This window comes from Schistocerca cancellata, chromosome 8 (assembly GCF_023864275.1).
Source record: "Schistocerca cancellata isolate TAMUIC-IGC-003103 chromosome 8, iqSchCanc2.1, whole genome shotgun sequence".
In the NCBI taxonomy this organism is placed as follows: domain Eukaryota; kingdom Metazoa; phylum Arthropoda; class Insecta; order Orthoptera; family Acrididae; genus Schistocerca; species Schistocerca cancellata.
The window spans coordinates 323,824,326-323,896,414 of record NC_064633.1 but is presented as its reverse complement, the minus strand read 5'-3'; positions in this window follow the sequence as shown (position 1 = coordinate 323,896,414).

Below are 72,089 nucleotides of genomic sequence, written 5' to 3'. Positions count from 1 at the left end.
CACCCAGTGCTCTCTATCGCCGCCGGCAGGGCCTCCTCCACCTCTCGGATGAGACCCCCTGGCAAGCACACAGAGTGAACATTGGCCTTCTTCCCCGACCTTTCCGCTATTTCCCTAACGGGCTCCATCACCCGCCTAACGTTGGAGCTCCCAATCACTAATAAACCCCTCCCCCCCTGTGCCTGCTCAGACCTTGCTGAAGGAGCGGCCCCATGTCCACTCACTGGCAGAGCGGGCGATGCCACACGGCCAGCCTCCACATTGACCCTCCGCCTCGTGCGGCACGAACGCCGCTGAATCCGCCACTCCCCTTGGGGAGAGGGTGGCCCAACCGCACCCGGTATCCGCGAAGATGTCTCGACAGCAGGGATAGTGGGTGAAGCATGTAACACCTGGGGTGTACCTTGCGACCCACCAGACTCCCCACTGCCGCTACACTCCGAGGCAGCAGCCTGAAGACGGCTGACAGCGGCCATCAACACGTTCAGCTGTTCGCGAACAGTGGCCAGCTCCTCCTGCGTCCGTACACAGCAGTCACACATCCTATCCATCCTAAAAAATCAATTTACTATAGAGAGTTAATCAACTTTTAACTAGACTGCTAATTCACTAAAGGCGGCTGATAGCTGACTAAACAGTGCCAATGTTATACTAAATCTCATTTGAGAGAGAGCAACAGAAATATTATTAATTTGCTTTGAAAGGAATATATAACGGTTCTCTGGAAATGGAATCTGCTGTAATTTTGAAAGAAAAGCTAGTATACTGAGGTCTATACAACAGATAGTCTTTCCAACAATTAATGTAGTATGAGTACAGGAGTCAGTACATTGGATAGAATACTCTAAATTTTCAGGTGTACATCCTTATTAATACTTGAAGTGGAAGAAGCATATTACTGAGCTAGTTAAACAATTAAGTTCACTTTATCTGCTCTTCGTAATACTGCTAGTCTAAGAAATCAGCTTCCTGACATATTTTGAACATATCCATCCAATAATGTATTATTAAATAGTTTTCTGGAGTAACGCACCATTTGCAAAGAAATTATCGATTACAAAAAAGTAAGCAGTGAGAAAAATTTGTGGTATTCACCCATTGTCGTCATGTGGGCACCTCTGTAAACAGTTGAACACTTTAGCTGCACTGTCAGAATTCATATATTCTTAAAGAAAGTCTTCGTAAATAATCCATCACAGCCTGATAAGGACAGTGATGCCTATATTTACTACACTAGAGGGAAAAATGGCCTCTACTATTTGTTGGTGAAGCTGTCAGTGGCTCAGGGACACTACATAAGTATACGTATCTTGTAAATATGACTGACTCCACCTCATTTCGATAAAGGAATCATATAAATTATCTGTGGATGTATGAAGTGTAAAACTTGACCTCTAGTTAAATACGTAACAGATTGACGGTAACATACAAAGCAGTCCTCTTACTTCTAGCTTGACGTGCACTTACCCATGTAGCTATTACCAAACACTACCTATAAAAATGCAATACTTGATAGATAGCGAAAATCAACATTTTGCATAATGTAAGGATACATTATAGTAAGAAGAAAAATGATTAAATTTCTAGAGGATATGACGAGTACGGGATGCGGAACTGAATACACCAGTGAGCCATCTTTGGCAGCAGCAATGTCCCCAACCCGTGGGGAGACATCGAGTTGAACTGAGCTTGGATGACAGATGCTGGTATGTCATTACATGCTGCAACAACTCTGAGTCAGAGTGCATCAGGTGAAGTGGCTTAGTAGCTGGTGGTGTGGCAGTCTCTCGGCGACCCGTGATCAGATGGTCTCATTTGGTGTGGATGTGGAGAACATAGCAGCGAGGGCAGCAATACAACCCGCTCTGTATATGTGTAGATCGAGACAGCTCGAGCAGTATGCTGTAATGCGTTACGCTACTGAAATTCAGCTTTATGGAGACCTCGAATGTATGGCACAGCTGCCAGCCATAACACATCGGAAATGAAACATTTGCTGTCGATATTACCATTAAGGGGAACATAGGCGATACTGTTGTACATCCAAAGGCACTTTTTACTACCAATCCAGATGTTGAGCCCGTATGGCGATGACGAATGTTGTTAGGTAATTTTTATTCTCTTTGTAGCTTCCACAAGCGAATATTTGCTATATATTTACGCTATGCAGGGTGTCCTAGGAAGAATGGTCAATGTTCAGGGATATGAAAGGAATGTTCATTTGACGAAAACAACTCCATATGTACACGCGACCAGTCCTCATTGCAGATGTCAGACATCGTAGGGTGGGCAGACAGGTAAAACCGGACAGGTAACGATGTTTGGAGGAACTAATAACAGGTTTTAATGCTGAACAGAATGAAAGTGTGTCTGAACACACAGTGCGCCGAACACTTCTAACGATGGGCTGCCGCAGCCAGTGACCCGTGCATGTGCCCATGTTAACACAACGGCATCGGCAACTACGACTGAAATGGGCACGTGACCATCGGCATTGGACGTTGGCATAGAGGCAGCACGTTGCGTGGTCCGATGAATCCTTATACCTACTTCATCATGCCGATTGGAGGACCCGAATACGTCGTCTTCCAGGGAAACAACTCTTTCACGTCTGTACTGCAGGATCGAGAGAAGCTAACGACGGCTGCATTATGCTTTGGAGAACATTTAGTTAGGCATCCATAGAATCCTGCGGAGCTCTTGAAAGGCACCATGATGGTCAAGGAGTACTGTACACTGGTTGCTGACCACTTACACCCCTTTATGACGATCATGTTTCCCGACGGCAGTGGCATTTTTCAACAAGGTACTGCGCCATGTCACAAGGCCAGGAGTGTGATGGAGTGGTTCAATGAACACAGTGGCGAGTTCCAATTGTTGTGCTGCCCCCCTCCCCCCTCCCAACCCGCTAGATCTGAACCTGATCGAAAATATGTGGGATGTGATTGAATATGGCTTTAGACGTCATCGCCCCACTCCAGGATTCTACAATACAGGAATCAGTTGACTTGTGTGTACAGTGTGTAAACTTTTAGATGGCAGACCTCTCCCTAGTCCTCAATCGGTAGAAGTCGGTAAACGTCGGGAGGCTTCGATAGGCACCCAGTTTCGACTGCTGCCAACATCACGTAGCTGACTGTGTTGTATAAGATAGCCATTGTCGTCTGCTCCGTTATTGTTTTGCGCTGTACTGTTCTGCGTGTTCTTACTGAGCAGTTGTGCTAAACATTATCAAAATGAGTGAAGAGGCCGTTGCTGGCCCATCTCGGGAGTCGCCAACAACCCCTACCGGTAGGCCTACGGTTAGAAGGAAACCAGTATTACGTAGCGATGCTCGCAAAATTATATTGCTTGTGATTGAATGCTGCGAAAGGGAAAGGGAGCAGAAAAAATTGCTTCACCCCATTTACAAATCTTCAGTGAGACCTGCTACATACACAGGACAAAGCATGCGTAGCATTGGAAGATTCAAACAGTTTTCCAAGAATCATCCTGGCATATCACCACAAACGCCGGGAAAAAAAGGCGAGTTTCCATTTCAGATATTTTGTTCGCGATCACTTTGAAGGAGCCCCCTATTTATGACGTCATATCTCCTCAAGAATGTGTCTTATTTCTTTTTTTTCGGCTAGGAACCTTCGTGGCCGTACGGAGGACAAATCACCAAAATTTCATCGCAATCAGATGAATGGTTTGGGAACGCACAGAGGACAGGCATACATACATTCAATTTTATAAATAGAGATTGACAGTTACGTTATACTATATGACCTGTTTAAGTATATTTAAATTTTATAATTAATAGTTTAACAGTGCGGGGAATGAAATAAAAAGAAAGCAAAGATTGCGAACAGTGGGAATCGAAGCCGGGTCTGCTGCATGAGAAGCTATTACTTTTTTTTTTTTTAATCTCATTTTGTTCACTTTTGTCCGTTGCATCTGCTCGGGGCGGACGTCGTAAGACATCCGTTTAAGTTCGTTGTTAATCGATTAGCTCAGTTTTTTTTATTTTTTTTATTACAGAGGGCTGCTAAACCTCTGACCGAAGACGCTGAGCTACCGTGCCGGCATGTCATAGAACATCCCTTCAAGTTCTTTGTTGATCCTTTCACTCAGTTTTTTATTGCAGAGGCCATCCAGCTCTCCGACCGAACATATTTTTTTTTTTTTGTTCGTTATTGATCGTTGTGTGTGGTCGTTGCGGACGTCGGAAGACATCCTGTTCAAGTTCGGTGGTTGATCCTTCCACTCAGTTTTCTATTACAGAGGCCAACCGGCTCTCTGACCAAACACGCTGAGCTACCGTGCCGGCTTCATTTTGTTCGTTATTGTTCGTTTCAATTGTTCGTGGCGGACGTCACCTGACACTCGTTGAAGTTCGTTATTAATCCATTCACTCAATTTTTTTATTACACAGGGCAGCTAACCCTCTGACCTAACACGCTGAACTACCGTGCTGGCTGAAGTGAACCTTGGCTTAATCAATTGCGCTACGGATACTATACTGCACTAGCTGTTAAAACATTATCCATTACTCTTTCCGGGCGTTCGGAGAACAAATCACCAAAGTTTCATTGCAATCGGATGAATGGTTTGTGAGCGCATAGTAGACAAACATATATATATATATATATATATATATATATATATATATATATATATATATATATAATATAGATTTTAATATACATGACGATTTCAGTTTCGTTTACAAACAACATTTAAAGCGAGTTTTACTTCCAAGCCTTTCGTGTAAGCATGACGCGCAACTTGTAGTGCCAGCACTGCAACTGGTAGGCGTGCCTTGCCCCACCTCCCCCCCCCCCCCCCCCACAACGGCTCCTCTCCCGTCGCCAGCCAAGGCTTGCTTCCTTCTCTCCCCGCACTCCCCTCACAACTCTGCCGTCTTACAGTTAACACACTGTACAGATGCGTTGACAACTTCCTCCGCCGGCCTTCCAAAGCCTCGTGGCTTCCATGCCACGATGCATCGTCGCTGTTATCTGTACCAGTGGTTGACATAACGGCTATTGGATGGGTGATCTTAATGTTCTGGCTGATCAGTACGAAGTGGTTTCCAAGACAGAACACATTTCGTATATATGTCTTACCCAACCAATCTTTTTGGTGTTTTATACTAGGCCAAATTACTACGCTGCTTCCAATCTCTTTCCTTGGGATGTCATTCTGCTGATAAGCGAATCAGTTGAACACACAGTTCTCCATGGCGTGTAGTGAGGGAGATAGTGCAGAGTTATTGTGGAGTCTGTTGTTCTACAGTGTCTATATATCTATGCAAACGTACTTCAAAGATGCATGCTAACCAAACCAAAGGCAAACTGGTGAGCGAAACATTGTCTCTCCCTATGCGCGAATCACGTAATGCGTGAGCAGTTTGGGATACAGACACTAGGACACGTGGAAATTTGAATCGGCTCTGGTGGCGTGCTTGGATAGCCGAGGTGGTTAAGGCGACCGCTGGCGATAAGCGGGAAATCTGGGACGAGTCCCATTAAATGGTACAGCTGATGTATAATCCAATTCGCAAATTGGTAATAAATTTCATGTAAAACACTACAGTAATGCAGAATATGCAGATATCGAGTATGTTTACGGCTTCTGCCGTGCTAGGGCTTCTGCTGCTGTCGAAGAGTACTATTGGCCTTTCCCAATATGTCGAATTCCTGATCGTAGAGCGTTTTCCAGAGTTTTAAGCCCATTGCGTGAAACAGGTATTGTTCCTGTTTGCCATTTTGCTTCTGAATGTGTAGTTCAACAATCTTTGCATGAATAGCAAGGCGTGGTTGAAATGGTGCAGCGTAGTACTCCTACCAGCACATGGAGACTTTGTGCTTAGAGGTGAATGTGTTACAGCTGATATTTTGTAAAACGCATATTGCAATGTTTACTAAATGTTGTACTGGTGTACATGTGTAAACTTGACAATGTAGAGAACAACACAGAAAATAAATAACAATTTGCATTCAGTATGTTCTATTACGGAAACAATTCATTATAGGGCATATGTCCATATGAAGCTTTTTGCTTCAAATGATCGTTCGTGTCATATCCCTGTACACTAAACATTCCTCTTGGGACCCTTGTGTAGCTTTCTCGCACATGTCGAGAGAGAATTGGAGGTACGGCCCCTCCCTAACGTAGAGGGATTTCTTTCCTGCTTTCAGTATTATGATGTTACATTTCTATCTACCCTATACATGTGCCAGTAAACTATAGAAAACGATTTATAACACACTTATAGAAAGTGTTAAAATATAGTATAATATTACAATTCATCATAAGTATTAACAAAGTATACACAAAATACAGGTAATACATTACTTATAAACAAGTGATAATTTCGAGAGACAGTGCTGTAACTGTGTATAAGCACATCCATCGCCTATTATAATTTAGTCACCGCTTAATGTTGCACATTATTTATTTATTCACAGACTGAGTCAATATGAGTTGCATTGCCCACCATTATATGTCACTCATGACACTCTCAATTATCCTTTCATTCCTGGCTTCAGTCACTTTAACTCCAACCGTTTTGAAATTAGCACAGCAACGTCTGTCACTTCCTGCGGTGCTACATTCGGTTGCAAAAACTGTTCAGGAAATCTCTCAAAGCCTTAAAGCCTTGTTAGAATCTTAGTGCATTTTCCGACCACTCAGAACGGCACGAACTACACTTCCTGCGCTTCCTGCTGTCGTTTATCTGCCGAGTTAATTTCAGTGAAACGCTCCTTCTAAGATTTGGGTCTACTTTTGATGTTGCAAACAGATGTGCTACCGCAGAATTTCTTACCGGTTTGCACGCTTCGCTTGAAGCACCGTCATTTCTGCCGGTTTCTTGCTACATTCCTTTAACTTACCTGTCGCGATTGGTATTTCGGGTCATTAGGCTGTTGGAAGTATTCCTGCCGTTGTTTTCATTGAACTCTCTCTCAACTTTAGTTGAAGAACATGAACTTACCTTAATCTTTCAACAATAACAGTCTTTCTGTAAATATCAGAGATATTATATAACATATTCTCACAAGAAAAAGTACCAAGTCGACCTGGTATTTTAAGAAGAAAAGAGCGCACTTGCAACGTATCAGCCCCAGCAATCGACTCTGCGCCAAAATTTGGATCATGATGCTGATACTACCTTCCGAAAGTACAACTTTCAAACATTCACGTGCGACTGTTGTTTGCCACTCGCTCCGCCCTACGGCAACCGCCTAATTCCCGAGCGCCAAGTACTGTACAACGGAGTGGCAACCGCACCTCTCCTATGCGAGTTACGTTGAAGACGAGGGAACGGGAGGAGGGGGTGGACTCATCATCCCAACGTGTTTTGAAATCTTTTTCAAGAACTGACATGATATTCCACGCGAAGAACTGTAAGTAATGTGAGGGCGAAATGCATCAACGTAACCCTTATTCAGTATTATTTGAATAATATTCTCATACTGATACTCTGCAGCTTCATACACGCCGCAGAGTCAAAATTAACAACCGTAAGTTAATGACTTTTGCTTTACAATTTAATCGTGTCAATCACTTTGAAGATTTCCTGCAAATGTACTTCACTGTAGAAGTCCCAGAGTTTCCGAAGGAAACATCGTAAACAGCGATGGTAATTATTAAATATCGATACTGTACTTCTATAATGACACACCAACTTCTTTCATTCTTTCACACCGTTTTTGTCAATCGTAGGATAAAGGTGTTGAAAGGAAAGGAATCTCTGGCACCAGCTAGAGGCAGGAAACCGCACACTTTCGCAAAACGAACAAAAAAGAACTTGGCGACTACAGTGGGCGGAGCGATTGACAAACGGGGGTGCGTCCGAAAGCTTAAAAACTGTACTTTCAGAATGTCATAACCGCGCACTATCAGAATTATCGCCCAAGTTTAAGCGCGAGAGCGATTCTGGAGCTGATATCTTACAAGTGTGCTTTTCTCAACTTAAAATATGAGCTCATGTTGGTGACGTTTCCCTGTCAGTAATCTTGCTGCATGAAAGTAGAAAAATGACACAGTTTCGACCATTGGCCTTCATCGTCTCGATCTGGAACAACTGTCAGTTGTCAGGCACCCAGAGACTGTGGCGAAGTCTGCAATGTTATTCGCACTCACCGGAATCTAAGGAACTCGGCGAAATTTTTAGTAATCTCGCCGTGTCTAGTATCCAATCCCAATCATTACATGTATTGAAGTCAGTATTCCGATTAAAGCCATACTTGCAGATTGTGATTTCCAACTAGGTTGGTGTGTGTGTGTGTGTGTGTGTGTGTGTGTGTGTGTGTGAGACATGATTTTTACTATGTCAAAGATAATTTTATGTTAATGTATGTGGCTGCACACAGCAGCTGCTGATTGTCAGTCATGGTTTTTAATGAAACTTTGTTCTTATGCACAGTGTTCGGAAACTATATGCAATAACTGATCAATTTAGTTCCTTCCACTGTGAAGAGGCACCCTGAGGATAACACTGTCCGTAACTGGTTACGATAATACTAATACGTTGATGTGGTCTCTTGACCTTAAGAGAGTACAAAGAAATTCGCAGTCTTTCATGTTCCATTGGCTGCCTGCCACTAACATCGACTAAGTATCTTTCAGCATTACTCTTCATTGTTTCATTTGTTTATTTTTATGTTTTATAGGAAGGCATTCGTCTTACAGCAAAACCAGTGTATTGGAAGAACCTGTGACCTTTTAGCAAGAATAAGTTGCAAACAAAGTTCATAATAACAATATATGGTTATTTATTACCAAATATGCCACATGTTGGGTCCTTAATATGGTGTGACTATTTAGTTAGGTAATGTCGATTTATTTAGTCAATGCAGTCCTAATTGGGCAGCCTACTACTTAATGGTGGCTTCAGCTCTGTTTTGAGAAGGATGAGATACTAATAGCCAATTTTTGTTGAATCATGAGACTTCTGACTGGTTTGATGTGGCCCAACACAATTTCATCTCTTTTGCAGACTATTCATCTCGGAGTATCATCTGCAGCATAGGTCCTGATTTATTTTATCCACTCAACTTCCTGTCATCCAATACACTCTTTTACTCCCTACAGCTCCCTCTTATGTTATGGAAGTTAATGCTTGAAATATTTACTCATGTCCTACCATCCTATCCGTTATTCCTCTCATTGTTTTCCGTATTTACTTTCTTCGACGACTATGTGAACAGTCTCTTCATTCTTTGTTTTATTAATCCACCTAATTTTCTGTATCTTTCGATTGCGCAACACCTCAAATCATTCCCTGTGATTCTTCTGGGGGTTTCCCACAGCCCTCAGGGGTTCAGCATTCATTTGCTAGGCTTGGAAATCCCGGGGTTCCTGATCTTGGGACTGGTAAGCGCCACCACTCCTCTGTCACTGTAAGCTCTAGGCTTGCTTCAGAAACCCGCTGTGGCGTGGCGGTGGAACGTTGTACGTAAAATGAAGGGGATCTTTGCTTGACCACCAAGACGGCGAGGAAGGTAAAAGCCTCTTAAAAAAAAAAAAAAAAAAAAAAAACACAATCTCAAGGCGTGCTGCGCGATTATTGGTTGGTTGGTTGTCGGATTGAAGGGACCAGACTGTTCAAATGTTCAAATATGTGTGAAATCTTATGGGAATTAACTGCTAAGGTTATCAGTCCCTAAGCTTACACACTACTTAACCTAAATTATCCTAAAGACAAACACACACATCAATGCCCGAGGGAGGACTTGAACCTCCGCCGGGACCAGCCGCACAGTCCTTGACTGCAGCACTTTAGACCGTTCGGCTAATTCCGCGCGGTGGGACCAGACTACTAGGGCAATCGGTCCCTTTTTCAATGAACCTGAAACACCCACAAGGAATAAAGACAAACAATTGAGATGACAAGAGACGACACAGGACAAGAAAGACTCAGACAGAGACCAGACAAAAGGAATTATAATCACACCGAGTGTGACACTTGTTGGCCGACCATAGAAACAAAGAAAAGGAAAAGCCAACCACCAAGGAACACACTAAAAACCCCAGTCTAAAATCATAGGCCAAAGGCCAGAGTCAACACAAAAAAGGACAAACATTTAGATCAAGCGATAAAAAACCCCTGCACGAATAAAACTCAAAACTAAATCTGCCATCGCAACGTCATCTTATAAAAGTGCAGGAAGCGTATCAGGCAGCGCAAACGGTTGCCTGAGCGGATTTAAAAGTGGGCAGTCCAACAAGACGTGGACCACAGTCAAAGCTGACCCGCAGCGACATAAAGGTGGTTCCTCGCGGCGCAATAGACAGCTGTGCGTCATCGAGGTGTGGCCAATGCGCAGCCGGCAGAGGACAACAGAGTCCTTGCCAGAAACCCGCAAGAAGGAGCGCAAGGCACCAGTAGCCTCCTTCATGGCCCGAAGTTTGTTGGGTGAAGGTGCGAAGTACCTTCTGCCACAAAACTGAACTGAGGTCACCCTCCGAAAGGCCAATCTCCAAGGCTGGTGCACGGACAGCCTGTTTGGTCAGCGCGTCAACACGTTCATTTCCCGGGATGGCTACTTGACCTGGGGTCCACACAAAGACCACAGAGCGACCGCAGCTGCGCGATGATGAGATGCATAGCTGTTGACGTGGAACAGTCGTTAGCGAGCAACCTGTGGGGAACCTGCCGCATCTCAGTTGTATAAGGCTAACTCGGCATGTGGGGCTCTGTCTGAGTTGACCCTTATTTCCTAGCTGCTTGTGAGACGGAGGGTGAACCCTCGAAATCTTATTCTTCTCCTCCCATCGTAATGAGTGTATCACCTGGGAGTACTCGCCCTCAGTCTTCCAAGAGAATTAGGGAGGCTAGCCTTCTTAACAATACAAATCAGTTGGAGTTCAGTAACAGGGCTCACAGAGTCATAAATAATAATCTGTTTCTCGTGATAAAGAGGGAGGAGGGCATGCTTCAAAATGTGTCCCCTTTCTATATCCATAAAGAGTTGAAGGAACTTTCTGGTACTTTAAAATCTATTAAACGGATTCACAGTGGTACCTTGTTGGTCGAAATTAACCTTTCAAAGCAGGTGGAACTTCTCAAGAAATCACAGAAACGCGGTGAGTACGACATCGTTGTTGAGATGCACACCTCTCTGTGCTCAAGCAATGGCGTCATCAGGTGCCATGTTGTCATGGATATGGACGTAGTGGAGCTGAAAAAGGAATGTGTATCCCAGGGGATAGTCAGTGTGGAGCAACAAACAAAGAGGAATAATGGAGAAACTTAAACATTGGATTCTTCAATGTTGTCTGAACACATTATGGCTGGGTACCTTCAATTTAAAACTCGATCTTACATATCAAACCATATGTGGTGCTGTAAGTGGGACTGACTGGCGATCTGTACCAACTGCTCTCCACCCAGTCTGGAGATGAGGCTACCCCCTTTTTGCTGAGGAACGAGAATTACAGCAAATAGAGGTGACTAATTGGATCCCCTTTTCGAAAGCCAAAAAGAATATAAAGTGATGAAACCCCCTGTCTTTTCCACTTTGTATACTTCCATGGTGCAGAATTCTCATCCGAAAGTGGACGCTTTGACACAGACGACGTCCAGTGTGCCACTATCTAATACAAGCATCTATCCTTGCATATATTGGCAAAGCGAGTGAGGATAAAGGAATACAAGCAGCTGCCACAGAAAACATCAACATCAGGTCCGCAGCGAACATCAGGAATGCACATAGAAAACATTGCCCTCAACGCCCCCTTTCCCCCTCATCCAAGAAGGGACTGGGTACAGGGAAAGGATCACAATATTCACATCAGAATCTGCCCCAAACTCTGTCAAACGTCATTCTGGCACGTTTGAATGATGAGGAGTTTAATGCCTTGGATCCAGGCTGCCTCTCCACTCCCCCTCACTCTTCAAGTGCTTCACCAGCCTGGTGCAAAGACAGGGGTAAATTAAAACCGCACTGATGAAATAGCTCCCATCTACAATATAATTTTAGTGGCTTCGGGACTCGTGTGGAGGTACTGAAACTCCTTGTACAGGCAATCCTCTTGTGCTTGTGTTTACAAAAACACATTTTACAGATACTAATGTCCCTGCAATACAGGTCTATATGCTAAACTGCAAGGAAGACCTGCTGCGGGAAACAGCCAAGGGAGGGGTCGCTATGTCTGTCACTAACACTCACAACTCCTCTGCTCTCCACCTGACTAGTCAGCAGCAAGCAGTTGGAGTTGAAATGTGTGTCAGATGACCACCATTTGCTATAGGTATTTACCTCTGCCAGATGCAATTGTCTCTGACACTTTCACAGGTCTTACAGAACAACTCCCTCAGCCACTCCTCCTCCTTGGAGACTTCACTGTCCATCATGTCCTGAGGGGCTCGACCTCTACTTGCTCATGGGATCGGGTTTTGGACAGCCTCATGATGTCTCATCAACAATGCATTCTTAAAACAGTTACTCACACTCTTTTCTGCACCGCTGCTGGATTATTCTCAGCTGTCGACCTCTCTTTTTGCTCTCCATCCTCACAGACTCTGTTCAGTTGGAAATTAATGACGATCGTATTTTCAGTGACCACTTCCCACGGTGCATTCACCTAATGGATACAGAGTCACTCGAATAGTTGCTACGAAAATGGATGGTCAGCTGGACTAACTGGATGCTGTTCAGCTATCTGGCTGTGTTCAAGGACTAAAACAATGTCCAGGTATGTGTGGATCACAACTCACATGTGTCCATCATTCTGCTGCCCTATCCATCCACAAGTCTTCCGGTCATCTGAGGAGGCGACCCGTACCTTGATGGACTGCTGAGTGCCATTGAGTGATCCAGGACAGGCGTGTGGTTCTTCATCATTTTAATGCAAAGGCAGATAACCTCACAGCCTTCCAAGTCGCGAGAGACAAGACTGGACGAATAATTAAGAAGAACAAGAAAAGGTCATGGCAAGAGTTCCTGGACTCCATCAACCGTTTCACTTATTCTGCAAAAGTATGGGAACTCCAACTTCGGAGCATTTCTGCTCAAGCTAGAGAGGGTCCTTAATTCACTTTGTAAGAAGTACCAGAAACTAGTTATACGTGGTGACTTCAATATAAATTATGTATATGATGGTGCAAGGAAAACGATGTTGGTAGATCTCCTAAATTCATATGATCTGATGCAAATTGTTTTTTCCAACTAGGGTGCGGGGGAACAGTAGCACAGACATAGGATATTTTCATTCATTCTTCATTGCTAGATGGGCATTCTGTTAGTAAAAGCGTGAATGGCCTTTCAGACCATGATGCACAAATTATAACACTAAAAGGGCTTTTGTACTCAAACCAATGTCGTATTTAATTACAAACTATGTAGGAAAGTTAATCCAACAGCAGTAGGGAGTTTTTTTAAACATTGTCAAGGAACAAGAGTGGCAGCATGTTTATAGTGCCGATAACATAGATGATAAATACAGTGCTTTCCTCAACACATTTCTCATGCTCTTTGAGCGTTGTTTTCCATTAGAACTTTCTAAACGGGGTACTAGCAGTAATGGGCAGTCCAGGTGGCTGACTAGTGGGATAAGGTTATCATGTAGAACAAAGCGGAAATTACACGAAAATGTTAGAAGTAGTCACAATCAAGCTACAGTAGCCCATTACAAACAGTGTTGTAAGGTGCTTAAAAATGTTACCACGAAGGCAAAGAGTATGTGGTATGCAAATAGAATAGCTAATTCACAGCATAAAATTAAAACCATATGGTCAGTTGTGAAGGAAGTGTCTGGTCAGCAGCACAAGGTCGACAAAATAAAGTTAGTTTGCAGTAAAAATATTTCTGTTACTGATAAATCAGATATATGTACAGTATTTAACAATCATTTTCTGAGCATGCTGATGAATTAAATAACAACTTAGTTTCTACAGAAAATCATATAACTCTCTTGGCAAATGCCTTTCCGAGATTGACGTCTGAAATAGTCCTTTGTGATACAGACAAGAGAGAGATAGAGTCAATAATTAAATCACTTGAGACTAAGGACTCTCATGGTTATGATGGAGTGTACAGCAGAATATTAAAGTACTCTGCTGCACATGTTAACCGTTTATTTAGCCATATTAGTAATTTTTCCGGCCGGCGAGGGTGGCCGAGAGGTTCTAGGCGCTACAGTCTGGAACCGCGCTACCGCTACAGTCGCAGGTTCGAATCCTGCCTCGGGCAGGGATGTGTGTGGTATCCTTAGGTTAGTTAGGTTTAAGTAGTTCTAAGTTCTAGGGGACTGATACCCTCAGAAGTTAAGCCCCATAGTGCTCAGTGCCATTTTTTTGTAATTTTTCCTTTAGGAATGGTCAGTTTCCCGAGCGATTAAAGTGCTTAGTAGTAAAGCCGCTTTGTAAAAAGGGAAAAAGGGATAATGCAGATAATTTTAGACCTATTGCCATGCCATCAGTGTTTGCAAAAGTTATTGAAAAGGCTATCTATGTGAGGATAATTGATCATTTTATACCACACGATTTTCTATCAAAAGTACAGTTCTAATGTTGTTGCATTAATTTGCTCTGAAAGCAGTGCTGATAGACAATAAAAGCGGGTTAAAAGCTGTGAGCTATCTGAGGAAGTTAACCTTACATTACTGCGCAACTGTTTCACCAGGTATCCAGTCTAGCTTACCAAATTCCCAACCAAACTAACATTAATTATAATCTTTTAATAGTCATACGACAACCGATGATATATATATATATATATATATATATATATATATATATATATATATAAGAGAATTTAAATAAAAAGAAATAAATCAGTTTACATTTGGAAATTTATTTCAACATTGATAATTGAAATTTCAGCATATTAAACTTGATTCATAACTAAACTGGTGCCTTATTTAGGATTGTGAAAATGTGAGATTGTAATCTTACGGAACACATCAAATATGGAGCCAAGATTGGGAGACTGCATACAACACTGCATTCATAAAATAACTCGATGATTACACCACATGCTTCACGTGGTCAACTTGGTTTACACAAAGAGTGTAACTCCACAATAATTTTGATAATTAAAATAAATTAGATCGAAAAGCAATTTACAAAAGAAAAACCTCGAACTGGTTACTATCGTCTTACTATTAACCTGATGGGTCAAACAATTGTATAAGCACGTGGTACTGGTCTCACAAAGTACACCCCACGTGGGTTGAACATAAAGAAAGGTTGCTATATTGAAAAATATTGTCAAGACAAGATGTTATAATCTCACGCACACTCGCATTTAAGATTGATGATCTTAGTTAGAGTTACTGATCAACACGTGGTTCCACTTTACTCACAAAGTAGTGACAAAGCAACTACTGGAAGATATTCTGAACTTCACACTCGAAATACACTGCGTTGCAATTTAAGATAACATTAGATATTTTAGAGCTAAACCTGAAATAAAGGTGATTAAATTTTCAGTTAGGCTGAACTTAAGAAATCCATTGTCCTACGGACTTATCAGAGACGCGCTTAGCCGGAGATCTTACCACTTCAGACGCTCGCCGCGGACAGACTGACCTGGTCCCTTCCTGAGGGTGCTTCACGAATACAAACGGAAGTGAGCAGAGAGGCAGCTCCCTATACCAACATGACAAGGGATGGACAGGACCATACTAAGAATAGAAACCTCTCTGCTTTTAGAAAGCGTAGCTACCTGTTCCAACGTTGGTCCTACTCTTCTCTAGCAGACACGCTTGTCTGCTACCAACAAGCATGCAACTAGAAATACATTTGCTCATTCATCCTCTCACACAGAAGGGAAGGGGGGATGACAGTATCTTATCTTATACAGTACATAAAAGAAAGCGGATTTAGATTCCGTATGAGACTATGTGACATGAATTACATATAAACTGTGTTTTAAAGTGTAGTAGTGTGACAGATCGTTCTTGTTTATGTGTAAAAGTAACACGTTTCACTGCTCAGTCTCCTCCCAGATAGTCAGAAACACCACAGTAATTTTAGAAGAGGAATTTATGCCGTAAATGACAACAGATTTAAGAAATTTACATGAAAGGAATCCAACAGAGACCTTTCACAGTTCACCTTTATAAATCCTTTAACAACTAAAAATGCTATATTCTCTTTTCTCTATGAGGTACTGGAGGAGTTAAACAAAAGTTTTCGAACGCTTGGCGTATTTTTTGATTTAACTAAGGCATTTGATTGTGTTGATCACAAAATATCGCTTCAGAAGTTGGACCATTATGGAATATGGGGAGTAGCTCACAATTGGTTCACCTCTTACTTTAGCGACAGTCAGCAAAAGGTCATTATTGATGTTGATGAAGGCTGTGATGTAGGATCTGAGTGGGGTACTGTCAAGTGGGGGTGTCCCAAGGACTAGTGTTAGGGCCACTCCTGTTCCTTATTTATATAAATGATATGCCCTCTAGTATTACGGGTAACTCCAGAATATTTCTGTTTGCTGATGACACTAGCTTGGTAGTAAAGGATGTTGTGTGAAACATTGGCTCGGTTTTAAATAGTGCAATACATGACCTCAGTTCATGGCTTGTAGAACATAAACTAACGCTAAATCACTGTAAGACTCAGATTTTACAGTTTCTAACACACAATTCAACAAAACCTGACGTTTTAATGTCACAGGATGGGCATATGATTAGTGAAACTGAACAGTTCAAATTTCTAGGTGTTCAGAAAAATAGTAAGCTATCGTGGATAGCCCATGTTAAGGATCTTGTTCAAAGACTTAATACTGCCATTTTTACTATTCGAACGGTATCAGAAGTGAGTGATCGTTCAACACGAAAATTAGTGTACTTTGCTTATTTTCATTCGCTGTTGCCGTATGGTATTATATTTTGGGGTAAATCTTCTCATTCTAAAAGGATTTTTTTTTGCTCAGAAACGGGCGGTTCGGGTAATAAATGGTGTTAGTTCACGAACCTCTTGTCGACGTCTTTTCAGGAGTCTGGGTATTTTGACAGTTGGTATACTCCTTATTGTCGTTTCTTGTTACCAGTATTAGTTTACTCCCAAGAACGGTTAATACTCGGCAGAAATCAAACCTGCATTTGGATCGAACTTCCTTAAATCTTGTGCAAAAAAGTGTGCAGTATATTGCTGCATCCATTTTAATAAGCTGTCACTTGAATTCACAAATCTTAGCAGTAATCCACGAGCTTTCAAATCGAAACTTAAGACTTTCCTCATGGGTCACTCCTTCTATTCTGTCGAGGAGTTCCTTGAAAAATTAAGCTGATTTTTATTGTATTGCTGACAGCGTTTACATAAACTTGTGGACTGACTTTTTTAAGGCTCATGATCACTTATTTTTATCTGTTATTACGTTTATGTTGTAATTTCATGTACTGATACGTTCCATGACCTTGGAGATTTGCTCTACAATTTGGTCCTACGGAACTTGACGAGTAAATAAATAAAAATAAAGGATTTCTGGTAAACATAGTCGTTCACCAATAGCAGTATTGCTGAAATACGGGTGTCACCAAACGACGCCCAGAGACATCGCTCAGGCGCTGGAATAGAATTTTGCGAAAACTACTGCCAATTGCAGCCAGGATCAAACATTTCGCCGCTATCATGCGACTGTAGAGAGGGAAAAATTAGACTTCGGATCCAACAGTTCTAAGTCCTAGTACTCCTCTTTCTCCATGCGGGACCTGGTCCTTAATTTAAATACAGCATCTTAATTACCAAATCTTTATAATTTGCCCTTTATTTTCTAACATATACTGCAGTGTTCTAATCTTAGCATCAATAATAAAACCCTAATGAACAGATTGCACTGCCTCAAATATATTTTGTTGAAACTAAACAGATGAAGAACAATAATGAAGTCTTCACCCACAATGTTCTTGACTTAATACATGGTTGCATAGCTGTTTGCGTGTATTGCTGCAGCACACCTGGATGGCACAAAATCCATGAGTATGGCCAATCGCGCTCGAGGAATCTTTTTCCGTTGTTAAAATAATTCTTTGTAGAAAGCCTCCTTGCTGGCGCAATTTTCTCGACGAACACGTCCATCCAGCTAGCCCAAAATATGTTCTACGGGATCTAAGTCTGGCCTTTGCCTTGGTCATTCGAATAAGTTTCCTTCGTGCTGCTTCAGAAAGTCTACACGTGGTAAGAAATGTGATTGGGGTCGAAGTCATGCTGGAATTGCCAAGTGCGAGGCATGTGCCTTCTTCCGTGAGGTATCATAAGGTCTGTTAATATTTCGCCCTACTTTAGAGTTGGTTAGAAAATTTAAAAAGGGAAATGGATAGGTTTAAGTTAGATATAGTGGGAATTAGTGAAGTTCGGTGGCAGGAGGAACAAGACTTCTGGTCAGGTGACTACGTGGTTATAAACACAAAGTCAAATAGGGGTAATGCAGGAGTAGGTTTAATAATGAATAGGAAAATAGGAGTGCGGGTAAGCTACTACAAACAGCATAGTGAACGCATTATTGTGGCCAAGATAGATACGAAGCCCACGCGTACTACAGTAGTACAAGTTTATATGCCAACTAGCTCTGCAGATGACGAAGAAATTGATGAAATGTATGATGAAATAAAAGAAATTATTCAGATAGTGAAGGGAGACGAAAATTTAATAGTCATGGGTGATTGGAATTCGAGTGTAGGAAAAGGGAGAGAAGGAAACGTAGTAGGTGAATATGGACTGGGGCTAAGAAATGAAAGAGGGAGCCGCCTGGTAGAATTTTACACAGAGCACAACTTAATCATAGCTAACACTTGGTTTAAGAATCATGATAGAAGGCTGTATACATGGAAGAACCCTGGAGATACTAAAAGGTATCAGATAGATTATATAATGGTAAGACAGAGATTTAGGAACCAGGTTTTAAATTGTAAGACATTTCCAGGGGCAGATGTGGACTCTGACCACAATCTGTTGGTTATGACCTGTAGATTAAAACTGAAGAAACTGCTAAAAGGTGGGAATTTAAGGAGATGGGACCTGGATAAACTGAAAGAACCAGAGGTTGTACAGGGTTTCAGGGAGAGCGTAAGGGAACAAATCACAGGAATGGGGGAATGAAATACAGTAGAAGAAGAATGGGTAGCTTTGAGGGATGAAGTAGTGAAGGCAGCAGAGGATCAAGTAGGTAAAAAGACGAGGGCTAGTAGAAATCCTTGGGTAACAGAAGAAATATTGAATTTAATTGATGAAAGGAGAAAATATAAAAATGCAGTAAGAGAAGCAGGCAAAAAGGAATACAAACGTCTCAAAAATGAGATCGACAGGAAGTGCAAAATGGCTAAGCAGGTATGGCTAGAGTACAAATCTAAGGATGTAGAGGCTTATCTCACTAGGGGTAAGGTAGATACTGCCTACAGGAAAATTAAAGAGACCTTTGGAGATAAGAGAACCACTTGTATGAACATCAAGAGCTCAGATGGAAACCCAGTTCTAAGCAAAGAAGGGAAAGCAGAAAGGTGGAAGGAGTATATAGAGGGTCTATACAAGGGCGATGAACTTGAGGACAATATTATGGAAATGGAAGAGGATGTAGATGAAGATGAAATGGGAAATACGATACTACGTGAAGAGTTTGACAGAGCACTGAAAGACCTGTGTCGAAACAAGGCCCCCGGAGTAGACAACATTCCATTGGAACTACTGACGGCCTTGGGAGAGCCAGTCCTGACAAACCTCTACCATCTGGTGAGCAAGATGTATGAAACAGGCGAAATACCCTCAGACTTCAAGAAGAATATAATAATTCCAATCCCAAAGAAAGCAGGTGTTGACAGATGTGAAAATTACCGAACAATCAGTTTAATAAACCACAGCTGCAAAATACTAACACGAATTCTTTACAGACGAATGGAAAAACTGGTAGAAGCCGACCTCGGGGAAGATCAGTTTGGATTCCGTAGAAATACTGGAACACGTGAGGCAGTACTGACCTTACGACTTATCTTAGATGAAAGATTAAGGAAAGGCAAACCTACGTTTCTAGCATTTGTAGACTTAGAGAAAGCTTTTGACAATGTTGACTGGAATACTCTCTTTCAAATTCTAAAGGCGGTAGGGGTAAAATACAGGGAGCGAAAGGCTATTTACAATTTGTACAGAAACCAGATGGCAGTTATAAGAGTCGAGGGACATGAAAGGGAAGCAGTGGTTAAGAAGGGAGTAAGACAGGGTTGTAGCCTCTCCCCGATGTTATTCAATCTGTATATTGAGCAAGCAGTAAAAGAAACAAAAGAAAAATTCGGAGTAGGTATTAAAATCCATGGAGAAGAAATAAAAACGTTGAGGTTCGCCGATGACATTATAATTCTGTCAGAGACAGCAAAGGACTTGGAAGAGCAGTTGAACGGAATGGATGGTGTTTTGAAGGGAGGATATAAGATGAACATCAACAAAAGCAAAACGAGGATAATGGAATGTAGTCGAATTAAGTCGGGTGATGTTGAGGGTATTTGATTAGGAAATGAGACCCTTCAAGTAGTAAAGGAGTTTTGCTATTTGGGGAGCAAAATAACTGATGATGGTCGAAGTAGAGAGGATAGACTGGCAATGGCAAGGAAAGCGTTTCTGAAGAAGAGAAATTTGTTAGCATCGAGTATAGATTTAAGTGTCAGGAAGTCATTTCTGAAAGTGTTTGTATGGAGTGTAGCCATGTATGGAAGTGAAACATGGACGGTAAATAGTTTGGACAAGAAGAGAATAGAAGCTTTCGAAATGTGGTGCTACAGAAGAATGCTGAAGATTAGATGGGTAGATCACATAACTAATGAGGAAGTATTGAATAGGATTGGGGAGAAGAGAAGTTTGTGGCACAACTTGACCAGAAGAAGGGATCGGTTGGTAGGACATGTTCTGAGGCATCAAGGGATCACCAATTTAGTATTGGAGGGCAGCGTGGAGGGTAAAAATCGTAGGGGGAGACCAAGAGATGAATACACTAAGCAGATTCAGAAGGATGTAGGTTGCAGTAGGTACTGGGAGATGAAGAAGCTTGCACAGGATAGAGTAGCATGGAGAGCTGCATCAAACCAGTCTCAGGACTGATGACCATAACAACAACAACAACTTTAGAGTACCCATTACCCCACGGATTTCGACGAGAGGACCTACATCACTTCGTGAAAAACCGCCGCACACCATGGTACATCCTCCTCCGTGGCTCATAGTGGCTACTGGTACTTTCTGTCATTCCTCTTGGCTTTCGGTCCTCGAACGTATTGTATACCGTCTGAGGAGAAGGAATTAAACTTGCTTTCATCACTCCATAGTGTTTTTGACCAGTGTTCAGTGATCCAAGACACGTACTTTCTAGCAAAGTGTAGTCTAGCCTTCCTATTTTTCGCACTTATCATAGGTTTCCGAGAAGCTCGCCTTTCATTCACATCTGTAGCTGCTAAGAGGTGTTTATGTGTCAAAACATTGACATTTACCCCGTGTTTTGTTCATAGATCATCACGTATTGCCCGAGAAGAGTGTTTGCGATTGCCTTCGAATGGTTCTAATTTATTTATGGGTGGTTTGACTTGGCCGATCACATCGTACGTTGTTCTCTGTCGTCCCTTTTTTTATGAAGCCGGGCTCAGACACTTACGAGCTGTTCAGCGATGCCAACCAACTACGCCACGGAGGACTGATTTTGCTGCTGTCTGAAACTGTTGTCTGAAATCTACTGGATATTCTTTATTTTGACGTTGTTGTAGCCGCGCTGGTTAGGCGTGCTGTCTAGGACGTCTTGTCACGGTTCGCGCGGGTATCCCTGCCGGAGGTTGGAGTCCTCCTTCGGGCATGGGTGTGTGTGTGTTTTCCTTAGCGTAAGTTAGTTTACATTAGATTAAGTAGTGTGTCCTCAGTAGTGTGACATCAGCAGTTTGGTCCCATAAGCCCTTACCACAAATTTCCAGTTTCCATTATTGTAAGCAAACAAAAATAATTGAACTAGATTTACTTTGTGTAGTTATGCTTGTTGCAATCATCCCATTCTACAAAATACCTATGAACACTATGGAAACACTGTTTATGGCTAAGGTCCATGCTTATCGGCACTCACCAATCAATATATGTAACCACAGCGAAGTCAAGCATACTTCTTTCTGAACGACTGGTTCGTTTTCATTCCACGTATAAACAAACACGTCTACCAATCCACTAGATCAACTAAAAAATACTTTTGAGCGATACTGTAATTTCTGGTAATCAACCTTGTACTTTGAACTTCCTTTTAACCTTTTACGATAGATAGGAACACAGAAAAGTTGGGATTATGGAAACACAGCAATCCACACCGAGATCGAACTAGGGAGGACAGCGAAGGCGAACGTACGACTGCTAATAAAGCGAGCTCGGTATGTACCACTGACCACACCACGTATTCCAAATGGAGTTCCTACACAAGTCCGGGTCCCTCCTCAGTTGACATCGATTAGCGAAAATCGGCTGAGTAAGACTTCACGTACTGGTACCATATGCCGTTGCGTGTTCATTTATTTTGTTTTTGCCATCATGATCACTTCATTCCTCCTAACGGGGGTAGGCTGGCAGCAGAATTTTATTCGGTCTAAGGCACTGCAGTCATGGCCTGTGCGGCTGGTCCCGTCGGAGGTTCGAGTCCTCCCTCGGACATGGGTGTGTGTGTTTGTCCTTAGGATAATTTTGGTTAAGTAGTGTGTAAGCTTAGGGACTGATGACCTTACCTGTTAAGTCCCATAAGATTTCACACACATTTGAACATTTTTGTTGCAGAATTTGATTACTCTTCAGTCATACTAAATTTTAAGATGTAATTCAAATATTAAAAGATGAAAAACGTACATATCAAATTGACGATATAGATGATCTCGATGTATGCAATTACTATTTCTAAGATGAATGGGGATGTTTTACAGCTGCTTGTGTTGGCTACCTGGAGGTGGTGTTCGGACGCTCCGTGACCTTTTCCGTTTACACAGTTGTCTGGTTTGTGAGTGTCCGCTCATGAGGAACAAAGCAGAAACGGGATGTACGTATGGAACGGACGTTAGACTGAGTTCCGTTTTGTTTTCATACAGGGGACATGTTGCTTCACCCTTGATACGTGCTTGTAATGTTTCCTTTGCGTGTGTCGACCACTGGTAGAGCTATGGGCCGTCCAATTAAGACGTCACCTCACTGTCATTTGACAGGATGGATGCGAAAATTTGAGGCATCTGTGAAATTAAGATGTTCGGTGAAATATATCCTCGATAAATTAACGTACTAGCAGCTAAGGAACTTCTTTTTACTGTAAATATATCATATAATAGTTAATTGTTTCATGTAAGCTCCTTCTTTATATTAGTTTGTCTTAACGGACTAGTTTATGGCGTTTTCCATTGTCGGTGATATTTTATACGCAACAAATTTTTAGCGCATACCAATGAAGTGAGAGTAAGGTATTGCACGTATGTCCGAGTACAAGGGTGGGAACATAAATAGTGGCAACTATTTATTCACAACCGATACAAAAGTGTTGCATGCTTTCAAAGTAGTCACCAGTGTTGTGTAGAACCCGTTGCCAGCGATGTGGAAGGCGTAGTATACCGTTAGCAGAGCCTGTCCTGTTGATGATGCGAATTGAGCGGTGTACTGCCTGTCGAATCTCTGGAACAGTTCTGAAGCGAATGCCACGAAGTGGTTCCTTCATCTTAGGAATCAAATCAAAGTCACTAGGACTTAAGTCCGGGGAGTATGGTGGATGGTACAGTACTTCCAGTCCCATCGACCAAACAGAGCAGCCACAGCTTGCGCCGTATGCGCCTGCGCATTGTCATGCTAAATGATGGTTGGATTGCGCAGGAAGTGTCGCCGCTTCTTTCGCAAAGCTGGTCGCAGGTGATGCTCCAAAAACGAACAGTAATACTGTGCACTGACGGTCTGCCGTGGAGGAACGTAATGCGTTTGGATAACGCCATCATAGTCGTACACGAGAATCACCATAACTTTCACCATACTGGGGCTCTGACGCACTTTCGAATTTCGCGGCGACCCGTCAAGTCATGCGGAACCCATTGTGATTCAATTTTTCTCATGCCCAGGCGTTCCTTCAGGATGCGAAGCACAGTCGTATGCGCTAATCCGTTTTCGTGGGCGAGCTCACGAATCGTACGGCGTCGACCACTGTCCACTAACGCGGCAACATCATGCACCTCTTCTTCAGAGACGCTAGGACGATCTGCCCGATGCATGTCTGCCACAGTTTTCCGACCTTCGTTGAAGGCTTTTACCCAACGTGCCACTGTTCTGTACGGCAATGGCGATTCCACGCACGTCTCTTGAAGACCTTGATGACACTGTCGAGCTGTACGACCTCTGGCACATTCAATCTTGATCCAACTCCGTTGTTCCCGTGTCGATAACATAGTGCCACCGTTACGTTAGACCGCTCGCTCACATAGTCTCAATCTTCCCTTTGTCTGTATCACAGAGGAATATTTGAGACATCAATTTCGGAAAGGCATTTGCTAAGAGAGTTATATGATTCCCTGTAAGAACTTAATTTTTGAATTCACCATCAATGCTCAGAAAATGATTGTTAAATACTGTGCATATATCTGATTTATCAGTAACAGAAGTATTTTTATAACGAACTGACTTTACATTGAACTTGTGCCGTTGACCAGTCACTTCCTTCAAAACTGACCGTATGGTTTTAATTTTATCCTGGGAAGTAGCTATTCTATTTGCGTACCACATACTCTTTGCCTTCCTAATAACATTTTTAAGCACCTTGCCGTACTGTATGTAATGGCCTACTGTAACTTGATTGTAGCTACTTCTAATATTTTGATATAATTCCCGCTTTGTTCTACATGAATTCCTTATCCTACTAGTCTGCTACCAAGTCTGCCTTTTACTGCTAGTACCCCGTTTAGAGCCGGCCGGAGTGGCCGAGCGGATCTAGGCGCCTCAGTCTGGAACCGTGCGACCGCTACGGTCGCAGGTTCGAATCCTGCCTCGGGCATGGATGTATGTGATGTCCTTAGGTTAGTTAGGTTTAAGTAGTTCTAAGTTCTAGGGGACTGATGACCTCACAAGTTAAGTCCCTTAGTGTTCAGAGCCATTTGAACATTTAAACCAACGTGTGCTGTCAGCGAAAACAGTGGATTCCATTGTGTAATGTCTCCACAGCAGTGTTGTCACTATTTAAATTCCAACTTACGTACATAAACTGTCAGAGGCCTGAATAACCATCTTTTGTAGCTCGGACCGCTGCAAATCGTACAAGAAGAGAGTCAGTGAGTTGCTGGAAGGAACCGGATAAGGATGCGGAGCCATGCTGACTCCAGTGCCGTGGCCAGCTGCACCAGGTTTCTCTGTTGAGGATCCATGGTGCGAAGAGCACGGTCGAGGTAGTCCCACAGATTCTAGACTGGGTTTAAATCCAGGAGGTTTGTACCATGGGAGTTCGGTAAAGACATCCTGGGGCTGTTCGATCCACGCACGTACACAGGGAGCCGTCTAACAAGTTGCCTTATCCTGCTGGCAGATGCCACGTTGCGGAAGGAAAACTGTATGTATGAGAGGAGAAGGTGCCCAAGGATAGATGCATAGCAGCGTTGATCTAATGTGCCCTCCAGAATGACGAGGTCACCCAGCGAATACCACGAAAACATTATTCAGACAACACTTCCTCCTCCGATGATTGTTGCAGGGTGTTTACTTTCAATCCGATGCAGTATAAAACGAGATCAATCTTAGGATGCCACCTGTCACATCTCAGTGGACGGCCAGTTGCGATACTGGTGTACAAACTCCAACCTTCATTGCGAGTCAGCCTTGAGTACATAAACCAGGCGCCTGCTCCGTAGATCAATACGTAGCAGGTTCATCTGAGCGATCAGTTGTTGAACAGCTGGCCGTCTCCCTTCCTTCCTCAAACACACACACCTACACACACACCCACACACCCACACACACACACACACACATACAGGGTGCATCAAAAAAATGTATACACACTTAGAAGCGTCATAGAAAATTTATTTCCCGTTCTACAATGTTAAGTTTCTGGAAATGGAAAGCTTAAAGTCCAATTGGGAAAATAAATGTACTTTGCAAATGTGATTAATGTTCGAACTGGTGGCACTCGGCATCAGTACATTTCTGAGTACGAGTCACAACTGATTCCGTACGTTGCACCAAAGTGTCCAATCAGATTTCTGCGCACACCGCCTGAATCTCATTCCAAAGTGTGTCCAGGTTACGTGATTTACGTTTGTACACCTCATTTTTACTGTGCCCCATAAGAAGAAATTCAGCGGTGTGAGGTCTGGAGAGCGTGCAGGAAACTCGATTGGTCCCCTGCTTCCTATCCACTGGCCTGGCACATTGTGATCCAGGTATGCTCGTACGTCCCTGTGATAGTGCGGCGGGGCGCCATCTTGTTGGAAATGAAACTCATCATTACCGTATAATGCACGAATGGCAGGGAACGTGGAGTCAGCAAGCGTTGTTAGGCACGTTTCTCCAGTAACAGTACCTTCAAAGCGGCAAGGCCCAATGAGTCCCCTTGCAGACAAACCACACCACACATTTACACTTGCAAATTCACAGCCTTTTCAACTGTAATGTGTGGATTATCTTCAGCCCAGTACACACAATTGTGCCTATTGACAGTTCCATTGAGGTTGAATTGGGCTTCATGCGACCAAATTATGCTACCATAAATTCCGGTTCACGTCTCACCATCTCTTGAACCCATTCACAAAATTATACGCACACGCTCAGTATCAGGTTACATCAGATGTCAACACACTTCACCTGTGCACTGATGTTCGGACTGGCCCAAACTACGTCGTTCATGAAGAGTCTGCAAAAAGGTCCGCGCAAAAGTCTAGGCACCACCCTATGTATCAGAAGCGACGACGAGTATGGATACCTCACTAAACAGAATACGTTAATTTAGTTCGCTAATTGAGGACTGCATCTCTCTGCGCTGTAGCAGCTGGCTATGTTCGGCGTGAGCCACCTGTTGCTTTGCGGCGCATACTGGATGGCCCCCCTTCGTATTCAGCAGGCCATAATTTGATTTTATAGCTTTCCGCCAGCTTCCGAAACAGCTAACCAGCTGCCGGCCGAGGTATCCGCTTTAATGATAAAGTTTAGAAGAGCGCTGAAGCTCGATCCTAAACCGCCAGTTAAAGACTTGAAATCCTTCTTTAACATTGATGACCTTTCTTTCGTTCCAGCGGTTCAACGAATGTAAAGTAAACTGTCCGACTGGTGACAGAGGAATTGGAAATCCTTTAGTCGATCCCTGGCGTACGACTTATCCTCAGTGTTAATAAGATTCTCTGAAGTAGAGTTTCTCCTACATTTAGAGCTAGTGCAATATTCTCAAGTACTGTACCTATCGAGTACTGGGAAAATACCTCTTTGATTCCTCTTCCCAACGGAAATACTACATGAAATAAAAAAAGGTGCTATCCAGATTCCTTACGGTGGGTGGTGGAGGGTACCTCCAGTACCTCTGTCATTTACCCCCGTCCCTGTTCCATTCGCGATTGGAGCGACTGAAGAAGGTTTCTTTGCTAGCACCCATGTGAGCCCTATTTTCTTGATTTTTTCTCCTCTGACAATTTCGCGAGGAATATGTGAAAGGACGTAATGCGTCGCATGATTAATCGTGGAAAGTATGATGTAAGAATTTTTAGCAATAAACCTCTTAGTAATTCAACACTTCCTTGTAGTGTGTGACACACTCATTTCTTGAGAATCTTCATAACGTCCTTGTGCTTAGTAAACAAATCCATGATGAACGCGCAACTCTTAGTTGGATCTTCTCTACCCATTCTGTTAAGCCCTTCTGGAGAATGATCCATATTGGTGAGCACTACTCAAGAATCAAGCGAACTAGTGTTTTGCAAGCCACTTGTTTCGTGGACGAATTACACGTCCGTGTGAGGGAACACATAAGAAAATACACACGTATATATAAACCCACGCACCTTTTACTCTTAGAGAGATAAGTAAACCACGTTTATTACATGCTGCCGTTATGTCATCGGCTATTATCCGGATTTTTCAATTTCTTTGTCAAATCATCTGATCAGGACGTCGCTGGATACCTTTAGAACACATACTATTACACGAGCAATATTTTCTCACCGATTACTTTACTTACCACTTTCAAAAAGTGGAAGGTAGGTTTAGTAATTAGATAAATAAATGCGTGTAGCAGTTTTTAATATCAGTCTCAGGACTCCGATAATATTTTTTGTAAAATTTATGTGTGTGATACATAGCAATTTTTATTTCACAGAAGTTTAAATAAATTTGGCAGTAATGCGCTTGGCAACATTTTGGGCGACTGGAAGTTGTGTCGTAGTATGTACGTGGTATGTAGCAAATTTCACTTTTTCTATCTGCAATGATTGAGAAAAATATGTTCCTTATACACATAAAAGTGAAGCTTGGGGGAAACGCAGATATATGGTTTTATTAGATTTTATGCCAGAAATGTAATTCAGGCCGTAGCTACACATTTGCTCTTTTTTGTGTTCGTGTAGCTCTTTTCTTCTAGTTCGATGCTTCTGGGAGGTCCTTTGGCAGAACCCTTAGAAAAGGGGGTGTCGCACCGCGAATTGTTTGATACAAGGTGGCTTTTACATAATTTGTAGCACGAATTAATTCTGAAAATATTCTTAACATGCTACAAAGCTATCTGGAGGGGAAAAAAGTGTCTACATTTTTTGATCATTTTTACTCACTTGACCCCTAAGATTTCTCCAATGAATCTCAGCGTGACATCTGCTTTTTCTACGTATTTTACGGTTATTCTTGTTTCCAGTGCTTATCACCAGTACTGTGATAACCAATGCCTTCAACTATTTAGGTGGAATACATTACATTTACTTACGTTTGTGGTCATTTTCCTAAACCTGCAAACAATCGTCGATCTCTTTCACGTTCCCCTGAGTTTCGCTGTAGCTTTGAGGCGTTGCAGCCCTCCTAGATGTGATATCATTGTCCATGAACGGTTTCACGGGGCTTCCGACGCTATCATCTTTGGTCATTTTCGTCTGCTGACTTCAGGAACAGCGCATTGGACTCCTGATCAAATAAAAAACAGCTCTTGCAATCGGTAAGCTCGTGTTTTGTTGATGATAAGACTGAGCGAAAATCTACGGAATGACTTTTAGAAATAAATAAATTCAGTATCAACCTGCATATTGCTATCTGTGGCACTCTGGCCGTCAGGGACAAACTGAGCTGTGTATGAGAATATATATGTTTGCGGAATCCATGTAGATTTTCATAGAAATTTCCGTCTCCAAAGGTATCATAATACATAAGAATGAAATGCGCTCCATTATTCTGCAGAAGATTGTTGGGGCATCTGTCTGATTAAAAACGGAATGAGCTCACGTTATTTTCCAGTGTCTTGGTACCCCAAGTTACTCCAGCGACTTGCGGTAAACTTATGTTAGAGAGGAAGCAAATTATTTCCCATGATTTCTGCATGACCTGCCATGTGTTTCATCATGTTTCACCGTTATTCCACTCCTCTGAGATTTTAGGTGATTTTCTGTTCACCGATTATTTACTTCAGTATCTCTCATCACGCTGTTCGTGCGATGACTAGAAGGACAGGCTGTCTTATGACCTTCGGCAGTGAAACACTTTCGAAAGACCGAATTCTCTCTGTCACCTTCTTTTTTCGATGGTAATGCGGTCCCTGTGCGAGTGAATAGAAGATTTGGTCTGCTTATTGATTTTGCTAAAGATCAAAACGTCTTACGACTTTCGGCTAAAAAATATTGCATTGGAACTCACTAAACGTTTCCCAGATTTTCACACTTTTCTCCGTAAACCTGTTTTGGATTCATTCAGCATTTATTTGTCAATAAGGCTTTCACATCTGTTAAATTTAACATGATGTTTGATACCGAGGCGCCCTTCTGAAACTGTTATTGAACCACAATTTCTCACAACCTACCTCGAAAACGGACAATGTGCGCGCAACAACAACAAATCATTCCGGTACACAGTGCAGTGTTGCATCACATCCACGTCCCAACAGATGTTCAAAGTGGCCTCCACTGGGATTGCAGTGATAGAGATTGTAGTGGTTGTCATGCAGGATACAGTTAATCGTAAGCTGGCTTACACCATGTTGGCGGGCCACTTGCCTGGAGCTTGAACTAGGATTCATCTCAATATCCTTTAGAATCCTGTCGCCCCCTGCACGTCCGTCTGTCTGGAAGGACCCATGATCACACAAACGCCGAAACAGAGCTTGAAATGTTGTGTGAGGTGATTCGAGTCTGTGAGGGTTGTGCTGCCCCTTTCTTGGCTGTACACATACACCGTCTCGGCTTTTTCCTGACATGAATACCAGACCATTCTGCCGCTAACACTAAGCTGCATCAATCATACAGCCTGCAACACACAAGGAACTCACGGCACGTGGTCAAAGGAACTGTCATTCGTCAGCGCCATCTACCATGGCAGTGATGACAAATGTTCATAGTACCTTTTATGCTCCATTTCCAGTCAGGAATCCGTCCTTGCAGTTTGCCGGGTTTGTTAATACCCTGTTTACTGGTCTAACGATTATTGTACTGTGCCTTTGAATTTTATTTATGTATGCTCCATATAAGCGTTCCCAAGCGAATTATTTGCTGCTCAGATGCTGTATAATTTGTTCCTAGTCACTCTCACTAAACAAAAATATTTTCCTGCTTTTCTTAATATTTCTTGTAACACCATTAATTCTTGACGCTAAAACAGCTTTGGGATAAATTGATTCTCTCCTCTTCGTTAACTGATTGGAACAGTATGGGTCTTCAATTACGAGGACGTTCCAGACGCTTTCTTCACTTGTATGATTTGTAACTCATTGCTCGAAGACTATTTTTTTTCAGATAAAAGCGTTCAGAAAATTTTCACACAAATCCTTATCTCTATAGTCAGTTTTAAACGCATGTATCTCCCGTTTATATCTGGCAGATGGAAGTCTCACCCAATTACAATGACATGATCAGGAGGTGTATCAGTTTCCACTGAAGTACACTATTCCTGAAGAAAGAGGCCAATAAAAACATCAGATTGCCGTGCTTGAACAATCTTTGGTGCTTGCCTTAACTCTGATTAGGAATCGGTAATAACGTCGGTTGATGCTATCAAGTTCGCTACGGCAATGAGTAAGTCGTCATCAATGGCTTCTAGCCTATTTCTCTCTCCATTTCCAGTGGTTATCCCGGCATACTTGATCCGATATTTTTCATTATTAGACAGCTTTTTTTAAGACTTTGTTGCTGGATGTCCTTCCTTGTCACCACAGTCGAGAGGTAACCTAAGGAGCGGAAATCGTGTGCTCTATTTGTCTGGAAGCCGTGTAGACCTTGTTCTGTGGAATTCGTCTTATTATTTTACAAGAGAGCTCGATCCGCGCTAAACTTTGCAAGCAGGTCTAAGTTAGACTAATTCTGATACCTCAACGCTCCTGAAGTTTAATAATACGGCATTACAATTTTTTCTTTCCGATCTGCAAAGAGGAAAGTACTCCCCTGAAATTATCATGTCTGATCACCATTTACAGCAGGTGATTAATAACAGATGTTCCTCTACCCTTTCTTTAAAAAATAAATAAATAAAAGGAAAGTCATGCTCACCCTACACATATCTAGCTGACCACGTAGCCGCAACCGCTCTGTTGCTAACTTCTGACCTAATTAGTGGGGTGCTAAAATTCTGCACCCGATAGCGGATGTCAAGAAATCCGGCACCGAGATTTTCGCAGAACTGTATGAGCCTCTGATCTACCCCTTCCCCTCTCGTCTAAACCAGACGACAGCAATCGATTCTGGGTACGATGTTGCAAACAGAGATCCGTCTTCACACTGCGTCACCAGTTCAGCCAACCGTCTACACTTTTAAGATAACGGGGATGGCTACAAACGTCAGTCGGTAAGCATCATTCTTGGCGACAAACTTTACCATTAGCAGTTGGCTGCACTTAGGGCATTGAGTTGCCACCGGAAGAGATTCTTACGCATTTCGGACACGACTTCCCGGCAAAAACAGATTGAGTACATAGGCCTTCATTCTCGAATTCCCTGTTATTTCCCTAAACGGCTGTATTACCCGCCTAGCGTTGTAGCTCCCAATGACCTGTATACTCATCGTCTCCATTTTGGCAGGAAAATCGTCCCCTTGCTGATGTTTTACAGACATTGGGCAGCATCTCGTAACCATTGCTAAGGTGTAAAGGGACGGCTGCGCTGCCAATATTAAGATTTTCCTTTTGCTTAGTGACGAGGGGTGCCACCGCTTACCCTCGTTCGAAGACAAACCAGTCGCGCCGTGCGCATCGGAAGGCACAGTGCATTGAAGCTTCCAGGGGAACCCATTGGCAGCAGACTCGCCACAGCTTTGGCGGAGTGCCCCAAAAGCGCTGCAGTTTATATCAGCATTCTGAAGCCTTTCTACTGCGGTCAGCGCGTAGTCTGGATACTTCAGAACGAATCTTACTTCAAAACTAAGTTCACGTATTATTTACTGCCTGGAAAGAATCGCTGTAGGGTAAGAACCACCTATACATGAAATAAGTGACGGCGGGGGTGGAAAATCGATGTAGCCCATGACCCGCAAATAGCAATAGTTCAGTCATCCATCCAAACTTTACACATAGTTTCAGATCCTTACAAAACTTTCTCTCGCTGACAACACCCACAAAAATGATAAAAGGAAGAAAGTTTATCGCTTACTACATTTTCTTTGTTTATGCAGTAAAACTGCCGCTGACGTTTTAATCTATTAGTTCTTTACTGCTGACTGTATTTACGACACTGTTTGCGGGCTGTACTCTCCTATGCCACTGAACGTACCTGCAAAATTATTTCACTGTGCAGTATATAATTCAGGAGGTATGCCGTATCATGCAAAACGTTTTAGTTTATTACATCTTTACCACTAACGCTATTCGTAACACACTGCTCAGACAATATTTACGTATTTTGTGATGTCGCGATATTTTATTTTTTCCATTTAAAGGAGACGTGTGAGTATTTTAAGATTCCACACAAAAATAATTGTTCTGCGGAAAGAGTGGGCGTTTTATTTATGTATTGTGGAAGACGTTCAAACATAGCAGTAACGTAAGTTCATAGATATCAACACCTTCACCGTGCTAGCGGGACTGTTTAACCTTTTGTCTGTATTCGCTAAGTTTTTGTTATTCAATTCCTGTTCCACTGGCTATTAGAAAGGGCCATGAGACATCTGTACGAATCTGTGTCTTGATATCGACTACGTGTTTCTAGAGCCGAAAGGGTTTCTACTACCTACCGAGAAAAGCAGACTACCAATTCTTTGTGCAATGTACATTGTACACTAACCGCTGATAATTGAAATATTTCGTATCGGCGATAGTTGCTTCCCCAGTTCCAAAATTTACTTGATTTTCTAATATCTGACTGAAAAAAAATCTTGATTATCTGAATACAATAAGCCTTCCAGATTCAACCAATTTCAGTTGCAGTCACCAATGAAATGTAACCGACTATTTGCGCAAGCCTGGCGCTTATCTCGGAGTGTGGTTGATAGTCTAGGTATTTGGACGTCTGCTTACAATTACTAAGGGGGTAGATATTTGAAACGTAACAATCCCTGGTTGGATGTGTATGAAAAAAATGCGATCTCATAACGGGAAAATGCAAGTGCATGCTCCCTCCCCACGCACACACCAATCGCTCGCGATTGCTCTCGAGATTTTTACCACTGATTCGGAAAATGTAAGCGTATTGTGTTTGGAAGTGTGAAGCGGGGGGATCTACCAAGTGATTTCATAGATTACAGTCGACGTATGTGAGAGATGAGGACTACGTTACGAGTGCTTTGATAATAGCTAATCATTGATAGTTGTAACCTCCCCACAAAAATTTATTATAAATATTAATATTATGGACAGTGATTCTAATTTTAGTGTAAGCTCAGAACAAAATTGGTTCCCATTTATAACCTCCCTACAGAAATTCATTCACATTTAACCTCCACACAAAATTTGTTTCCCTTTTAAAGTAAGCTCCAAACAGAAAAATTCCTAAACCTCGTAATAAAAAATAAATTCAGTAAGCATAAGTGCTCATATAAAAATCAGGAAATGGCATTACAGTGTGATAAATCATAAAGTATGTTCATTCAATAAAGGGTTTAATATTGGAGACATGGTGATTGCCTTTACTTTTTCTGGTTCTCAGAGTTTCGACGTGTATTACATTGGGGTGAGGAATGCTGCGAATTCGATATGGACCTGCATATAGAAGCTCAAATTTACTACATCTATTCTTTCCTCTGTTGGATAGATAGTGTGTACGTACTAATATCTTCTGTCCAATGTGAAAGTCACGGCGTGTACAAACCTGTTTTTGCTGTCTTCTCCGGCACTCTGCGGCACGTTTGATGTTGTTCAGCGCAATGTCAATTATTTCATGGTGTCGTAGTCGACGAGATGTAGGAAAGGATACTAATTCTTTAATTTTGTTAGGTGGTTCAACATTTTTCATTATAACAGTCGGAGATAGCATAGTAGATTCATTTGGTATGGAGTTAATTACATCCTGGAATGACAGTATGTGTGTATCCCAATCAATATGTTTTTTATGGCAGTATACTCTACACAGTTTACCAATTTCTTTCATTAGTCGTTCACAAGGGTTCGAAGAAGCATGGTACCTGGATATATAGATCGGAGAAATGTTTATAGCTCGTAACATACGTGTCCATATAGCAGATCGAAATTGTGCTCCGTTGTCAGAAATTACTGTCAATACATGCCCTACATGAAATAGAAAATGTTTTATAAATGCTTTCGAAACAGATTTAGCAGTAGCTTTGCGTAACGGACTGAACGTAACAAATTTCGAAGTGAGTTCAAAAGCGACAAAGATGTAGCAAAAACCTCTATTAGTTCTGGGAAACGGACCAAAAATGTCTACAGCGGCCATGTGTCTCAATTTAACAGGTACAATGGGATGTAATGGAGGAATATGTGAAGTCGTATCTGACTTTGCTTTCTGGCAGATTTTACATGACGCTAAAACTCGTCGAATACGTTTCTCCATGTTCGTAAAATAACCGTTCTGTCTCAGTATAAGAAAACATTTTCTGGCTCCGTAATGTGCGTAACTTAAATGAGTATACCAAATTCATTTGTTAACAAGCTCGTCAGGAATGCATAGTAACCACTTGTTGCTGTCAGGGTGAGAGCGGCGAAACAGAATATTATTGCGTACAGTGTAATGGTTTCTAATGGTAACATTATTCCTATCTTGCCAAAGGTGTTTAATTTCTTTCCATAGTTGTCTTTACTCTGCTCTTGTGCTATGTCTCGTAATGACGACGAAATGAAATTTTCAAATGCAACTTGTTGAATATACATGACGGTGAAATTTGCTTTGCAAAAGTTGGTTGCGATGTCTTGCTGATTGTTGCTGAGAGAACGGGATAGTGCGTCTGCTACAATATTTTGTGTACCGGGAATGTGAACAATTGTAAAATTAAATTCCTGTAAATAAATTTTCCATCTGCTTAACCTGTCGTGTGTAAATTGTGCGGAAAGTAAAAAACTGTATAGTTCTATGATCTGTGTAAACGGTAGTGTGTCTTCCATAAAGAAAATACCGAAATCTCGTAAATGCCCATACAACACATAATGTTTCAAGTTCTGTGACAGAATAATTGCGTTCAGCAGGTGACAGAATGCGAATCGCAAAGGCGATGTTTTTAATTACTGTACAACCATCGTCTTCAATTTCCTGAAAAATGTGTACGCCTAAAGCGATGTTAGAACTATCGGTGGCAATGGAAAAATTTCTAGTAAGATCTGGATATGATAAAAGTGGTGCATTCAACATAGCTTCTTTCAGATTGACGAATTCAGAATGTGCTTGGCTATCCCAGGACCAAATAGGGTTTTTACCCGTCAATTGACATAATGTAGGTGTGTATAAAGCAGAGTAATGAATAAATTTACGAAAAAGTTAATTAAACCCAAAAAGCTGCGTAGTTGTTTCTTCGTCGTAGGAACAGTAATGTCACGTAAAGCTTGAAGTTTTTCCGGGTCAGGCGCAATGCCTTCTCCTGAAATTACATGCCCAAGAAATTTTATAGAAGTTTTCCCAAAGTGCGATTTACTGAGATTAACTGTGAGTCCTTGTGCACGAAAAGTTCGTAACAGTTGTTCAAGAATCAGATTGTGTTCAGACCAGTTAGTTTCCGCAATAAGAATGTCGTCTACATACGATGTTATTGTGTCTTTAAGTTCTGTCGGAAGTATAGTATTCAAACCGCGAATAAATGCTGCTGAAGAAATTGTTAAACCGAACGGTAATTTGAAAAACTGGTAACAGTCACCAAAACAGAGAAAAGCTGTGTACTTTCTACAGTTCCGATGGAGCTGAATTTGCCAAAATCCCGATTTCAAATCTAATGTGGAATAAATAGCAGTACCACGAAATTTCTGTAGAAGTTCTTCTAGTGTCTGTGGGCGATCTATTTCATTAATAATAATGTCACTGATGTGACGCGAATCAAGTACGAGGCGAAGTGAACCATCCTTTTTCTTAACATTATAGAGTGGGTTTCTGAACGGACTAACTTCCGGTTCAATAATTCCTTGGTCAAGCATAGCTTGCAATTCTTTCTTAACTTGTTCTCTGTGAATATACGGAATGGGATAATGTTTGGCTTAAATGTGTCGTGCTGTTTAACTTGAAATTCATACATAAAACCGGACATAGTACCAGGGCAGTTGTCAAAAACTGGAGCTTGCTGTAAAAGAATTTTGCGTAGTTGCGTGCGTTCGTCGTCTGTATTTGCACTGCTCTGTTTAACTTTATCAGAAATCATCTGTATAACGTCATAGTCGGCTTCGTCTGGAGTATTATAGTTGTGTACGTACGTATCTCTGAACAATGTGGAATTACAGTCTATGTTACGTGATGGGCGGGGTTAGGGATTTTCTCTGCCTCGTGATGGCTGGGTGTTGTGTGCTGTCCTTAGGTTAGTTAGGTTTAAGTAGTTCTAAGTTCTAGGGGACTGATGACCATAGCTGTCAAGTCCCATAGTGCTCAGAGCCATTTTTTTTGTTACGTGATGCGGAAATAACCTCTGTACGATTAATTGTTTGTTCTTCTGCAGATAAAGAGTGCTGAAATTCTAACGCCTGTTGTACATTTTCATCCTTTAACATTAAATAGAAGTTTTGAAAGTCAATAATTGCGTCGTGTTGTACCAGAAAATTCGTACCTAAAATAACGTCTGTTGTCAATAAAGGAACAATCCAAAAATTTGGGTGAAATGTATGACCTGCAATACAAAATGATAAATGTATCTGTAATTTTACATCTACTCCTTTACCAGATACTGCTCCTTTTACTTTAGTTTTGCCTAATGGTAACGTAGGATAGGTATTCTCTTTGTTACATTCGTTGAAAGTTTCCTCATTTATAACTGACATAGGTGATCCAGAACCGATTACTGTTGAAAATTTAGATGATCCAATCTTTACTTCAATGACAGGGTGTGAAATGGTTCTTTGAATAACTGGTTTTTCCTGCAAAAGAGTGTCTCGGATGTCGTCAAAAGTAATAACATTTTCGTGAACAAGATTCTGCGTGTCTGAAGTATTGCTTGCGTTGCTGGAAGATGCAACCTGTACTGTATCTAGTCAAATTCTATCTGACGTGCTATTATTTTCGGGAGGATGCTGTGGCATTTTCACTATTTGTACTGTTCTGTTATTTCTTCCTGACGTATTACGTTCGGGATGATATCTACTGTCTGGTTCATTCATGATAATATGTTGTTGCGGATGATTTTGTTGCTGGTAAGACCGACTGTTGTTAAACGTACGCTGAAAATTGTGCTCATTATTTTTACGTCTTTCATGATAGTCATTTCTATATGGCGCGTTGCGATAGGAATTGAAATGATGTGTTTTCTGTACGTACTGGCTTCCTTGCTGCGGTGCGTTACTATTTGGTGGAGCCGACGCTATGCGTGTAGCGGCGGAACATTAAAGCTTGGTTGATCTTGCAGATTACATTGTTGGTTAGGTATGCTAAACGGATGGTTTTGTTGCTATTGTGGGGACAAACCTCTATTGTTACCAAAATGTAGTTCCTGTTAATTTTGACGATTGCTCAAAATGTTGTACAAACTGATGATAACAATTTTGTCTGATATTAAAATTACGCTGGTAGTTCTGGAGCGTCTAATGAAAATTGTCACTTTCGGTAAAACTTGTCTTATCGGGTTTTCTTTACTCATTCCTAATTCTAGATAGGTCGATAGTTGAAGAGCTGTTTTGATAGATATAAAGGATAGTAGAAGAGAAGGCAGCAGTGCAGAAAACTAAAGATGAAATAGCACTACTACGGCTCGGGGCCCTGTGCACGCTATGGCACATATTCATCGAAGTGTAATGAATCCCCTGAGGTCTCTTACGCGCTGCAAATAAATTTTAGTTTCTGCGTTACAGGCAATGGCGGTGAAAATTCAAAAGCAAATTGTTGTATCCAGTCCAATTATAGTTTCTGCATTACAGGCCAAGCTGATAAAAACACAAAAGCAAATTGTCGTATCCAGTCCAAAGCGTGAATCTGTGTTCTGTCATTATTAACCACTTTAAATTTTCTCACGGATAGAAAATGCTTGTAATCAAAATTATCGTCTCGGAATGTCTGAGCAGGTTCAGGGTTGAATCCTAGTCTGCTTGTCTGTGACTGTTTGGAATCTAACTCACGTACTCTCTGTAGATTACCTAAATTATACTGGCTGTGTGAGTCAGACAAATGTTCGCAAAGTGGCGTATGCTGTGATGTTTTAGAGGCTGAAACATTTTTCATCTCTGTTACCTCTTGCTGTAAAGTTGACAATTTTCTACGTAATGTATTATTGGACAAACCTATCTCACTGATCGTCTGCTGTAAATTTTGGAATTCTGGTGTTTGATTAAACGAAACAGGTGACGTATCGTCTGATTTTGTGTCATTATTACTTTCGATAACGTCAACACGACTGGCCAATTCATCATATTTTTCAGTCAGTGCTTTTACCTGATCATCGTTTTTAGTATCACAAGCATTAATTTGTTTTTGTATTTCACGTGTGATTTTGTTCAATTTTTTAACGTCTGCTTTGATGGCATCGGGATCCTGTATTAGTTCTAATTGTTCAAGTCTGTCGGTCACTTGTCTGAAAGTCTACTGTGTGTGTGTGTGTGTGTGTGTGTGTGTGTGTTTTTGTTTTAAGATCAGAGAGGTCATCATGTAATTCGGTGTTCAACTGTTTGATAGTATTAATTTCGTCTGATACTGTAGCAATATTGTTGTCTACGTATGTTTTTGCTTTCGTAAATAATTTACGCTTATCTTCCTGTGTCTGTGCAGTAATTGTTTCCATGACTTGTCGCTTTACTTTATTCTGTTCCTGTATAAATTTACGGTAACGCGTTTCACTGTTTTGTAGGTGGTGATTAAAACGTTCGTCAATTTGGCTGTTCTGTTGGTCAAATTTCGCGTCTACTTTTGCATCCAGTGTACGTGAAAGTTCTGCTGACATTAATTTAAACTCATCGCGTAACTGTGTTGCGTTTTCAGAGCATTGTTTAGCGACTGCACTAATTTCGTCTCTAAGTAATTTAGTTGTGGCTGCATGTGTATTACTTAATTCTTGTGCCACAGATCTAATTTCTTCAGTACTGTTCCTAGCACAAGCCTTAATTTCCTCATGTAATTGTTCTTTAGTATCATGACATTGCACGGCAACGGCTGTAATCTGTTCACTAAGCTGTTTGAAATTGTTGTCTTTTTATTTCTTAGACTGTTTGGAATTGTTATCTAGTTTTTCATTAATTTCAATAATTTGTTGTTTGAGATTTTCACTAAGTTGTTTGTGATTGTTGTCTTGTTTTTCATTATTTTCATTAAGTTGTAGTTTGAGATTTTCATTATTTTCATTAATGTGTAGCAATAATGCCATAACTTTATCCAAGCCAATATTACCTACTCTATTCTCTGTGCTGTTTGATGGCGTACCTGCAATTATCACGTTTTGTGTAACCATTTGGTCATTCTGTGATTCTCGAAAAGGTTTGCCAATCGGATGTGCACTGTGGGTCACTACCTCGGAATCAAATAAATCTGACGTATTCTGACTACATTGTTCACCTTCATTGGAAACAATTATCTGTTCGCTATGTGAATTTTGCAAATTAGGTGTGTCAAATTGGGCAGCGTTCATTGTAACGGAACGTGCCGCGTCATCAATTATTACATTTACTCTGGACATAATTGGATTTGTTTGCTCATCATTAGGATCAAAATCAATATAAGTGGTCGGTACGCACTGATTATCTGTAATTAGGGGATTCTCATTATTACCCTGAGTGACGCCAATATTATCGGTCAAACTATTCGAGTCGGCTATTTCACTCATTGCACATCGCGATGTACTATTGACAGTTTTTCGCGGCATTTTTTACAAATCAAAATTAAGCACAAAAATGAAACAAAGACAAAGCAAAAATGGAACAAACAATTACAACAAACAGCAATAAATTGCCGAAGATCTGTGAAAGAAAGAGTGACAAATTAGTAAATGCGTTGCGCCAGATGCAAACTACATTTAAGTAAATAAGAGCAGATATAAGACTACTTCTCAGAGATTCACAAAGAAATACGATCCTGGCCGGATGTCGCCAAGTGTAACCTCCCCACAAAAATTTATTATAAATATTAATATTATGGACAGTGATTCTAATTTTAGTGTAAGCTCAGAACAAAAATTGGTTCCCATTTATAACCTTCCTACAGAAATGCATTCACACAAAATTTGTTTCCCATTTAATGTAAGTTCGAAACAGAAAATTCCTAAACCTCGTAATAAAAAATAAATTCAGTAGCCTGGTAGAATTTGGACGACAGCAGCGCTACGTCATGGCCCTGTAAGATCATTCTGAATACAAAAACGAAAAATTCTTACCTCAATAAAAACGGCGAATATATCTGCATAAATATAAAATTTTTCAGGGACAGCTCTGTGCAATGCTGGCCGATAGATTTGTCATTTTGTTAAAGGAAGCAACTGATTTTTCTTTTGCAACAAAAGGTATGACCATCGATTGAAGAAATTAGTAAATTCTTTAAATTGAAATGAATGTTTGTTAGAAATTGCTTTATATCACGAAGATTATTATTAGGGCATTTTTAAAAGATTTACATGGGATTTCACATAACATTACTAGATATGAGCGAGGCTGCTTTTTACCTTTGTATAATACTCAGGCTTCGGCATCGCTGCACCGCGACCGGCCCTGCCAACATGATACACCAGACTGGACTGACAAGCGCAGACAGGCGACTGCTCGCTAGCAACAACTTACTGCTACTGCCACACAGTTCGTACTGCAGTCAACACAGCTCTTTGGTCTCAGATTCTCTTATAGCTTACATATCGCAGGCAGCACATACCTCTTACATAGTATCTTCCGACATCGCCAAGCGTGTGAAGAGCTGAAATACGGCAAAGTATTAAGAATGTATTGAAATTCTCCGGCTTTAATTAAGATTTCTCATCGATAGTTGCAACTCAAGTTAAAATGATTTTGAGACGACTTCTAACTTTGTATTTAAAGCAAGAGACCACGTAGAGAGAGAGAGAGAGAGAGAGAGAGAGAGAGAGAGAGAGAGAGAGAGAAGGGGGAGGAAGAAATTGTGATATGAAGACTGGATGGTTATGGCTTCCAGCGGATGGACAAAACCTGAATATTTGCTAAACAAACTCAAGTAAAACCAGTGTTAAGATGCCCTCGTTTCAAGAATTTGTTTGTTTAACGATAAGTAATTTAAAATAGTAAATCTGTCAGCGTATTTGTTGAGGCACACGGTCAGCGTTAGCAGCAAATGCAATCTACCAATGTGATCCGTTACACTTCAGCCAGTTTGATACCTAAATAGTAGTAAAAACTCTTAGGGAGCTTAAGAAAAGGAAAAGATCGCATGTCTTCTGCTAAAAAATGAAACGTAGTTGAAAACAGTACATTGTAGTATATGTAACAACCATTCTACTCGACGACTAATTTAGTGAATAGATGGAAAATTTCACAGTAACAATTGAAGGCGCGCCTCACTTTTATTTCATTTAACATTCAGCCTGGTAGAGTTTAATATACTGCGTTAATACTCTCGAGGACAAATATGTGTTTCCTGATGTAAATTACATCGTTTTCACAATAAAGACGAAGAAAAATATTTGATTTTTAGTCGTATTTCCATAACCTAAAACTGTATGTTAATAACAGTGACAGTCCAAATAGTCACAGTTCCATTGCATGGGTACGAAACATGGATACACAAGACATAGGTCAGGGATAAAGTGCCTAACTTCCAGGGAATCATCCTTGGACATATTCAGTTGCGAAGGAAATCCGGACAACGGACTAAGTAAGAAATATGTAGGATGGGTGGAGAGGGGGTTGTGATTGTTGCTAAGAACCAGGCCGATACAGTGAACCATTGACGTCGCAAGGGTGTCTGAAAACGCTATGATCAGAGCAGAGCAGAGTCCTTGGTGGGATCAGTTGGAGAAGGACTCACTCCATGCTGATGAGCTTTTCCGACTAATGGAGGAGCGAGCCTCTAGATACAAAAAGACAGAGGCAACTTCTTACGTTAACCCACAGTTTGCATGGATTGTGGCAGCTGGATGATACTCATATTTTCTGTGTTCTCGTATTTTATGGCTGTAATTTAATTTCCTCCAACAACTAGTTGCCTGTTATGGGCTGAATTTTATATCGCATTTGGGTGAAATATCAACTTGGAAATACTTGCTGTGTTCTCAATGCTTAATACAGAATATTAAACAGTATTCTAAATTACAACTGCACTAAACACAACTAAAAGAAAGATTATGTTAAAATTGAATATTGTTTAATTATGTGATTTGTATGTGTGTGTGTGTGTGTGTGTGTGTGTGTGTGTCTCTTTGTTTTAGGTTTAGGGGTGCTCAACGATAATTTTATCAGCCCCCGTACAAAGGTTAGTAGGAACGAGTTTGGTTAAAATGTACAAGCTGCGACAAAAAAAAATTAACAGATGTCAGATAAAATCTCACTCACTCTCTTCTAACCTCACCCATGATCACCAGTAGTATTACACGAGCTCACACCGTGTAAGACAGCTTTACAATGGTGTGTTGTTCTAAAACTGTTAGTTAAAACACAAAGAAGACAAAAGGTCAGAAGGTAATAGTAAATAATCTGTTCAAGAATCACAAGAAGGGTAGGTATACTTGAAAAAGACCCGGAGGCATGCTAAGATTCCTGGTGGATTACATACTGATCATCCAGAAATCCCGAAATCAGATATAGTATAGCAAGGCGTACCCACGTGCAGAGAGAGACTCAGATCACAATTTAGTATTTATGAAGAGCACTGAAATTTAAGAGAATCGTCCGGGAGAATCAGTGTGGAAGAAAGTAGGATATCGAAGTACAGAGAAATGATGAAACGTGTTTGAATTTAGGACGCTACAGTACCTGTGTTATTCCGAATTATGATTCGAAGTTCCTTTGGACATTCATGTATGTCAAAGGAACTTCGCATCGTAATTCAGAATAACACAGGCACTGAAATGTCGTGTATATCCGCCGACACCGGGCAAGCGACTTTCAAGTAAACTGTCTTACCTGTACGGGAATATACATAATGGATGTACGAGTACAGGTTGTAGACACATTGTTAACGACATATGGAAATTTGTCTGTCCGTGAGTTGTGCACGGATAGCCAGATGGTAAGGCGACCGCTGCAAATAAATGAGATATCCGGGTTCGAGTCCTCGTCCGGTAAAAATATTCATTGTCGTCATTCCATTCTACAGCTGATTGTTGCCCATATTGGCAACAGCGAATCCATTTGATGTGTTTAAATTTCGCTGAAGATGTGGGTAATGCACTGAGGGATAACAGAGAAAGCAGTTCAGTTGAAGGAGAGTGGACATCACTAAAGAAAGCAATCACAGCTGTTGACCACAGGTGCAAGAAATGTAACAGCAAAAAGGCCTTCCATAACAACATAAATACTTTAATTAATCGATGAAATAAGGAAGTACAGAAATGTTCATGGATAGATACAAATACCCTAATAAATCGACTTAGGAATAAAACAGTTATGGAGTGCAGGGCAGGCAAGGCGTAATGGCTATAGGAAAAACGTGAAAAAATGGAAAAGAAAATGATCATAGGAAGGAGTGACTCAGAATATAAAAAAGTTAAGACAACCTTCGGTGAATTAATGGCAGTGGTAGTAGCGTTAAAAGTGCAATAGTAATTCCACCGTTGAACGCAGAGGACACAGACAATAAGTGGAAAAAATACACTGAAGGCCTCTACGAGGTAGAAGACTTACCTGATGTCGTGATACAAGAAGAAATCGGAGTCGATATGGAACACATACGAGATGTCCAATTAGAGTCAGAATTTGGAAGAGCTCTGGAACACCTTAGATGAAATAAGGCGGAAGATATATATAGCAATACACCAGAATTCCGGAAATCATTGAGGGAAGTTGCAACCAAACGATTATTGAAGTTGGTATATAGAATATATGAGACTGAGATGTACAATCACACTTTCGGAAAAGATATCATCCACACACCTTACAAGATAGCAACGGCCAATAAGTGTGTGACGTATCGCACAGTTATCTTAACACCTGATAGATCCAAAATGCTGAAAAGAGTAATACACAGAAGAATGGAAAACAAAATTGACCATCAGTTGAATGATTAGTTTGGGTTTATGAAAGGTAAAGACATCAAAGAGGCAGTTGTGACGTTGCGCTTGATAATGAAAGCAAGACTGAAGAAAACCGCAATCACGCTCATAGGATTTGTCAACCTAGAAAAACTTTCGACAGTGAGAACTGGTGCCAGATGTTCGAAATTCTAAAAAATGTAGGAGTATGCTGTACGGAAGATCTAATAACATAAAATATGTACAAGGACCAATAGCGAAAGTAAGACTGGAGACAAAGAACGAAGTGCTCTAATTAAAATGGGTGCAAGACAGGGGAGCTGTCTTTCATCGCTACTGTTCAATCTGTACACGGAAGTTGCAATGATGGAACGAAAGGAAGGTTCAAGAGAGTGATTGATATTCAGGGTGATGCACATCAATGTTAAGATTCGGTGACGACGTTGCTGTTGTCGGTGGACGTGAAGAAGAATTACAGAATTTGTTGAATGGAATGAACAGCAGAGTAAAATGAAAAAAGACACAAGTAATGAAAAGTTGCAGAAGTGAGGAAAGCGAGAAACTTAACAACAACATTGGTAATCACGAAGTCGACGAAGTTAAGGAATTCAGCTACCTTTGAAGCAAAATTACTCTTGACGGACGAAGCAAGGAAGAGATAAAAAGCAGATTACAACAGGCGAAGAGGGCATTTCTGGCTAAACCCTGCCTACTGGTATCAAATGTAGGTCTTAACTTTCGGAAGATATTTCTGAGAATGTACGTTTGGAGCATGTCATTGTGTTGCAGTGAATCATTGACAATTAAATCCGGAAGAGAAGAGAATCAAGCGCTTCACAAGTGATGCTACCGAAGAACTTTGAAAATTAAGAGGACTGATAAGACAAAGAATGAAGTGGTTCTCCGCAGAATCAACACTTGCAGATAGACGACGAGCTAAACGGAAGGGGCTGCTGACTAAATTCCGAAATCTGATCTTCGCCGAGGATATATTATTACCACCAACTTTCAAATCCCGCAGTGATCACCATTCAAAAGTAAGAGAAATTAGAGCTCGTACTAAGGCGTTCAGACAGTCGGTTTTCTCCCGCGCGATCCACGAGTGGAACAGAGGGGGGTATAATGACTTTGGCACGAATTGTGCCCTCCGCCACACAAGCTGCGACAAAAAAAATTAACAGATGTCAGATAAAATCTCACTCACTCTCTTCTAACCTCACCCATGATCACCAGTAGTATTACACGAGCTCACACCGTGTAAGACAGCGTTACAATGGTGAGTTGTTCTAAAACTGTTAGTTAAAACACAGAGAAGACAAAAGGTCAGAAGGTAATAGTAAATAATCTGTTCAAGACTCACAAGAAGGGTAGGTATGGTGGCTAGCGGCGTATGTATGTAGATGTAGAAACTGTATCTTCTGGGTATAACTGTAGTAGGGGCTGAAGAGTATTCACCGAGTAGGACCAGACGAGGAATTTTGCAGTCTGTTAGAAACTGCGTATATGCCTGCTGACAGCATAACTCATCGAGCGCAAATTACACAATCTAATTCATCCAGCATTGGAGTATGAGAGCACATTGAGAATTTTTCTAGCTATACACATAATTTGAAAGCTTTTCAAAATTTTTTCTCGATGAGAGGACCAAAAATTGATGAAAGGAAAAGCGTTTATCCCTTACTACATTTTCGCTGTTCATGTTATAAAACTTCGGCATTAAGCGTGACGTTTCAGTTTGTTACTTATTTATTACTACTAACTCTGTTCGCGACAAAGTTTGCAGACAATATCCACACATACTACTACATGTACTTTGAAAATTATAGCATTGCACGACACACAGTTCCGCAGATATGACGTAATAACATTAATATGCCCGAAAAATTTGCTTTTGCTTAGTACGCAGCACATGTTTCCCACACTAAACTCATTGTGTGCTTGGTAACTTTTTCTCGCTTACATGCTTAACTTGAAATATGTAACACATAAAATAATTTTTGTCGCAGTCAGGCGTTTGAAGCTATTTTATACACAGGAAATCTATTCTTTATGGAATAGGGGATTTACTGATAAATTACTAAAGACAGACTGCAATAGGTCAACTTAATTTACACAAAATTAACAAAGTAAGAAGTAGTCCAGGGGATATTTTCGAAGTCGGTTGTAGTAAAACATATTTTATACTTCAAAGCTAATTACAACACACTTTTACGCTTTTATAGCTCGCGTTTCACGTTTTGTACAAAGCTGTACCCCAGATAAATACATGTAGTAAATACTTCCTAGCATTTAAATTTATTCTGTGTTAGTAAATTTCTCACCTTCAGTGTTACTTTTCTAGAAATTTCCAGTCTGCAGTTTATACCTCATCTACTTCGGTCACTGTCAGTTAATTAACTGCCCAACTGAGAAAAACCATTTGCTACTTTTAGTGTCTCATTTCTAAATTAAATTCGACCAGACTCGGTTATCGCTGTTTTGAAAATTTTTTGAAATTTGTGATAAGCTCCCATGAGGCCAAACTGCTGAGGTCATCGGTCCCTAACTTACACACTACTGAATCTAATTTAAACTAACTTATGCTAAGGACAACACACACATCCATGCCCGAGGAAGAACTCGAACCTCCGACGGGGGAAGCCGCCCGAACCTTGGCAAGGCGCTTCTAATCGCGCGGTCACTCCGCGCGGCCTATCCCTGTTTTAATACTCTTTATGTTCATCTTATAACCTCTTCTCGAGATACTATCGATCTGTGCAACGACCCTTCCAAGTCATTTGGTGTCTCTTAACGAAATTACCATTTCATCGACAAATATTAAAAATTTTATTTCTTATTCCTGAACCATAATTCAGTTTCCCAATTGTCCTTGGTTTCCTTTACCACTTCCTCTAGATAAAGAATGAATAACATTAAGAATAGGTTGCAAGCTTGTATCACTCCGTTCTTAATTAATGCATCCCTGTCATGACGTTCGATTCCTGTAACTGCTGCTTGGTTTCAGCGCTTTTTATATTTTATCCCTGCTGCCCCCAGAATTTCAAAGAATGAATTCGAGCCATATGGTCAAAAGTTTTCTTTAAATCTAAAAATTCTGCAAACGTAGGTTTCCCTTTCTTCGGCCTATCCTCTAAGATGAGCGCTTAGGTCAGTATCTCTCCTCGATTTCCTTCATATCTCTAGAACCTGAACAGATTTTCCCCAAGAAAAGATTGGACAAGTTTTATTGTTCTTCTTGAAAAAATTCGTGTTAATAGTTTGTTAATTGTGTAATATTCACGCCTGTCAGCAACTGGCTCCTTTGGGGTTTGGTAGTTCTTAAAATCTGCGATTATTTCGCTCTCTCATACAGATAATAAACAAGGTGGCATAGCTGTGTCGTAACTGGTCCTTTCAAGCATCTCGAGACTGGTTTGCAGCCTTTCGCAATGATCTTTTTTTAACTTAGGTCCTTCAGCGCTCTGTTAAATTACGTTCACTGTATAATCTCTCTACTGAATTTCATTAATTTTTTTTCTTCCCATTCTGTTAATATTATTTTTCACCTTTCAACCTTCCCTACTCGGGTGAGCAATGATTTGTTATCTAAGCTCTTTTCTGTGAATGTCTTTCTAATTTCGGAATAGACAGAATGTATGTTTTACGTAGCCGTTCATTACTCTACAGCTTTCCCATTGTAAAATTTCTGGGAGAATATTAAGTGCTGCAAAAAGTTTTTGTGCTTACTAGTAATACTGCGCATAATTGGATCAGGGGACGCAGTAACCACTGCGCAGAAACAAACGCGTTTCTGCCATTGTGTGCTTGACGTCAAACAGGAATACTTCGCGCCTATGTTTGTATGTTGGAGGGTGTGTGATTTCGCGGGTGTATCCATTTTCGTTGAGTTGCTTTAGTGCTGTGAATGACTTTTTTAGTGTTTCAAAGCAATGCCTGTTTGTGCTGCTGTTGGCAGTATTTCTCACAATCGCAAACTATACGGACTAAGTAGTGCTTCATGCCTTCCCTCACGATGCAAATCTACGAAAGAGTTGCTGTCGAAAAGACGCTGTGAATGCTGCAAATGCTGACATATGCTCTTGTTATTTCAAAGAAACTGATTATATTAGTGACTTGCGTTCGGAACTGTTAAGTTTACCGCAGAAGCGAGTGCATAACACCGACGCGTTTCCTCCCTGTGGAAATGGAAATGAGCATATGGCATCGGTGTCCGGGAGGCCCCATCCGGGGTTGGCCATCTTGTAGTCGTGCAGGTGGTAGCACATCAGGTGCAACAGTAGAATGGAAGGAAAGTTTTAGTAAACGTGAGAAACGTAGAAGAAGTACAAAGACTTTAGAGAAGTTTTCATAGCGGAGGAGTAGTGCTAATAAATGTATGCACATTTTCAGATAAAGCTCTTCTACCGAATTCTGTTGCGGCGTAACAGAGGAGAAACGCTCACCCAAACAACATACGCATGAAACTGCATTCACGTGATAATGGCCTTAAAAGTCAATTGCCATCAATGAAGCGATATCTGCACGACGAAATATGTAATATATTGCTTTAGTGTCTCGTGAAATTAATCGAATACTGGGAAAGATTTTCACCAATTTAAACCAGGAGTTCGTTACGGTGATAAAAACTGGTAACTAGTTCGTTGGAGAACAGAGGACGTCTGTAAGTCGATTACTTTGCGCGCCGTTTCGCAGAAAAGTTACAGTTTTCTCAGGGAGAAACTCGGACATCCTCTAGCCTCTTGGGTATACCGCAGTTTTAGTTACCACCCATGTATTTTGAAGGTTGTCTTAGTTGGATTAGCTAATTCAAATGTTTTCTACAAATCAGGCATTTGCATAATTTCTCGAGTGAGGATGACATTGTCCTCCTATTAGTTGAAGTTCTAGTGAATGAGTACTTTATTAATCATGTTTCCTTCATCAAACGGTTTTACATTGATAGAAAACGATTATACTGAGCATATTTTTTGCATGTTTCTATTCGATAGATACTTAGAACTTTTTTCAAATCAACGGTGTCTGTTTAAGAGCTGGAAAGTTACAGAATGTAGCAGTAACATCCTAGCAGCAGAAAAATGACAATTTGCCTTTCATTATTTCTGTAGAATCTAAGACACACCACTAACGCATCGCATAGAAGCGCTGTCTACACGGTTCTGCGCAGTTTTCGACGCAGTATGGAGCATCTACAACCCACTCTCCCTTAAATGTCATAAAAGCAGCACACACAAAACACACATGTATGACCATTAATTAGGCTAACATTTCACACACTATTTATTTATGAAAATTCTCCAGTAGACCATGACAATCGTACAACGCAGCATAATTCCATGAAATTTTTAGTTCTCAAATATAAATCTTTCTTGCTAAAAGCGCCTGCGAGATTTATTCCTTTCATTACTTCTCACATTATTAAATTTCTAAATTACGTTGGACCACTGTTGCACCATTGCTTTTTACTATTTTTTATCGCACCAAGAATGTTCCAAGAGATGACTTCCGTTCGAAAGCTGTACGGATCGCAGCGCTTCCTAACGTCGAGTTCACCAGGCTGGAGCGGCCGCTGTTTTATCACACTGATCCATCGCAGATATTGCTCAGATGACGTGCTGGCTTCTGATATTACCTCAACACATACCAAATTCTCATTCTCAATCTCTGGCAACCAATTAGGTTGAATCAAAAAGCCCTGCAGAGAAGTGAAAATAAAATTATAATAAAATATTTAGGAATATTGATGCAGGACTAATATTTACTATTTACTCACATTTGTCGATTTTTCACTCTTATTGATGGTAGTGACCAGTGTATATCTGCCTGTTCGCGGACGCTCATTAAACAGAGATACGGAGATCAGTTATATGTACTATGCCTTCGTAAAACTAACACTCAGGAATCGCATATTACTAATAACCATTATTCATTAAAAGCTGCCTCACCAAGTCAACGTACATCTACCTTCTTATAGCTCATGCAGTAGCACCTCTATATTCAGATCTCGTCAGCAGAGTCTCAACTAACTCTTCCATTTCAGACCACATAGTTTGCGTTCTACTTTTATTCCCATTTTGCACCTGGGTCCTTCAAACCACCATTTTAGTGCGTTCGATGTCCAGCCCATCCTACACGGAAAACAATGTGCTGCCACACTCTCCCTTTCACTGTCCCACTCCCACGATGTTCTTCTTCTATCAGTTTTACAGGAATATATTAATGTCTGCCAGTATCGCATTTTACAGTGAACATAAGGTGTAATGTTTAATCAAAAGTTTACTTGTGTTATTTTCACATTACTCAGGATCATTTCACGTAGCAGGTTCGAATCCTGCCTCGGGCATGGGTGTGTGTGATGTCCTTAGGTTAGTTAGGTTTAAGTAGTTCTAAGTTCTAGGGGCCTTATGACCTAAGATGTTGAGTCCCATAGTGCTCAGAGCCATTTGAACCATCATTTCACGTATTTTGTCTCACGCACTTACGTTTGCAAATGTAATGAGTACATAGTTTATGATAATGCCGATTCTGTCAGAGTATTAACATGGTGGTTCTGTACTACAATCCACACATATTATAAAAGTGGGTGGTTTTATTTATGTATGTTCCACATCTCGTCCTAAACCACTGGACTGAATTCAATCAAACCGGTACACATATCACTTACTGTCTGAAATGATTCGCTGTGGGAATAAGAACCAATTACCTATTAAAGGAGTGGGGGTGAGGGTGGAAAAGGAATGTAGACCACGACGCGCGAATACCCGTAGTTCACTGATCCTGTATTTGAGAATGAAAGCACTCAGTGACTTGCAACAGACCTTACACATAATTTGCAACCTCTACGAAACTTCGTCTCGCTGACAACCCCCAAAAAATAATCAAAGGAAAAAGCTTATCACTTACTACATTTTCGCTTTTCATGCAGTGAAACTGCCCCATGAAGCATGATGTTTTAATTTATTACTTCCTTATGACTTACGATATTCGTGAAACATTTTTTCAAGCAGTATTGACATATACCACTGAATGTACCAGTGAAATTATATCATTGTACGAGGCATGGTGCAAAGCATATGATGTCATATATTGAAATGCCTGAAAAATCCATCATATATGACATTTTAATTCATTAATTCTTTACTACTAATCCTATTCGCAACATATTTCGCAGACCGTAGCAACATATAACACTGGATGTTGTTGTAAAATTATATCATTGTACAGAACTGAGTTCAGGATATTAGACGCCATAAACCTTGAGCTACATGGAAAAGAAACTAAGGGGGCGAAATTCATTAGAGATACAGGTGAAATATGTGTACAAATACGTGTGACATATCTTAAATACATGTGAAATATATTTGAAATGTGCATATGCGGGTAAATCTATGGATATAAAGCTCTACCTAAGTCTCTGAAACGATTTCAATGAAATTTGGTTCATATATTAAATACAACCTCAAAAGAAATACGGTAGGGGTAGAAACCATGAGCCTCCTATTAGGATGAGCATGACAACATAGGGAGAGAAGGGAGTAGGAGGAGATGAACAGAGGTAGGGCGGAGGAGGAGATGAACAGAGGGAGGGGGAGGGGGAGGTGAACAGAGGGAGGGGAAAGAAAGAGGTGGACAGAGAAAGCCAAGAGGAGGCGATGGACAGAGACAGGGAGAAGAAGGGATAGGAAGAGAGAGGGTGGAGGAGGAGAAGGACAGAGAGAGGGGTAGGTGGTAATGGCCAGAGAAAGGGAAAAGGAGGAGGTGGACAGAGATGGCAAAGAGGAAGAGATGGGCAGATGGAGGGTGGAGATGGAGATGACCAGAGAGAAGGGGAGATCTAAATTAATTGAGAAAGAGCGGAGCAGAAAATGGACAGAAAATGTGGATCGAAGAAAGTGGACAGGAAAAGGAGGAGCAGGAGACAGAAAGAGAGAAGAGAGAGGGGGACATGGACAGAGAAGGGGAAGAGTAGAAGATGAACAGGGAGAGGGGGGTAGGAGATGGACAGAGAGAGGTATAGGAGGAAATAGTTAGAAGGGGGGGGGGGAGGACGTGCACAGAGAGAAGGGGGCGGGGTTGGAGGAGATGGAATAATAGAATATTGAAGTATATGCATACCCAGGCAATGCCAGGTACTCATCTAGTAATGAAATAAGTGAAGATCAATAGCTTGTTGTATCACTTACTGGTATTGTTACAGTGAACGCTGTCTTATATTTACAACAGTAGCTTGAGTTATGAAGCATTACTCTCTTTGTCTAGCTGTACGCCAGACGTGTTATTAACACGTCTGCAAAGGTGACCCTGGAAATGACCAGAAAGATGGATGCCTACGAGTAGTTAAGAGTGTAATAACAAACTGAACAACGAAGTTCAGAGCGCCTTTCCTTATTCCAAATTTATCCGTTTCACCAAAAACTGGTAGTTGAGGTAGTTAAAACATTTCCCAAGGGTAAGCCAAAAGTCATTACCACGCTAGTGGCGTCTCATCTTGACAGCTTGATAACAATGAACCTAATATACTGAATGTTGTGCCCTCAATGCCTCAAGCTGATAATACGGGGCACCCACTTTTTATCAATTTTACAAACGATTCTAGAGAGTTTTGAGGTATCAATGACGTGAAGGACGGGGAGAAGCTTCAGGACAGCGTAAAATAATGGTGCAGACACAATTTATACCATCTGTGGAAGCGCTTTGAGCCATCTTATAGAACTGTGGACGTTTGGCTGCGGTTGCCTGCATTCAAAATATTACTTGCTTAGTGAAATTTTCTGTGGTCTTTTCTAAATTCCATACGATTCTTTTGGTACATTGACCATGGTTATTCCGTTCTGCGGACCTCATCACTGAGCTTGTAGTTCGTGTTTCGTGACGTCGACGTTGAGGTGGTAATCTCTATGTTGTCATTTAATCTACATATACATGGGTTGGATAAAAATATGGAAACACCGCGAGAAATTCAAGCTTTAACGGAAATGCAGGTGCTAGCCAAGCCTGCATATGGAAGAACCAGGCGCTTGTTCGAACGACTCTTGAATATTGTTCATCAATGTGGAACCGTTACCAAGTCGGTGATAGAAGCGATAGAGAAGATTCAACGAAGAGCGCAGCGTTTCGTCACGCGATCGTCTATCCCGCACGAGAGCGTTACATAGACGCTCAACAAACTCTAGTGGTAGAAAATACACGACAAGCGTTGTGCGTCATGGAAAGATTACTTTTGAAATTTCGAGAGAGTACTTTCCGGGAACAGTTGGACAACTTTATCGTGTTACTTCCTGCCTCATACATCTTGCCTAATGACCACGATGCAGAAAATCAAAAAATTAGAGCTAGTACACAGGATTACCGACCGACATTCTTCCCAGGCGCCATTCACGACCGGTACAGAGAAGAGGTATGAAGTACATACACGGCTTGGTGGCTTGCGGTGTACTGATGTAGATGTAGGTGCTGCACTGTTACATTTGACCGTGAGCGGCATCTATGCAGTGTCTTCAATTCGTTGCAAATGGCAGTCGTGGTCAGTACATAGATCTGCATAGTTGTGGGTGCATTGTCTTGCAGAAAAGTGAATTCGAAAGTGGGCAAATTTTGGAGCTCGCATGGTGAGTGCTTACGAAACCAAAGTAGCCAATGTGTTTGGTGTTTCAAGAGTCATCGTCTTGAGGATTTACATAGCATAAAGAGAAAGCGGAAGAACATCAATCGATAAGTCACAACGGGGGCGAAAGTGTGTATTGAGTAATCGTGACAGAAGGTCATTGAAAAGGAATGTGACAAAAAATAAGTGGTCAGCAGCTGCAAAAGTCACTGCAGATCTCATTGTACCATTCGTGAACCCTTTGAGCACCAAAGCAACACGAAAGGAAATCCATAAGAACGGGATTGCAGGACGAACTGGAATTCCAAAAATACTCATCAGAACCACAAATGTCCGTAAGAGGAAAACGTGGTGCCGAAGCCCTAAGCCTTCGTCTGTGGAGCAACAGAAAAAATTCATGAACTTGGGCTATGGATCAATGGAAGAAAGTCATTTGGTCGGATGAGTCTTCTTTCACACTATTTCCTGCTTCTGGCCAAGTTTACGTCCCAAGAGTGAAACATGGAAGGGATTTGGTAATAACTTAGGCAATCATATCGTGGTACTCCGAGAGACACACGGTTACTCTCCAAGGTAGCATTAACGCCAATGATTATGAGAGCATTTTGGCTGATCGGGTCCATCTCGTGGTACAATTTTCATTCGCTAACGGTGATTATGTGTTCGAAGATGACATGAACCCTGTTCTCACAGTTCGCATAATCCAAGACTAGTTTTGTGAGCACGAGGATGAATTGTCGCACCTCCCCTGGCCCCCAGTCACCAGATCTCAACGTTATTGAATCTTTGAGGTGTAATTTGGAGAGAGCGCTGCGTGATCGCAGTCCATGTCCATCATCATTACCTGAGCTTGTCACTATTTGCAGGAAGTATGATGAAAGATTTCTTTAAAAACCATACAGGACCGTTTTTATCCATTGCGAGAACTCTGCAAGCTATTTTAAATGTCAACAGGTTTCCTACACTTATAAGGTATGGTAATGCTTTGCGTCTCTTGTGTTTTCATATTTTTATCCAAACCCAGTATATCAAATTCTATAAATAAACTGCGCAAGATGCTGTGCAAGGCATAGCAGCGGGAACATCGTATTAATATGATCAATGGAGTGGGGAAGTTTTATAGAAACTCATAATTTGGCATGACCTCTAATGAAAGATTCCTTTAATAGTTTTCACAACGAAACTCTCTCTCTCTCGAAATCTAGCACAAAACCCGAAGAGATTCTGGTCGTAAGTAATGTGCACTAACGGCAAGACGCATTCAATTTCTTGACTGTGCTATAGCAATGATGGTGTTACTGACTGCCGTGCCACTAAATCAGCGTTACTGAACACCTTTTTCCGAAAATCCTTGATCAAAGAAGACAAAGTGAATAATATAGAATTCGAATTAAGAACAACAGTCAAAGTGAATAATTCAGACATAGGTACCCTCGGTGTAACGAGGAAGCTGCAATCTCTAAAGACAAAGCCATCGGTCCAGATTGTATAACAGTTAGGTTCCTTTCATATTATGCTGATATAACAGGTCCATACTTAGCATTCACACACCACCACTCGTTAATCGGAAGATCCCTGCCCTTGACTGGAAAGTTGCACAGGTCACACCAATACTTAAGAAAGGAAGTAGGAGTAATCTGCTAAATTACATACCCATATTATTAACGTCACTTTGCAGTAGGATTTCGAATATTGTGAACTACCTTGTAGAAAACAATTTATTGACAGTCAACATAGATCTGATTCTGGAACAAACATTATTTTCGAACTGTGTAAACTACATTGAAAAAAAATGATTCATTGACAAACAGCAAACATGAATTCAGAAAATATCGTTCTTCTGTAACACAAGTATCTGTGTATCCTCACGAATTATTATCAACACGAGATGTCAAATTGACTCCATAAGTTTATGTTTCCAGGATCGTTTCGACACCGCTCTTCGAAAGCGACTTCTAAACGAATTGCGTGCCAATGGTATATCGTCTCAGTTTTGGGACTGGATTGGTGATCGGACAGGGTACACTTAATAGTAGCTAAGTAATACAGAAGTAATATATGGCGTTCCCATGGGAAGTGTTATGGGCCGTCGGCTGTTCCTGATATAATATAAACTATCTAGGAGACAATTCTAGTGGCCCTCGTAGATTTTCTGTAGAAAATTATGTCACTTATCGTCTTGTAAAAACCATCGTATGATCGAAATCAATTGCAAAATGATTTAGACAATAGTATGGCATGAAATGTGGCAACTGACTCTAAATAATGAAAAATGTAAATTCATTGACATAAGCATAAAAATGAATCCGCTAAATTTCGACTACACGACAAATGACACAGGTCTAAGGGCTGTGAAGTCAGCTAAGTATTAGGGATTACAATTACGAATAACTTAAATTAGGCTCATCATATAGATATCCGGGGAAAGCGAACAAAAGGCTGCGATTTATTAGCATAACACTTAGCAAATACAACAGGTCTACTAAAGTCACTTCTTGCACTACTCTTGTCCACCCTCTTCTCGAGTACTACGAGGCAGTTGTGGATCAGCATGAAAAAGAAATGACGGAGGACGTCGAAAAAGTTCAAAGAAGGGCAGTTAGTTTTGTGTAATCGTGTAACAGGGGACGGAGTGCCTCGGGTATGATACGCGAATTGTGATGGCAATCACTGAAACAAAGACGTTCTTCATTATGGCAGGATCTTCTCATGAAATTTCAGTCACCAACTTTGTCCTCCGACTGTTAAAAATCTTTTGTTGACGCCCATCTAAGTAGGGAGTAATGATCATCATAGTAAAATAAATCAGAGCTCGCCCGGAAAGATTTGAAATCAGGGCTCGCACGGAAAGATTTAAGCGTTTGTTTTTCTCGAGCGCTCTTCGAGGGTGAAACGGTAGCGAAATAGTTTGAAGGTGGTTCAAGGAATCCAGTACCAGGCACTTAATTGTGAACTTAAGAATAATCATGTAGATGCAGATGCAGATTTTCTAGCCTATAGTTTAGTTTAGTTATGTCATGTTCCGTAGGTAATTTTCACGATTATTTTATCGATACGATGTGGAACGAGTCAGTTTACAAGATATATGTGCACACATGAATATTGCTGATATTAATATTACAGAAATGTATAATTCTACACATGCAACTAAATTTAGTGGTACAATTTTTTTTACCAGTTCTGACACAGAAACTCGTCCTTGGAATAGAAATAGCTGTCCAAAAGAAATGATTTTAAGCTAAATTTAAAACTTGATCTGCTACCTGCCAGACACTATGTTGTCGGGAAAATGATCAAACATTTTTGTTGCTGAATAATGTACTCCTTTTTGAGCAACTGACAGCTTCAATAACGGACAGGAAAGGTCATTTTTCCTCTAGCGATGTACGTATGTACATCACTGTTCTTCGCGAATTGAGATGGATGATTTATAACGAATTTCATTAGCGAATATATGTACTCTGATGGTGCAGTTAAGATACCTAACTCCTTGAATAGGTGCCTACATGACGTCCTTGGGTGAACATCACTAATTATACTCACTGCTCTCTTTTGTGCAATCAATACTTTATGTCTAAGTGGTGAGTTACCCCAGAAAACTATTCCATAAGACATTATGGAGTGGAAATATGCAAAGTTCGTTAGGAGGCTGATCTGTTTATTACCAAGACTAGCGATTATACGAAGCGCAAAAGAAACTGAACCTAGTCGTTTGAGAAGCTCAGTAATATGCTTCTTCCAGTTCAAGTTGTCATCAGTGTGAACACCCAAAAATTTGGAGAAATCTACCCTGTTAACTGAGCCCTGTTCATATGCTACATCAATTGTCGGTATGACTCTATTTGGTGTACAGATCTGGATATGGTGAGATTTTTTTTTTCAAAATTAAGGGAGAGTCCATTTTCTGAGAACCACTTAAAAATTCTTTGAAAGACATCCTTAACAATATCTTCAGCTGCTTTTTCTGGAATGGGATTTATTATAACACTCGTGTCATCTGCAAAAAGTACTAGTTCCGCTAGCTGAACGTTAAGTGGGAGGTCATTCACATGAATAAAGAACAGCAGAGTACCTAAAATTGAACCCTGTGGGACTCCCTTTGCGATAGCTCCCCATTCACTAGAATTTACCACCATCCCAAGATTATTTGTGTTATTCAGCACAACGTTTTGCTTTATGTTCGTTAAGTAGGATTCAAACCAGCTGTGTGTATAGTCTTCAGTTCCATAAAATCTGAGTTTTTCTAAGAGTGTGACACGATCCACACAATCAAATGCCTTGGAAAGATCACAAAAATACCAACTGGCGGTTATTTGTTATTTAGGGCTTGTACTATATGATGGGTAAATGTGTAGATAGCATTCTCAGTTGAGTAACCCTTCCAGAATACAAACTGTGACATGCTGAGTACATTGAGCGAGGGACAAATTAGTGTCCATATTCCGCTGCCCGAGCCATGATCTCACTCATCTTTCTCTCACGATTCCTACGCGAGGTATGATATGGTGGCAGCGTAACGATTGTAGAATCCTCTTCGAATACAGGTTACCTAAATTTGTCCAACTGCTTATAGCGTTCACTATATCGTCCTGCTTCCTAGGATCCCCTTTTCCGTTACACTTCCGTAACTTGTTACGATTCGAACAGAGCCTCTCTTCATTCTCTCGATGCCAGCTGCCACGCCTACTTGACAACGCCTCCAAACAATGGACGGTACTCTGGATTGGGTAGTATTATCGTCTTACATGCAATATCCTTTATTGATTCAATGCATTTTTCAGAAGTCTTGCTACAGACCTTAGTCTTCCATTCGACTTCGCTAATACTGAATTTATGTGATCGTACCATTTTATTTCGCTTATTACTATTAATCCCAAATTCTTGTACGATGTGGCGTCCTCAGGATGGCTCCCATTTCATATCACTTATTAGTGTTACCCCTTCACCTTCATACGACGTGACGTCATCCATATTTTCAACAATAACATTGAAATCGCATATAAGGGGTAAGCCAAAAGTTTCCTTTCGAAGGCCATGCAGTCCAGAATCAGTACGCCAGTGTCGCTATATGCCATGAGTATTGAGGCAATCATACAACCGACGCACCAGGTGGAAGACACGTTTGGTAACAACACCTTTTTTTGGTGCATGAAGAAGTCCTGCTGCACATCTTAGTCCGACAGGAACTGTCGACCTTTCAAGGCAGTTTTTAAGTGACGGAGAGCATGGTAGCCACGCGCGGAGGGATCAACACCATAGGGCTGGTGCTCGAGTTTCTCCTGTTTTACCTGGCAAAACTTCTGCTTTACGATATTTGCGATTTAGGGCCGTGCGCTCCAGCACGGAACATCGCTTATAATTCCACAACGGTGGTTTTTGACAGACGTGCTGCCCCATACACATTCTTCACTCAACAATTGGATGTCTACAGGTGTTTGTCCTTCGGCAACCAAGTAAAGAATAACAGCATGCTGGTCTTGTTCGGACGCATTTGGTAATAACGTCACCATAGTTCATGTTTCTATGTTCACCCCGTGCGCGTCGAAGGACGCGTATGCCACATAAATCCTTGATGATATTTTGGTGCTTTTGTACCCTCATCGGAGTTGCTATATGTTGCATATACGTAGCAGCAACAACCTCAGACGGAAAAATTTTGATCGCCTCAGATACCATTATGTTGTAGGCATTACCTTACATTTATCCCCAGTAATGAGAGTTGCCAGTCGTTACACGATGTGTAAATCTGGCCCAAGTCATTCTACAATTCTGTATTAGCATCCGATGACGATATATTCCTGTAGAGAGAAGCGTCATGTGCCATAATACTTGTAGTACTTCTGACTCTGCCCGATAAATTGTTTGTATGTATTAAGAACATTAGCGGTCCTACCACACTTCCGTGGAATACACACAGTGTTACTTTCATTTCTGCAAAACATTCACCGTCCAGTACAGGGTCCAGGTTGATGTTAGTTCAATACTGTATTTGCGAAGATACTCTGTTTGATCGTGTTTTGGCTAGTATTTGACCATTTGCTACAGTGTGGAAAACCTTTTGGGAATTAAGGATGGGCACATCTATCTGTTCGCGTGCATCATTCCATTGGAAGATGACTATGTTGCCGCAAGCCGTACTGCGTGCAGTATGGAGTAAGTTCCAAGATGGCCGCCGAGTAAGTGACGCCAGAAACCATTTCCAGAAAGTTAAGTGATTTAGACAGGAATATTATTTAGTTTAACGCCGACAACAAATTAAATACATGCATTAGTGTATCATTTAGTCTTGCCGTTAAAGGTTTGACTTTTCTTTGCGTATTTTTTCAGAAAACACGAAAAGATCGTAACTTCGCGAAGTCGCGCTTAGGCTTAAATTTTGTAAACGTGTTTGTTTCTTGTTTCACGGTAATGTAACTAATTTCTCGGTAACAAATAAGTAAACTACCGTAAATAGCGTATAACTTCATTGTTTTACTACAGATTTCAGAAAAACAGCGTAACTTTATATCAGAAACTTGCTTATATACATTTGTTTATAGGCCTAATTCTCGTAACGTTTTTGGAGAATCAAAGTTAAAGTATCTCGTTTAATTGTCCTTTTTTTCATTCCATCGAGTGAAATATAAAATAAATAGCGTATACCTTCATTGTTTTAATACAGATCTCAGAAAAACAGCGGAATTTTAAATCAGAAACTTGCTTATATACATTTGTGAATAGGCTTAATTCTTGTAACGTCTTTTTTGATTTTCGGTAATTTAATTGATTTATTCTAGCTAAAGTATTATTTTTGCCATGAGTGAGAAGTGCCTGACTTCCCGTAGAATTGTTAGTTCCGGGATTTGGTGTGATGGATGCAGTAGTTTTTTTCACTGGGGGGACTGCAGTGGCGTGGGTGTCGGGAAAGTGGATCAGGCTCATCAGTGGTTATGTAGGATTTGCAACAGAGATAGGAAGATAGTGGAACAGGAGGGGAAAATTGCTGCCCTTCAGGGAAGGCTAGGACAGGTTAAGGAGGGAGAAGGGCAAAGAGAGGTGGGAAGTGGCAACAGGTAGCAGAAGGAACAGGCCTAGAACTAAGTCTGACAGTTTTGTGGTGAATGTCAAAAATAAGTTTTACCTGTTGCTTCAGTTAGAAACTGATGAGCCTCAAGCAGAAGTAGGTGTAGACAGGAGACAACAAACTTTCAATAGGAAACTGAAAAAGAATGCAGGAAAGCCATTGAAAAGGAAGAAAGTTTTGTTGTTAGGCAGTTCTCATGCCAGAGGTGTAGGCCAACTTCTGCAGGAGGAATTAGGACCACAATACCAGGTCACAAGTTTTTTCAAACCAAGTGCTAGTCTGGATCAGGTGACAGAGGATTTAGGTTCACTCTGTAAAGGATTTACCAGGGAAGACACCGTGGTTATTGTGGGAGGGCCAGGGAACAGCATCGACAGAGATCCTGGGTACAGTATAGAGTGTGACCTGGTTAAGATTGCGTCGGCATCGAGACACACCAATGTTGAGTTTGTACCTGTCCTGAGACGCCATGACCGGCCTCATTTGAACTCTTCTGTTGGGAGAGTTAATTTGGAGTTGGAACGGCTGCTTGGGTCGGGTGCGGGGGCTCGTATTGGTGTGGTTCCTGTTGATTCTCTCAATAGGTGGGACTATACCAGGCACGGCCTACATCTCAACAGGAAAGGGAAGGGGAAACTGGCTGGGGTAATAGCAGGAAATTTAAGGGGGGAGGCACTGCCATGAATGGTAAAATTCCAGTGGTTACAGGTGTTGGAGCAGCACCTTTTTTAGGATAGGTAAGACAGAAAGATGTCAAGTTCTACGAGAGGTCAGGATTGAAACAAATCTTCAGTTTAGGAAAGAAATTAAACAGCACAATTCTAGCACATTGGATCACCAATCACAGCTGTCAATTATAAATTTTCACCAATCACCAGAAATTTTATTTCCACGAAGTTGTATCTCAGTCCTAGGTAATTGCATTGATGAATTAAAGTCACCCAACCCAGTTGACATAATCTGCCTCTCTGAACACCATGTGACCACTGGTATAGCAACTAGGCCTAAGCACAATGAGAAACTCATTGAAACTCAATGTTAGAATAAGGAAAGGTTCTCATAAAAGTATAATTAAAAATAATGTAAGTATATTTCATCAAAATATTGGGAGTTTAAAGAATAAAATAGATGAGCTTCTGGTTTGTTTAGAAGATTTAGAAGCTGAGGATGAAATAGATATACTATGCCTGTCTGAGTATCACATTGTTACTGATATGGATAAGGTAAATGTAAGTGGATATAAGCTCTCTGCACATGTAATAAGAGAAATTATGGAGAAAGGAGGAGTTGCCATATATGTCAAAAGTTATCATTGTGCAAAAAGTATAGAAACAAAAAAGTTTTGTGTAGAGAAACATATAGAAGCATGTGCCTGTGAGCTTAAATTAAATAAAGGCACATTTATAATTGTAACTATATATAGGTCCCCATCAGGAAATTTTCATCTATTTCTGAAAAATTTGGACTCCTTGTTGTGCTATCTGTCAGACAGGGGGAAGCAAATTATTATTTGTGGGGACTTCAATGTAGATTCTCTGAAAGAGTGTAACTGGAAAAATGACCTTGAAGTGTTACTCGGTTCTTTCAATTTGACACCCGTTATTGATTTTCCTACTCGGGTAGTAAAGGATAGCAGCTCACTGATAGATAACTTCTTTATAGACCAAGATAAGTTTAACCAGATAAATGCTCAGCCTGTTGAGAATGGTCTTTCTGATCATGGTGCACAGCTAGTTACAATATATGACATAGCTCCATTCAGCAATACTAAACAGTCCTCCAAAGTAGTACATTCAGTCAACGATTTAACAATTGCAAATTTCAGGGAAAGCCTACAGCAGTTAGACTGGGATGAGGTGTACCGTGAACCTGATGCCGATTTAAAATATAATTTATTTCATGACATTTTTGTAAATGCATTTGAAAACTGCTTCCCCAAGAAAATAGTTAAATATACTCATAAGAAACCTTGTAACAAACCATGGCTTACTAAAGGTATAAAAATATCTTGTAACCGGAAAAGGGAAATGTATCTGACAGCAAGAAAGAGTAGTGACCCAGAAACTACAAACATTATAAAAACTACTGTGTTATTTTAAGAAAAGTTATTAAAAAATCCAGAAGCATGTGTATCATGTCTGAAATCAGCAACTCTGATAATAAAATTAAAACAATTTGGAATATTATTAAAAGAGAAACAGGTCAACCAAGAGCACAGGAAGACAGTATTACAATCAAATTGAATGAAAACTTTACGAACAAAAAGTCAGAAGTTGAAAATATTTTTAATAATCATTTTCTAAATGTTGTGGATATAGTAGGATCCAGGTGTTCATTAGAAGATGCTAGGCTGTTAATGGAAGAGGCCATACCTATCCAATTTGATACAATTGAAATCTCACCCACTTCTCCCTCTGAAATTAGGAAAATAATAAACTTGCTTAAAAGCAAAAACTCACATGGAATTGACAGCATTTCCAGCAAAATACTAAAAGCTTGTTCTCAACAGATAAGTAAGATTCTCAGCCACCTGTGTAATAGCTCTCTGGAACAGGGCATTTTCCCTGATAGACTGAAATATGCTATTGTTATACCTTTGCACAGAAAGGGGGATAGATCTGATGTCAACAATTACCGTCCAATCTCCCTTCTAACAGCTTTATCCAAAATTTTTGAGAAAGTAATGTATTCAAGAGTAGCTTCACATATCTGTAACAATGAAGTACTAACAAAATGTCAGTTTGGTTTCCAGAAAGGTTTTTCAACAGAAAATGCCATATATGCTTTCACCAATCAAATTTTGAATGATCTGAATAACCGAACACCACCCATTGGGATTTTTTGTGATCTCTCAAAGGCTTTTGATTGTGTAAATCATGAAATTCTGTTAGACAAGCTCAAGTATTGTGGCATGAGTGGGACAGTGCACAAATGGTTTAATTCGTACCTAACTGGAAGAGTGCAGAAAGTTGAAATAAGTAGTTCTCATAATATGCAAAGATCAGCACATTCCTCAAACTGGTGAACTATCAAGAATGGGGTTCCACAAGGGTCAGTCTTGGGTCCTTTGTTGTTCTTAATATATATTAATGACTTGCCATTCTATATTCATGAAGAGGCAAAGTTAGTTCTCTTTGCTGATGATACAAGTATAGTAATCACACTTGACAAACAAGACTTAACTGATGAAATTGTCAATACTGTCTTTCAGAAAATTACTAAGTGGTTCCTTGTAAACGGACTCTCACTGAATTTTGATAAGACACAGTACATACAGTTCCGTACAGTGAATGGTATGACGCCATTAACAAATATAGACGTTAATCAGAAGCATATAGCTAAGGTAGAATATTCCAAATTTTTAGGTGTGTCCATTGATGAGAGATTAAATTGGAAGAAACACATTGATGATCTGCTGAAACGTTTGAGTTCAGCTACTTATGCAATAAGGGTCATTGCAAATTTTGGTGATAAACATCTTAGTAAATTAGCTAACTACGCTTATTTTCACTCGTTGCTTTCATATGGCATCATATTTTGGGGTAATTCATCACTGAGGACTAAAGTATTTATTGCACAAAAGCGTGTAATCAGAATAATAGCTGGAGTCCACCCAAGATCATCCTGCAGACATTTATTTAAGGATCTAGGGATATTCACAGTAGCTTCTCAGTATATATACTCTCTTATGAAATTTGTTATTAACAACCAAACCCAATTCAAAAGTAATAGCAGTGTGCATAACTACAATACTAGGAGAAAGGATGATCTTCACTATTCAAGATTAAATCTAACTTTGGCACAGAAAGGGGTGAATTATACTGGCACTAAAGTCTTTGGTCACTTACCAAATAGTATCAAAAGTATGACAGATAACCAACAAGTATTTAAGAAGAAATTAAAAGAATTTCTGAATGACAACTCCTTCTACTCCATAGAGGAATTTTTAGATATAAATTTAAAAAAAAAACAAAAAAAAAATATTAATAAAAAAATAAAAAACACAAAAAATGAAAAAGTTGTTATATTAACTTAAGTATGTTGTTAAATTAACTTAATTATGTCATGTATTGGAAAATTTGACTCGTTCCACATCATTACGAAATACCGTATTTATGATCCATGGAACTAGTATTAATTTAATCTAATCTATTCTAATCTAGGGTCACTGGCTGGCAAGTTGTGGGTCACCAGTTGAAATATAGTCACCAGAAAATATTTGTTATTTATTTCTAATCATTTCTAGAAGATCCCAGAAATTTATTATGTTTGCAGTTTTTGCAAATTTTGGTTTATGCTATATCTGCATATGTGGCAACGGCCTTGCCGCAGTGGATACACCGGTTCCCGTGAGATCACCTAAATTAAGCACTGTCTGGCGTGGTCGGCACTTGGATGGGTGACCATTCACGCCGCCATGCACTATTGCCATTTTTCGGGGTGCACTCAGCCTTGTGATACCAATTGAGGGGCTACTCGACTGAATAGTAGCGGCTTCGTTCAAGAATGCCATCATAACGACCGGGAGAGCGGTGTGCTGATCCGACGCCTCTCCTATCCGCATCCTCCTGTGAGGATGACATGGCGGTCGAATGGTCTCGGTAAGCCACTCGTGACCTGGAGAAAGAATGCTATATCTACATAGACGGGACGATTCAGCCGCCCTTACCAATTTCATTTCAAGCAACTAACAATGTTCTACCGGCATTCAAAAACAAATGCAACTTTTCTTATTCTCTTGCTTGCTACGGTGCAAACTATTAGTCATACATAATAAATGACCATGCTCATTTTTGAGGGAAATTTAATGCAGCTAAATTTTGTACTGGAACACGTCTTCGCTGGAGGCCATAGTATTCGAGTCACTGAAGAATAACGTAAAAAAGTGACCTTCAAACGCACCCCCACACCCACACTCGGCCCGCACTGCAAAGACATCTAGAATGTTGTTCATTACACTCCCTCCAACCACTGTACAAAAATTTGCGACTGCGCGAATTATTCCCAAATTCGATATTTTTGCTCGTCTTTAGCTCGTCATCTTATGCTACCGGCTTTCTCGAGCTCTTACAAACTGTAAAATTAGTTTTAGCGTAACGTTTAAGAAAGTCATTTTCCTTCTTACCCTCACGACCACGTTCAAGTAAATGATATTCACGAAATAGCTGAGTATGGTGGTGGCGTGATAGTCCAGACAATAGAGAGAAAAAAATTTAATATCGGGAACAGTTTGTGTAGTGGAAATCTTTGGACAATGGTAAGTTGAGTGCTACGAACAACATACTAGAAATTCTGACTCCTAAGGATGAGTGTAGGCGTGAAGGTGCATTTGAATGTCACATTTGTATGTTTTTTTTTAATAACTCGAAAACCGTGGCCTACATCGAAAACATATTCTAGTACAAAATTTAACTATACATTAAATTTCCTACAAAAAAATTTCTGTTCATCTTTTTCTGTAGGACTAACAGTTCGTGTGTACCTAGCGAGAGAATATTAAAATCTCGTTCGTAGTTTTTGAAAGCTAGACATAGAATGGCGGACTGTATAAAACGACGTCAGCAGGAGCAATTGAATCACACTGTATAGGATTGGTTCGTTGGTTGATTTGAGGGAGAGGACCAAACATCGGGGTCGTTAGTTCAACGGATTAGGGAAGGATGGGGAGGCCAGTCGGCCGTGCCTTTCAAAGGAACTGAAGTGATTGAGGAAAATCAAGGAAACTCTAAATCAGGATGGCTGGAAAGCGGGTTTGAGCGGTAGTTCTATCGAATGCGAGTCCAGTATGATAACCACAGCGCAACCTCGCTCGATCACATTGTATAGGAGCAGATAATTCTGTTGTGTTTGTACGTTGGCGTCCGTAATAATCATGCTTTCAGGGCTAACGAGTAAGTTTTGTTTGAAGGGTCTTCTTTCTGATTTGAAGTTCATTGCGGTTAGGACGTGACATTGTTTGGAGGATGCGCCAGGTACTTCAAAACATCTATGTACATTACCATGGGTCCTATTACGTGACGTAAGATCCGTTGCCTACACAGACAGGAACCGGAATACAAGCAGGACATCTTACCCTAGGTTCGTCTATTTGGGAGATGAAGGGACTGAATAGCACCAGTGTTTTCCGAACATGCTGGTTATGACCCGACGAAATGGCTAAAAGAATTCCACCGAGTCACCTGATACAACAGGTGGAATTACATCAAATATGTAGAGAAACATGTGCATTTAATTGGACGGTACAGCCCAGCAGTGCATCGGGGCCATGAAAAGAAGCTCGATAGATGGGAGAACTATTGGTAACAATCAGCGCCAAGTCCGCTTGGCGAAAATAGGACTGAAGAACAGGGCGCAACGCTGGGGAAACGACGAAGTCTTACATACAGAACGCTTCGGCCGTGCTCCACACTGTAAATCCGAATAAGACATAATCCGGCAAAACCTCACATTTAATGAAAGGAGTCGCAGGACACTTCAACCAAGCTCTGCATTTTGTTAGGACGTGACAGTATAAGTAAAGCAAGTCGTGATTCCTAACAGTTCTTTTCCTTAGAGAAGCTTGTTTGTCCTAGACAGCGAGTGATCGTCAGAGACAAAAGGGTACCGTCAGGAGTAGCCCAGGGAAGTGTGATACGAACGCTCTTATTCTATACATGTTGTTGTTGTTGTCTTCAGTCCGGAGGCTGGTTTGATGCAGCTCTCCATGCTACTCTACCCTGTGCAGCTTCTTCATCTCCCAGTAACTACTGCAACCTACATCCTTCTGAATCTGCTTAGTGTATTCATCTCTTGGTCTCCCTCTACAATTTTTACCCTCCACGCTGCCCTACAATGCTAAACTGGTGATCCCTTGATGCCTCAGAACATGTCCTACCAACCGATCCCTTCTTCTAGTCAAGTTGTGCCACAAATTTCTCTTCTCCCCAATCCTATTCAATACTTCCTCATTAGTTATGTGATCTACCCATGTAAACTTCAGCATTCTTCTGTAGCACCATATTTCTAAAGCTTCTATTCTCTTCTTGTCCAAACTATTTATCGTCTATGTTTCACTTCCATACATGGCTACACTCCATACAAATACTTTCAGAAACGACTTCCTGATACTTAAATCTATACTCGGTGTTAACAAATTTCTCTTCTTCAGAAACGCTTTCTTTGCCACTGCCAGTCTACATTTCATATCCTCTCTACTTCGACCATCATCAGTTAATTTGCTCCCCTAATAGAAAAACTACTTTAAGTGTCTCATTTCCTAATCTAATTTCCTCAGCATCACCCGACTTAATTCGACTACATTCAATTATCCTCGTTTCGCTTTTATTGATGTTCATCTTATATCCTCCTTTCAAGACACTATCCAATCCGTTCAATTTTTCTTCCAAGTCCTTTGTTGTCTCTGACAGAATTACAATGTCATCGGCAAACCCCAAAGTTTTTATTTCTTCTCTATGGATTTTAATACCTACTCCGAATTTTTCTTTTGTTTCCTTTACTGCTTGCTCAATGCAAGAGCATCGGGGAGAGGCTACAACCCTGTCTCACTCCCTTCCCAACCACTGCTTCCCCTTCGTGTCCCTCGACTCTTATAACTGCCATCTGGTTTCAGTACAAATTGTAAATAGCCATTCGCTCCCTGTATTTTACCCCTGCCACCTTCAGAATTTGAAAGAGAGTATTCCAGTCAACATTGTCAAAAGCTTTCTCTAAGTCTACAAATGCTAGAAACGTAGGTTTGCCTTTCCTTAATCTATTTTCTAAGATAAGTCGTAGGTTCAGTATTGCCTCACATGTTCCAATATTTCCACGGAATCCAAACTGATCTTCCCCGAGGTCGGCTTATACTAGTTTTTCCATTCGTCTGTAAAGAATTCGCGTTAGTACAGGGTTATTACAAATGATTGAAGAGATTTCACAGCTCTACAATAACGTTATTATTGGAGATATTTTCACAATGCTTTGCACACACATACAAAAACTCAAAAAGTTTTTTTAGGCATTCACAAAAGTTCGACATGTGCCCCTTTAGTGATTCGGCAGACATCAAGCCGATAATCAAGTTCCTCCCACACTCGGCGCAGCATGTCCCCATCAATGAGTTCGAAAGCATCGTTGATGCGAGCTCGCAGTTCTGCCACGTTTCTTGGCAGAGGAGGTTTAAACACTGAATCTTTCACATAACCCCACAGAAAGAAATCGCATGGGGTTAAATCGGGAGAGCGTGGAGGCCATGACATGAATTTCTGATCATGATCTCCACCACGACCGATCCATCGGTTTTCCAATCTCCTGTTTAAAAAATGCCGAACATCATGATGGAAGTGCGGTGGAGCACCATCCTGTTGAAAGATGAAGTCGGCGCTGTTGTTCTCCAGTCGACTTCCGCGGGCTACGCGTGAAACTTGCCCGCACGTGTTCAACCGTTTCTTCGCTCACTGCAGGCCGACCCGTTGATTTCCCCTTACAGAGGCATCCAGAAGCTTTAAACTGCGCATAAAATCGCCGAATGGAGTTGGCAGTTGGTGGATCTTTGTTGAAATTCGTCCTGAAGTGTCGTTGCACTGTTATAACTGACTGGTGTGACTGCATTTCAAGCTCTACATACGCTTTCTCGGCTCCTGTCGTCATTTTGTCTCACTGCGCTCTCGAGCGCTCTGGCGGCAGAAACCTGAAGTGCGGCTTCACCCGAACAAAACTTTGTGTTTTTCTACGTATCTGTAGTGTGTCGTGACCATATGTCAATGAATGGAGCTACAGTGAATTTAAGAAATCGCTTCAATCATTTGTAATAGCCCTGTATTTTGCAGCCATGACTTATTAAACTGATAGTTCGGTAATTTTCACATCTGTCAACACCTGCTTTCTTTGGGATTGGAATTATTATATTGTTCTTGAAGTCTGAGGGTATTTCGCCTGTCTCATATATCTTGCTCACCAGATGGTAGAGTTTTGTCAGGACTGGCTCTCCCAAGGCTGTCAGTAGTTCTAATGGAATGTTGTCTACCCCCGGGGCCTTGTTTCGACTCAGGTCTTTCAGTGCTCCGTCAAACTCTTCACGCAGTACCGTATCTCCCATTTCATCTTCATCTACATCCTCTTCCATTTCCATATTATTGTCCTCAAGTACATCGCCCTTGTATAGACCCTCTATATACTCCTTCCACCTTTCTGCTTTCCCTTCTTTGCTTAGAACTGGGTTTCCATCTGAGCTCTTGATATTCATACAAGTGGTTCTCTTATCTCCAAAGGTCTCTTTAATTTTCCTGTAGGCAGTATCTATCTTACCCCTGGTGAGACAAGCCTCTACATCCCTACATTTGTCCTCTAGCCATCCCTGCTTAGCCATTTTGCACTCCCTTCGATCTCCACATACATAAATGATTTTACGGACAGCGTGAGCAGCAATTTACGCCTGTTTGCTGATGATGCTGTAGTGTACTGGAAAGCGACGTCGTTGAGTGTCTGTAGTAGGGTACAAGACCATTTAGACGTAATATTTAGTTGGTGTGATGAATGACAGCTGCTTCTAAATGTAAAACAATATAAATTAATGAGGATAAGTAGGAATAACAATCCTGCAACGTAGGAATACAGCATTAGTAGTGCGACGCTTGACACAGCCACATCGATTACATATTAGGCGTAACGCTGGAATGCGGTATGAAATGGAATGAGCACGTCACGTCGGTAGTAGGGAAAGCGAGTGCTCGACTTCGAATAATTGGGAGAATTTTAGGACATTGTATCTCATCTGTAAAGAATATATCGTACAGAGAGGTAGACCGATCCACTCCCAAGTACTGCCCCAGCGTTTCGGATCCCCAACAGTTCCAATTGAAGGAAGACATCGAAGGAATTCAGAGGGTTGCCGCTAGAAATGCTTCGGGGGCTCAAATAGGAATCCGTAGGAGGTACACGACCTTCTTTTCGGAGAGACTTTACGGAAATTTACAGATCCGGCATTAGAAGACGAGACTGCAGATCGATTCTACTGCCGCCAACATACGTTTCGCGTAAGGATCATGAAGATAAGATCGAGAGTCATATAGACAGTCGCTTTTCCCTCCGAGTGGAACCGGAAAGGGACTGACTAGTAGTGGGTGAAGATACTCTCTGCCATACACAATACGGTGACTTGAGGAGTAGGTATGTAGATGCAGATGGAGACGTAAACAAATGTTTGAGGTTAGAATCTGCTCTAGGACAGTGGCTACAAACCTGCGGGTAAAATGTAACTTCCTGAGGGGTAAAAGCAAAAGGGTTCAGTTATGATTCGGTCACGAAACAAAATCATTTTTAAAAGACCATTATTATTATCACTCCTCCTTATCATATAGGCCACCCACTACTTAAATAACTCATGGAAATGTATTCTTTGAATCGCAGGTAGTTTCCAGAATATACTACAAATTGCTTCATTAATCATTTCACAACGATAAACGAGCAACTTAACAGCAAAATGTAACAGGTAAATACATACATAGGTTAATGGCTGCTATATTGCTGTAGGACGTACACTGTATAGTAATAATAATAATAACAATAATAATAACAATAACAATAATTTTTAGTAGTAGTAGTAGTACCATTGTTAATGCCGTGGTAAGACACGAACCATTGGGAGCTTGGAATCTTCCAGTTTCTGCCACTTCAGAAATGATGAGTCC